At 37.5% G+C, this 65,280-nt stretch overlaps 9 protein-coding genes across 17 annotated transcripts in view; 6 read left to right on the forward strand and 3 right to left on the reverse strand.

Annotated features, from left to right (window-relative positions):
- The first annotated feature begins 3,471 nt into the window (after positions 1-3,471).
- LOC135641717 (cycloartenol-C-24-methyltransferase 1-like) lies at positions 3,472-11,114 on the forward strand. Of its 5 annotated transcripts, none has more exons than XM_065157390.1 (13): positions 3,472-3,622; positions 4,233-4,350; positions 7,230-7,296; positions 8,315-8,388; positions 8,545-8,629; positions 8,728-8,783; positions 9,645-9,699; positions 9,857-9,904; positions 10,069-10,152; positions 10,243-10,443; positions 10,534-10,659; positions 10,740-10,837; positions 10,921-11,114. In XM_065157390.1, the coding sequence occupies exons 2-13, from the start codon at positions 4,268-4,270 to the stop codon at positions 10,979-10,981; spliced, it is 1,038 nt and encodes a 345-aa protein (XP_065013462.1). In that variant the 5' UTR covers positions 3,472-3,622; positions 4,233-4,267; the 3' UTR covers positions 10,982-11,114. The 5 variants fall into 5 exon arrangements, with proteins under 5 accessions (XP_065013462.1, XP_065013448.1, XP_065013469.1 ...); XM_065157376.1 differs by having other exon boundaries at positions 3,548-3,622; positions 4,256-4,350; XM_065157397.1 differs by having other exon boundaries at positions 3,618-3,710; positions 4,231-4,350.
- A 1,519-nt stretch (positions 11,115-12,633) lies between these two features.
- LOC135641743 (sugar transport protein MST4-like) lies at positions 12,634-16,504 on the forward strand. The gene is made up of 5 exons (XM_065157423.1): positions 12,634-12,912; positions 13,484-13,803; positions 15,059-15,183; positions 15,255-15,543; positions 15,640-16,504. The coding sequence occupies exons 1-5, from the start codon at positions 12,777-12,779 to the stop codon at positions 16,318-16,320; spliced, it is 1,551 nt and encodes a 516-aa protein (XP_065013495.1). The 5' UTR covers positions 12,634-12,776; the 3' UTR covers positions 16,321-16,504.
- A 2,158-nt stretch (positions 16,505-18,662) lies between these two features.
- Positions 18,663-23,069, forward strand: LOC103980158 (F-box/kelch-repeat protein At1g55270). Its single transcript, XM_009396447.3, has 2 exons — positions 18,663-18,954; positions 21,371-23,069. Exons 1-2 carry the CDS (start codon positions 18,889-18,891, stop codon positions 22,622-22,624), a joined length of 1,320 nt encoding a protein of 439 aa, XP_009394722.2. The 5' UTR covers positions 18,663-18,888; the 3' UTR covers positions 22,625-23,069.
- Positions 23,070-23,367: 298 nt separating this feature from the next.
- On the forward strand, positions 23,368-26,134 carry LOC103980157 (vacuolar cation/proton exchanger 1a). Of its 3 annotated transcripts, XM_009396446.3 has the most exons (12): positions 23,369-23,823; positions 23,897-23,964; positions 24,053-24,081; positions 24,159-24,355; positions 24,438-24,659; positions 24,734-24,865; positions 24,950-25,066; positions 25,146-25,199; positions 25,280-25,396; positions 25,493-25,580; positions 25,684-25,749; positions 25,814-26,134. In XM_009396446.3, exons 1-11 carry the CDS (start codon positions 23,527-23,529, stop codon positions 25,719-25,721), a joined length of 1,359 nt encoding a protein of 452 aa, XP_009394721.2. In that variant the 5' UTR covers positions 23,369-23,526; the 3' UTR covers positions 25,722-25,749; positions 25,814-26,134. The 3 variants fall into 3 exon arrangements, with proteins under 3 accessions (XP_065013518.1, XP_009394721.2, XP_009394720.2); XM_065157446.1 differs by having other exon boundaries at positions 23,368-23,823; positions 25,185-25,199; positions 25,684-26,134; XM_009396445.3 differs by having other exon boundaries at positions 23,370-23,823; positions 25,684-26,134.
- A 141-nt stretch (positions 26,135-26,275) lies between these two features.
- Positions 26,276-28,924, reverse strand: LOC103980156 (non-specific lipid transfer protein GPI-anchored 13). Its single transcript, XM_009396444.3, has 3 exons — positions 28,366-28,924; positions 28,205-28,273; positions 26,276-26,713 (listed from the first exon to the last, which is right to left on the reverse strand). Exons 1-3 carry the CDS (start codon positions 28,907-28,909, stop codon positions 26,559-26,561), a joined length of 768 nt encoding a protein of 255 aa, XP_009394719.2. The 5' UTR covers positions 28,910-28,924; the 3' UTR covers positions 26,276-26,558.
- A 6,855-nt stretch (positions 28,925-35,779) lies between these two features.
- LOC103980155 (protein NAR1) lies at positions 35,780-43,229 on the forward strand. Of its 2 annotated transcripts, none has more exons than XM_009396442.3 (11): positions 35,780-36,151; positions 37,069-37,151; positions 38,168-38,321; positions 39,050-39,215; positions 40,550-40,676; positions 41,351-41,531; positions 41,627-41,676; positions 42,011-42,182; positions 42,271-42,397; positions 42,487-42,578; positions 42,694-43,229. In XM_009396442.3, exons 1-11 carry the CDS (start codon positions 36,035-36,037, stop codon positions 42,844-42,846), a joined length of 1,422 nt encoding a protein of 473 aa, XP_009394717.2. In that variant the 5' UTR covers positions 35,780-36,034; the 3' UTR covers positions 42,847-43,229. The 2 variants fall into 2 exon arrangements, with proteins under 2 accessions (XP_009394717.2, XP_009394718.2); XM_009396443.3 differs by having other exon boundaries at positions 41,354-41,531.
- Positions 43,230-48,978: 5,749 nt separating this feature from the next.
- On the reverse strand, positions 48,979-51,491 carry LOC103980153 (protein WRKY1). The gene is made up of 3 exons (XM_009396440.3): positions 50,220-51,491; positions 50,004-50,129; positions 48,979-49,581 (listed from the first exon to the last, which is right to left on the reverse strand). The coding sequence occupies exons 1-3, from the start codon at positions 50,966-50,968 to the stop codon at positions 49,437-49,439; spliced, it is 1,020 nt and encodes a 339-aa protein (XP_009394715.1). The 5' UTR covers positions 50,969-51,491; the 3' UTR covers positions 48,979-49,436.
- A 5,580-nt stretch (positions 51,492-57,071) lies between these two features.
- Positions 57,072-58,256, forward strand: LOC135672310 (AP2/ERF and B3 domain-containing transcription factor RAV1-like). Its single transcript, XM_065180771.1, has one exon. It carries the CDS (start codon positions 57,102-57,104, stop codon positions 58,146-58,148), a length of 1,047 nt encoding a protein of 348 aa, XP_065036843.1. The 5' UTR covers positions 57,072-57,101; the 3' UTR covers positions 58,149-58,256.
- Positions 58,257-60,808: 2,552 nt separating this feature from the next.
- Positions 60,809-65,280, reverse strand: part of LOC103980151 (transcription factor NIGT1) — a 5,205-nt gene continuing 733 nt past the window's right edge. For both annotated transcript variants that reach the window (XM_065157497.1, XM_065157490.1), the window contains exons 3-5: positions 65,093-65,280; positions 64,933-65,009; positions 60,809-61,313 (exon numbers count right to left, since the gene is read on the reverse strand). The exon at positions 65,093-65,280 is cut by the window's right edge. In XM_065157497.1, the coding sequence (XP_065013569.1) occupies positions 61,047-61,313; positions 64,933-65,009; positions 65,093-65,280 (532 nt within the window). In that variant the 3' untranslated portion in view covers positions 60,809-61,046. The remainder of the gene's footprint in view (positions 61,314-64,932; positions 65,010-65,092) is intronic.

Consider the following 65,280-nt stretch of genomic DNA (forward strand, 5'->3'; position numbering starts at 1 on the left):
TTAAGTGGACCATGGATGCTTTCCAATTGACATGATAAATGCATGTGAACAACAAATATAAAACTAAAATGAGTAGCCAAGTATATTGGAAGGAGATTCATCCTCAATGAGAGCTTCTACAAGAGAACCAATTTTAAATAAATCTATAACTTTAATATCCCCTACAACTTTCAAAAGAATAAAAAGATTACTAGACTGATGGTGATCCAATCACTTTTTTGAAGATGCATCAAGTGATGAAAAATTGGAGAAAAGTGGTGTGAGAAAGAAATTAAGTCTATTAAGAAGAATAAACTTGGGAATTAACTGACTTACCCCAACAGCATAAACCCATTGGTATGAAATTAGATTTATAGGACAAAACTAAAGCAAGATGATACTATTGAGAAATATAAGATTAGACTAGTCACAAAAGGCTTCAAGAAAAAAAAAATCATGATGAGGTATTTCTACCTGTTGTTAGACAAAAAATAGTAAAGTTAGTTCTTTCTCTTATAGCTCAAAATAATTTATCGGTTTATTAATTATATATTATATCAATCTTTCTATATAATGAATTAAAAGAAGAAGTTTATCTTGAATAACCACTTTGATTTATAACAAAATGATCTGAAAAGAAAGCTTATAAATCTAAAAATATTTTATATTGTTTAAAGCAAGCATCCTTATAAGCATATTTTATTTGGAAAACATGGAGATGCAAGGAGGATAATAATTATTTGCTTATGTATAGATAATATAATCTATACCGATAGTGATCCTAATATGATTCGTAAAGTTCAATATGCTATGAATAAAGAATTTGGTGGACTTGTTGAATTATTATCTTGGCATTGAAGTTAAACAAAAAGATAATTCAATTTTGTTAGAATCGACTTAGTAAAGACGACGGTTAATTAGACATAAATGAGTTGGTGTTTCATTGGATAAGGATGGTTAGGTGTTAACTAGATAAGTTTGTACAGCTGCAATTGGAGTCGACAGTATTAAAAGAAGTCGGCTTTGGTTTAGATAAGAGTTATTATACTCGGTTGCAAATTGTACTTGTGATTAGGTCGGTTTAAGCAAGCCATGGCATGGCATACATGTGAGAGAGTCAGGTTGTGTTTGGAGTACTTGTGACAAGCCATGGCATACATGTGAGAGAGTTGTATGATGCCTCTCTCCTATTGATCCATTCCATTACTAATATTTGAGAGTTCTTTTCCTAACAAGCCGTCGTGATGAGTGATGCCATCTCTTCCTCTCTGGCGTACAGGGAAGAGATGAGCACACCCTGTCTCAAGGCATGATCCTCGAATGGTGGGGTGTTTACATGTTAGATTGTGTCCAGCTACGAGAGGATAATACGCCAACGAGAGGCCCCTATCGTGTTCCCTTTTGATGGACCAGCAAAACCATATGATGCAAAGGGGTATGAGGTTGACTCTTCTTGATGATCCGTCGTGTTTATATTTCTGATATACTTAATGTTGTTATTTTGATATTACTGATTATTAGTCGACAAGACTTGGTTCGATCCCGAAAGTATAAACTCGACTGACAACGATCTTAATGCGTTACTTGTTCTTCAAAGACGAATATGATCTCGTGTTTATAGTCATAATATACTTAGCTACACATAGTAGCAGAACAGATTGTCATGTTTATTCTGACATAACAAGGAAAAAAAGATTTGATACATTTATATATTCAGTTTGATAAATTTTAATAAGTTAATGAGTCAATTATTCTATCAAATTAATTTATAATAAAATTATAAAATTAACATACTATCGAGATATTTATTACTTGAATGCTCACAAAAAAAAAAAAAAAAACTCAATCAGACCTACAACTTTGGCCCTGAATAATAATTTTTTCTTTGTTCATAAAATATTTATTTATTTATATGACAAATAACACAAAGAATAAATTGACCATAGAGAAGGCTGAATAAACAAAGCCTAATTATTCTCTTTCCTCTTATTTTATGGGTTTGAATGCAGCTTCTGAATTCTAATCTAATCATAATCAAATTTAAATTACCTTCCGATAACATGAATAACTCAAATGCCAATTGACCACTTGTCAAAATGTTGTCACCATGTACTCAACTCCCAAAACACTAGAAAGCTAGTGGGAAAGCTTCTCCTCACACACCCTCTCTCATCTTTACAAATGAGGTGGAAAGAAACAAGGGACCCTATCTGTTCTCTCTCATGTGCCAATGGAACAAAGCCATGTTATGATGGTCCAAAGATGGACCACACATGTCAGATCGAAGGACAATTGGAACATACATATATATATATATATATATATATATATATATATATAGCAGGTTAATTAAAGATGGATCAAGAAATAGGTCTTTGGCAGGTCTGCTATGTATGCAATGACAAGAGATATTATTGCCTCATGTTGACACTGCAGAGCCTACAAATTCATGATAATGCTCTCGTTTAATCTTAGAAACCGATGCAATCCCTCTCATCTGGGACTCCTTGGCAGTACCAAACCATGAGGTGATCATCTTCACGAAAGCAACATAGGGTTAAATGATGATCGCTGCTTGGCTCCTACCGACATGCAGTGTTTCTACAACTGAATTGAGTGCAGTTCTTGACAGTGCAAGTTGAGCCTTGTTTCCGCTGCTCAGCCATGTTACCCTTGACTCTGAAGAATCAATATTCTTCAGCAGTTTGTCCTCCCTGACTCATCAATATCATTCGAGGTCTATGCATGGATAAGAACAGTGCAATCACTGCATCCCCAACAATTATCACTGCGTTCCGCAGGCATGCACCTTCTGCCTTGAGACCCGAGGGGGGTTGCTGTCGTGGATGTTAATGCCGACGAGTAGTTCCTGCGTATGTCCATTCTCCATGAACAGCGAGGACAGAGGTAGCGCACCATCGTCGTCCCAGCACAGTGCCGAACGTGGCCTGTCGCCGCCTTGGCCACCACCACCACCACCACCACCCTCACCCTCCTCTTCGTTTTTACGTCTCCTCCCTCTCACTCCACTTCCTCCTCGACCCCTACCTGTCTCTCACACCAAAGGACACAAAGTCTTGTATTAGATATATAATCGTAGTATATGCAACGATGACGATGACAAAACGGTACTATGCAAACTATTTGGGATTGATTATAATCCATATTTAAATTTAAAAAAATGTTCAAATTATTTATAACATTTTATTTTAGGGGGTTGAAATTGGAGGCATTGAACAATCGTGCAATTACGTTGGGAAATCTCTGCTCTACGTCGGTGATCGAGTGCGGTGGGAGCCACAAATCCCGGCCAGGTAGGACGCACGAGGAACCGGGGGGAGTGTGGGACCCGACGCTCGAGGACCGTTGGCCCGTGACTCCTGACCTTTTTGCGAGGATCGGCTCTTCGACCCGCGGCAGCAACCGCGTCTTCTGTCTAGCTCGTTGGTAAATCTGAGTGGGTCCTACGGCACCCGCCAATCATTCACCAAAGCTTTTGGGCACTACGAAAGCTGTCGGCTCTCTCTCTCTCTCTCTCTCTCTCTCTGCGGCTCTCTGTGACTCTGGCAAATACATCTGCTCAATGCGTCGCTCGCTCTGCGATCAGCGCTCCGTGCACTGGAGGAGTCAAAATACCATCAGCGTAGAAATCTCTTTCTCACTTCTCCTTCTTTTCCTCCTTTCCTTGCAATGCCAGTGTCGTGGATCTCTTCCGTCGGTGTCGGAATCGAAGTTATTTGCTCTTTTCTTTTTTGTTTTTTTCGGGAAAAGTTTCTTTTATGCTGTTACAGACGAGAAATCAGTTTGGCGTCTTCCCGAATCATGCAGTTAACCTCCCTTTCTGATAGCAAGGATGAGTTTTAGATCGGTGCATTCATGTATCGGTAGTCTTGGATCCGATTTGAGTCTGCTGGCGGATGGCGTTTTTTGGTTTGAATAACATTCTGCGGGCATCGTTTTCTTTCTCCCTATTTCGACATTCTCGCCTGCTGCTGCCAAAAAACCCGCCTTTGCATTTTTTATTCTCGGGAGAAGGTCGCAAGTATTTCAAGTGTTTGTTTGAATCTATAAAAAACTGGAATTTCTCTCCCTTTTGGTCCATGTAACTCTGTGATCCTTTTTTTTCTATGATGATCCGTGGTTTCCTGAATGCCACCTCTTTGTTCTTCTTTAAAAGAGAATTTTTTTTCGATATTCTTCCAAAAGATCTTTGCTTCTTTGATGTAACAAAATTCCCACTTTTTTTTCTCCAGTTGACAGAGATCGTGCTTGTTAGGTTGATCGCGAGATGTCGAAGTCAGGGGCGTTGGATCTTGCTACAGGAGTAGGAGGGAAGATCAAGAAGGAAGATGTGCAGTCTGCTGTCGAGCAGTATAATTTCTTCACTCCTCTTATGCGTATGGCTTGGGATGTCTTTGTTGGAAGTCACGCTTCCGATTCATTTCTGCTTCCCGACCCAAGACATGTGAAAGAGCATTTGGTTGAACTACATTAGATCATGATTTTGGCTCATAGAGCATCTCATCAATGCTGCCTTTAAGATGCTAGATTTGTTAGATGGTCCCCTTTACTCTGTAGGAATCTGTCATCTTCATATCGCTTGCTTCTGCATGACGTTACCCGATTAAACAGATGTATAAGCAAAAAACTAGAAGCAAAAAAAGGGACTGGGTAAAAGAATTGATTTGCATCGTCTCAGCATGAGATGTTCTTGGAGGCAGTAGATGATATTCTTTTCCTGAATGTCATCCTCAAAAGTTGTGGGTTTTCCCTATCTATTAGCTGATTGTGTTTTTTTCTTTTAATTCTATTGGTAATCTCTTTTTGCTATTTATAATCTCAAAATATTATTTACAACCCTCTCTAGATTAATTACGCTCATTTTAAAAAAAATTAATATTTCAAAGCTATTCTTTATAAATAGACATAAATACCCTTTCTTCTTCCTCGTGTTCTCTTTCTCCTCTTCTTCCTTCTCCCCCTCAACTTCTTCCTCCTTCTCGGAGGACAGTGTTGAGGGGGCAACAAGTGGGTTCATATTGGTAAGCTTTTTTTCGGGGTGGGGTGTGAGGGGTTAACAAGTGGGATCATGGGCTATGGGGTGGTAGCAAGCTGATGATCGACGGGGAGTGCAGGCTAAGGGGTGACAGGAAGTATGTGCTGGGGGGTGGTGATCCATGGCAGGGAGCACAGACGGGGGGCTGTAGGGAGCACAGGCTGGGGGCGGTGATCGATGGCAGGGAGCATGGGTTGAGGCAGTGTCGGCAGCGGCAGGGTGCACGGGTGACAATTGTAGAGTAATGGGGAAGGAAAATAAAACAAAGTGGTAAAATCAGAATTAGTGGGATTGTAAATAGTAAAATATTATTTTATTATTTTTTTAAAGGATTGTGAATAATAACAAAGTTGTAAAAGGGATTCTAAATAGTAAGCTCCTCCCATTTTAAGAACTCTTAATATTGTGAAAATATCTTTTTGCAAGGACATAAATGGCCTCAACATATCACTTTATCCCAAACCCCTTCCAACTCCTCCTATACAGCCCATTTTTCTATCCCTTCTTCTTCTTCTTCTTCTTCTTCTTCTTCTTCTTCTAATTGTCGGTGATGGTTGAATGGGGCGTAACCAGGGTTCCAAAGCAGTGCTTGTGAGGATGATTGATCAGCAAATGAAATGTGTTGTATGAAGTAATGATAATTGAGGGGTTGTGAGAAATCAGATACCGTTGGTAATTGAGGGGTTGTATTTAGTAAAATTTTTTTTTTTTTTATTTTAAGGTGGTTGTATGAAGTAAGTGGTTGCCAATGGCAATCTCCTTTTTTTTACACTATTTGAAAAGAAATTGTTTTTTGATGTTACATTATTTAATTTTTTGCCCAAACTGTCCTGACCATGACCATGGTATTAAGTACAGAATAGAACTTTGGTGGTCAGACAAAAAAAATACCATCTGGAACCATCATCCTGAAACAGTCAACAAGGATCAGAGAGCTGGTAGCCAAGTCCTCTGTTGACCAAACACAATTGTGACACTGCCTTCTAGAAATACTTTCACCCTATCCCATTTGGTGTTCATCATGCACTTAGATATGTTCACTTTGTTATGGTATTACAACTCTAAGAACTTCCATCTATGGTGACCAACCTAGATTGCAATGATCATAGATGAGACCCAAGTTCTCTTACCATGCATCATATGTTACACGTTGACAGGACAGATTCATTTATGCATTTTAGATTTGAAAACTTCGAATCTATTACCCCAGTAGAGTTGAACCATATGTGTTATAGAAAACATGCACTCATGAGGTGTTCAATTGGCTGTTCTAGGTGACTGCCAAATGATTTGATGTCATCTAGCTGCAACTAATACCAGTTGTAGTGGAGGTCTAAATTATCCCTTCATTACCAATATCTGAACCCTATGAGACTGTTATGCTTATGTTGGTATTGTGGAAACGTCAGTATTTAGATTCACACTACTTAAAGATATCATCATATTAAAGTATGTATTGGATTAATGCCATTATCCATATGCAGGCATATTTTGGATTAAATTCTATTAACACAAATCATGGTGTTCCAATTTATTTACAGGCCTAGTAAATAAAAGGGCTTTGCTTCCATCCATCTGGAGTGCATTTATTTAGTAACTAAATGACCTATATGTAGTTTGACATTTGTTGCTCATTTTAACCATCTATGACCTTTTTTGGTTTTCTTATTTAGCAAGTGTCCACATTTAACAAATATATGTCTAGTTGTACTATATTTGCTTTTCTGAAAGACAACTTTCTTTATTCCTGTCCAAGATTTAGCATGTTTTAGTCATGATTCCTTTAGAAACCTTCACTATCTTGGCTGTGGACTAAGGATAGCCCCATGCATTTGGTGGCATCTTCAAATTTCTTTTTGAATTTGAACTAGATGTTGACTGTTAGTTTTAATTCCATAAGACAATATATCCTCTGCATACTTAATTTTAATTACCAGTTATAATTCTTTACTTACCTCACCTAATATGATGCTTAATACTAATATATGCATAGTTGATCCATCTGTTGTGCATGAGAAAAATATAGCAACAACACTTGAAGCAAAATGTAGTGTTCGTTTCTTTCTCAATTAGCTTATATTTGCTTCATATTGAGCAGTTTTTTCACAATAATTTTGGTCATGTCCGGTCTTCTGATTGTTTTTGGATTAAGTTGCTGACTCATTGATATATCTTCAATGTCTTGCTGTGCTAGGTATGAAAAATATCATGTTTGTTTTGGAGGGGGTGAGGAAACAAGAAAAGCAAACTACAGTGATATGGTAAGTTATTGGTAGAATTAACTGTGCAGCATAAAAGTAACTACTGCAATATAAGGCATGCAACATTTCTGTCTGCAACTTTTACAAAGTTTTCAGCTTATTCATGCTTTTGCCAGTATTATTGGCCAGAATTAGGATAAATTTATACACAGTACCGATCTCATATTTTAGCATATCTGCTCATCCTTTGTAATATTAAATCTATTTGGAATTTTGAACCTGTAATTGGGTATAATTTTTCAAGAATTATTGCAGCATCTGTGTGACATTTCTAGGGGAAATGGAAGAAACATGTGATTGGTTGCGGCATCATATTGGTTAGATTTACAAGATAATATTATATAGTGTCCTAATTTATGGTTTGGAAAAATCGAAGGTGAGGCTCAAGTTTGTCTACATTTGGTCGAGTGCTCATAAGGTTGATGTATCCCAAAATTAGTTAGGTTAGTTTTAGTTTTAGGAATACGATCAAGTGGAGATTGTGGGTTCCTGATCAGTTGTTTCAGTTTTGATGATGTTTCTGGAGCACAATACAGCTCCACATGATCCCTGTTGCATCTACAATTGTGAAAGGAAATGCAGATTATGATAAAATCATTTCTAAGTGTCATGGATTTATCTTGCAAAGTTTAGACAACTACTATCCTTTTAGAGCTAACCTGTGAACATAGTTGTAGTCTGCATAGTTAACAGTCCAATATGCCTGCTTTTGGGTTTACAGTTATTTCTTCTGAGCATTCAATGGAAAGAGTTGTTCATTTCCTAGTTTTTAAGAGAAAATATTTAATTTTGTTATTAGAGATAAATGGATTTTCTGTAGGACATGCTGAATGATTTAGACAGTTCTTGCTTCCAGACAGGAAGCATACCTGATTCTGTAGTTTGTAATCCATTCTAGTTATTCAGTGCCAGTAGATGTATAGTTTATTTATCAAAAATCAAATCTGTCACTTTACCATACTTATTGTCTACACTCTGGAAATCTGTGATAATTCATTATTTTCATTTTGTAATTCAGGTAAATAAGTATTATGATCTTGCCACAAGCTTCTATGAATTTGGTTGGGGAGAATCATTTCACTTTGCTCCCAGGTAAGCTTCAGCCATTTTATTGTTGAATTAAATTCATGCGTATTTCTGATGATGCAGGAGGGAAAAGAAAAAAAAAATCAAAGTTGACTATACATCCTGGATAATTTCATGCTTTCGTCATATAACACATACTGATTTTAAGTTTCATTTCTGAAGATGGAAAGGGGAGTCATTGCGTGAAAGCATTAAGCGGCATGAACACTTTCTTGCCTTGCAACTAGGGTTGAAACCTGGAATGAAGGTATCAATTGGGTCTTTTGTTATATTTGGATCTATTTGAACAATTTGTCATGCAGCATACTGTCTCCATTCATGTATGGAATATTGCTTGAAATGTAGGTGTTGGATGTTGGTTGTGGAATTGGTGGACCCCTACGAGAAATTGCCAGATTTAGGTTTCTTCAAAATTCTTTTGTTCAAATTTTCTGAATATTGCAATTATATTTTTGAAGCAGCCTCAGATTCTAGCTGGTTTATCCACATTTGAAGCATGTCTATTTTTTGAAGCATTTATGATCAATCAATTACTTTCTAGGTGGGCATCCAAAAGTCATTGCAAATCTCTGAAAATCTAATTATACGAATTTGTCCATTTATTGTCTGAAACTGTTTGTTAATTCTTAGACTCTAGCATTTTGGATATAATATTTTGCACAGAAATTGACTATTAATCAACAAAAATGGAAGTTTACCTGAATTTCTTGTTTTTTTATGCTTCATGCGCATCGGGACTTGTACCTATGCTTGTTTTTGTGTGTTTGCTAATACTTTGTGATATTTAAGTTTATTTGATAACTTGTTTGTATGTTTGCAAATGCCTTCTGTGTTTTTCTTTAAGGTTATTTCACCCTGATAAGACCAAAGAAATAAGTAGATATAGCAGGAAAATTATATGAGTGCCACATCTTTTGCACTTCCTATGATGATTTATTTGGTTTAGAGGATGCCTGAGGTGATAGATACTGAGCCAACAACAACAAGCCATAAGGTGCTAATTGTTCAGGGCTGGTTATATGGACTTGCTGCTACTTTGTCCTTTATCCACAAGTAAAACCAGTTATTGCATCTAAGTAAAAGACCATATTGCAGATTGCAAGTGTGTCTGGCGGCAGCAACAGAAAAGCCTGCTTACTCAAGCTTTTGGTCTATTAGATTGAAACCTTTACACCTCACATACTCGGTTGATTGGATTTATGTACCTCACGGTTGATACGGTTGGCTTGATGTAATGACATGATATGCTTGGATCTTTGCAGCTCAACATCAATTACTGGATTAAACAACAATGAGTACCAGATTTCAAGGGGAAGAGTGAGCCTTCTTTCTATCTCTGCTTATGATGATGACCATTAAGTCCACAATTTTGCAATTTACTTTGCAGGGACTTATTACCTTCTGTTATGATATAATTATCTGAAAAAAGTGACTCCATCTCTTAATCATTTTTCCATCAATTATCATTCTACAGGAGCTCAACCGTGTAGCAGGATTGTCTGAGTCATGCAACTTTGTTAAGGTCTGTTTCAATCCATATTTTGGATTTATAGCTTATTCTGTTGTTTTTCTTTCCTTCTTATACTAGAATTTCTATGATTGTGTTTGCTGCGATTCTAAAACACGACTATAGATGTGGTGTTACACAATGCATGCATGCTAAGAAGTGTGTTGTTATACATGCAGGCCGACTTCATGAAAATGCCATTTCCGGATAACTCATTTGATGGTATCTACGCGATAGAAGCAACTTGCCATGCTCCAGATGCGGTATTGCTCTGTTTAGATGCTTCTCTCACCTATTATGGTGTTCTGATATCTATAAAGTCACGAGTGATGTTGGAACTGTGAGCTGAGCAGGTTGGCTGCTACAAGGAGATCTACAGGGTGCTGAAGCCTGGTCAGCGTTTTGCAGTATACGAATGGTGCATGACCGATCATTTCGATCCCGATAACGAAAGCCATCAAAAGACCAAAGCCGAAATCGAGCTTGGAAATGGCCTTCCTGATATAAGAACTACAAAACAATGCCTTGATGCCTTGAAGCTTGCAGGATTTGAGGTAACAAAAGAGAACAGCATGCCCTTTCATCAATTCTGTACAAACCCTGCGTGCCACAGGCTTATATGCTGATCAATGTCGTCGTTTAAGGTCATATCCGAGAAGGATCTTGCAGTGGATTCGCCTGTATCTTGGTACTTGCCATTGGACACAAGTCAGTTCTCGATAACTAGCTTCCGCTTGACATCGTTTGGGCGATTCATCACGCGAACCATGGTATGGAAGATTTGTTGGTTGCGATGCGAGATGCTTGCTCTGGTGGTTCTAATGTCGACTGTCGCTGCTTCATTGTGCAGGTCAAGACACTGGAATTTGTTGGCATTGCTCCTGCAGGAAGCAACAGAGTCTCATCGTTCCTGGAAAAGGCTGCTGAGGGGCTCGTTGAAGGTGGAAGGTGAGGAAATCCAAGCCCAAACAAAGCAGATTCAACAAGCTTTCACATGTACAGCATTTCATATTGAGTTGGCATTATTGCAGGAAGGAGATCTTTACACCCATGTACTTCTTCTTGGTTCGCAAGCCTCTCTCGGAATCTTGAGACGCATGAGATGTATTTGCTAGCTTGCTTGGGTGGCCGAAGATATTGTCATTGATTTGTGGATTGACTGTCGAACACAGAAACATCTCGATTGTTACATTCTTTGGATGTTTATCTTGAAGATCTTAGAATGTGTTGCCAGAATCAATGTTCTGCTTAAGTATTATTAGCCATCTCCACCTTCATCAGTAATCAAGACTCTTGCATTCTTCTTCCACCAGAACAAGCATCTTCCTAACTTTTTCCAGCATAGATCAACCAGATGATCAAATCATCCAAATATGACTCTCTCTCTCTCTCTCTCTCTCTTACATATTGTGAACAGAACAGGATTAGGTAATGGGTGGGAGTAAATAAATAACAACTTAGTCGTGATCTCATGGAAGAAAACTACATCTTTGTTTTCTCCTCTGTTTGATCTTTGCTCTACAAGTCTCCATGTCCAAAGTGGTTGTAATATATTAGCGTCGGCCGACTCCAAAAATCACTCTTTAATCAAACATTTGACGAGCCAGTTCCTCCTCGTCTCTCTCGTCGCGTTCAAGACGGGGACTTCTTCTCGTTCTTGACTCTGCTACTCCCCTCCCCAATCTTCTTCACTAATGCGGCTGTGATCTCACTGCTACCTGCTCTTCCTCCGCTCCGCCGCGGAGAGAACGACGGATGACCGACCACTTTTATCTGGAGCTAATAAGATAAGATCCCCACTAAGGCCCCGCGTACGTACCGAAGAAGCGAGGGATCACCGCCCTCCTCCTCGCCCTGCACGTGGAACAGCGACGCGCGACTTCCGCGGCATCCACGTCTTCCGTGGTCGGCATCCCCGTTGGAGGGCGAGCACGGTTCCAATCTGCTCGAACAAATGCCGCTTCGTGCGCTCCATGTTTGGGGTGAGGCGTTCGGGTTTGACTGTCTTTTTGCTGTTAATATCCTTTCTTTTAATGAGGGTCCTTTTTTTTTCTAATTTTTAATTTAATTTTAATTCATTTTTAAAGGAAATAATATTGGAGACAGTGGGCGCATGAATGCGTTGACTGGTCAATGATGTGCCTGCTACAGATACACGTCGACTTCAGGTCTACTATAGCTATGAATGATGACGTTCATGTGATTTGAAACCTAATTAATAATAATTGAAAGATACTTAATTATGACATCCGTTTATGAGACAAAGTTATCCTCTCTTTTTTGGTTGTTGATCTATTTTGTCAATGTGGATTAGGTGAATCCTCAATAGATTTTATTAAATTAAAGGACAGCAACCTTGGCAAACTAAAATTAACTACTCAGTGTTGACTTTTCTGATGACACTTGGAGTCCACAACTTCGACTTCACAATGACTCGAGGTTTAATCCGATTAAGAGAGAGAGAGAGAGAGAGAGAGAGGATGTGAAGGCATCGACGCCTGAGTTATTATGTCACGCAATCTCTCATCATTAGTCAACACCTCCATAGTCAAGATTCCATTGCACAGAGGGTGAGATATCTGTGGCGCCCACGCATCTCCATGTTTTGTGCTAGAAGAACAAGACAGCTCGCGCTTCACGAGCCAATGAAGAGTCGTCGATTGACCGTCGACTGATCCCGCCACGCGGCAACATCTCATCTGCCACGCCCGGGGGTGAATTCCTCGCCGGAAGAGCCGAAGCTTCGCACCAATTAATCAATCGACAACCGTCCCTCCTTCTATAAATCGGGGAGAGCAGCACATGCTTCCAGTCTCCAGCAAGTAGAGATCCGTAGGATAAGTAATCCCTTCCTGTTGTGATCGTGATCCTTCCACCCCGATCGACGATGCCGGCCGCAGGTTTCTCGGTGTCGGCGTCGGCCGGCAGCGAGTTCGATGCGAAGATCACGCCCATAGTCATCATCTCCTGCTTCATGGCTGCTACTGGTGGTTTGATGTTTGGATATGACGTTGGTATTTCAGGTAAGGACTTGCTTCTCTTCTTGTTGCTCCATGTCATATGATGAGTTTACATGCTGCGCACAGACTTATACTGCATGAATCTTTTCTTTCTTTCTTCTTTCTTCTTCTTCTTCTTAACGAAAACGAGCTCAGAAATGATTCCTTGTTATCCCAAAGTGAACTCCTCCCTTTTGCATGGCAACTAAAGTTGAGAATCAATGTATCTTGCCTCCCATAAAAGAGGAATCAGCACTTGTTAATTTGATATCGTTTTCCTGGTGAGATGCTGGACTTGTTTGTAGCAGTTGTCACTGCTGAGATCATCAAGTAGGACGAGTCAAGATCTTACCTTCAATCTACCCTCTGAAAAGTTGAATGTCACATGCATGATGACATATATAATGTCCAAACTAAAGTGTTTGCCAAAATTATCATAGAAAAAGGTTTCCCACATTTTGGCATACATGAAAGTTATTTTGGTCGGCCGTTCAAGAGAACATGATTTCTATGTGGATAAGTACATACTTGTCATGCTTCAGCACGGGAATCACGTTCTTTGGATCTAATTGCACCTCGGCTAATCAATTAACAGGGGGTGTAACGTCGATGGATGACTTCCTCATCAAGTTCTTCCCGGAGGTGTACCGCCGGAAGCATGAGACGAAGGAGAGCAACTACTGCAAGTACGACAACCAGGAGCTGCAGCTGTTTACCTCCTCGCTCTACCTGGCGGGCCTCACCGCCACCTTCTTCGCCTCCTACACCACCCGCAACCTCGGTCGCCGCCTCACCATGCTCATCGCCGGCGTCTTCTTCATCGTGGGTGTCATCCTCAACGGAGCTGCGCAGGACCTTCCCATGTTGATCGTCAGTAGGATACTCCTCGGTTGCGGTGTTGGGTTCGCCAACCAGGTCAGTCCTCCTCGTAACGCTGCTCTTCTCCTTCTCCATGACTCCATGGTTAAGGTGGCCTTCGTTAGCTTCCATGGCAAACATGTGCACTGCGTAATAACCCGATTAGGAAGGCCATATATTTCTGCATGCAAAGGTCGTGTTCCATGTAGAGGTTTCACAGACAAAGTGGGACAGTCCACAGATGGGAGTCGGAGAAATGGAGGAAAGGGGAAGGAAGCATGGGGAAGAAAACCCACAACTTCTGCTAAGTTGCCTATTGGTTAGTTTGGAAGCTTTTGGCACATATGACTTGAATTGAAGGTCATCTTAGCCAAAAGTCAGGTCATAAAGTGTTTGGATGCTTTGGATGTCTCTATCTGAGATTGCAGTTCATGAAAGACCACCACAAGAATAGATTGCCTCTCATCCTCACCACTGCAATTATTTTGCTAAGTTTATTGAAGGCCACATCTGAAGTCTGCATTCATGACAGGCTATATATCAGTCAGGATGAACAATTCATCAATAAAATGCAGAGCATATTTTTCTGGTTGTCCTTTGCATGATTGGGTAGGAGAGGAGCCAAAAGTCTCCTACCCAAACATCACAGGTCACATGATCAGTAAGTCCACCTTATTCTTCCTTCACAGGTCATCCACAGTGACTTGACCCCAACTGCAGCAAACTATTGAGCCATATCTACCTACTTCCCACTTCATAGAGTTGAGATTGGTGTCAAGATGTCAGATCCATCCAGGATCTAACTCAGAACCTAACAAAGAATCTAAGAATATCGATCCAATCTAGCAGATCAAACTTTTAGGTTACTGAAATCCATCTGTCTCTCTTGATTGAGTCTCTTGATGAGGTAGAGAAGATTGCAGACTATTAAATCAAACAATCATGGTTATGGTTTGGTTTCCAACCGTATTAATTGAGTATAATGCTCTAATGGTAAGGTTAAATACTAATTCAACTGAAAATATTAAGCTTGAGTTAAACTCAATATATATTATTCAATTTTTTTTAATATTTACTAATATAAAACTATTCTTTTAATTCGTAAGCTTTAACTTTGGTTGCGAAAGTTCATCTTAGCTCAAGTTAACATATATCAAGTTGAACATCAATTTAATATAAAATTTTAATTTCTTTGTTTGTAAGCCGAACTCAATATAATATTTGCTAATTTGATATTATTTTTTTAATTTTATTTTTCAATATACCCTCACATATCAATATAGCAGCCTTTTTGACTTTTGTATCGGTGCAGGCCGTTCCTTTGTTTCTGTCAGAGATTGCACCCACCCGAATCCGTGGCGGCCTCAACATCCTGTTTCAGCTCAATGTCACCATCGGCATCCTCTTTGCCAGCCTCGTCAACTATGGAACCAACAAGTACACCTCGCTCTCTCTCTCTCTCTCTCTGATTGGTCGTAGAGTGATAACAATGTACACACACCCTGCAGGATTCACCGGTGGGGATGGAGACTGTCCCTTTCGCTGGCGGGCATCCCGGCGCTGCTGTTGACGGTGGGAGCGCTGCTGGTGGTGGACACGCCCAACAGCTTGATCGAGCGCGGGCGGCTCGAAGAAGGCAAAGCGGTGCTCAAGAAGATTCGCGGGACGGAGAACGTGGAGCCCGAGTACAATGAGATCCTCGAGGCGAGCCGCATCGCCCACCAAGTGAAGCACCCCTTCCGCAACCTCCTCCAGCGCCGCAACCGCCCTCAGCTCATCATCGCCATCTTCCTCCAGGTATATTGATGCTGCTTTTAGCTACATCTGGTGTCGGTCTTCTTGTGGCGGAGGCGAACTATATGGTGACGGTCTTCCCGCTCTTTGTGTCGACAGATCTTTCAACAGTTCACCGGAATCAACGCCATCATGTTCTACGCTCCGGTGCTCTTCAACACGTTGGGATTCAAGAGCGACGCCGCGCTCTACTCCGCCGTCATCACGGGCGCCGTGAACGTGCTGTCGACGGTGGTGTCCATCTACTCGGTGGACAGGGTGGGGCGGCGGGTGCTGCTCCTGGAGGCGGGGGTGCAGATGTTCCTCTCCCAGGTGGTGATCGCGGTGGTGCTGGGGCTTAAGGTGTCGGACCACTCCGACAACCTGGGCCGCGGCTACGCCATCTTCGTGGTGTTGATGGTGTGCACCTTCGTGTCGTCGTTCGCCTGGTCGTGGGGGCCGCTGGGGTGGCTCATCCCCAGCGAGACGTTCCCGCTGGAAACACGGTCGGCCGGGCAAAGCGTGACGGTGTGCGTCAACCTTCTCTTCACCTTCGTCATCGCGCAGGCCTTTCTCTCCATGCTGTGCCACCTCAAGTACGGCATCTTCGCCTTCTTCTCCGCGTGGGTGGTGGTGATGTCGGTGTTCGTCCTCTTCTTCCTCCCCGAGACCAAGAACGTGCCCATCGAGGAGATGGCGGAGAAGGTGTGGAAGCAGCACTGGTTCTGGAAGCGGTTCATAGCTGATGATGGCTACAAGACTAATGGCGCTGATGGAGCAGTTAAGCAGGCGCAGCCATAGGATGAAGCGGTATTCTGTTCTGTAGTGCGCTTAGCTCGTCCCACACACACATGACGTATATTAATTACACTGTACTATACTCGAGGAATGCAGTGATTACTAATTGTCACGCACGCAACAATTATCGAGAAATAAGCCAATTCGATAAAATCATTATGCTTAATCGATATAATTATTATTTTTATTTTGTTTGCATCATATTATGACTGATGTCTGAACAAGCGATTCATGACAGAGATGTAGCAGCAGACATTTAGATGCAGTGGAACAAAGTTTGCTTCCCACAGACGAAATGCACACGTACGCAATTAATCTCCTCATCTCCAAATCAACACACGGCAGCTAACAAAATGGCGAAGCCACGTTGGCCCGAACGCACACATGCATGCAACAGAGGAGGAGTGCGATCAGTGGCCGCCGGGGTACAGCGTGGCCAGGTCGGTGCCGTCGGGAAGCGTCTTGGGAACGATGCATGCCTGGGAGCACATGGTGGAGCAGGCCACGTTGCCGATATCGCCGTTGGCGCAGCGGTTGTAGCAGTCGGGGAAGCAGCCGAAGGCGGTCGCGGCCGGCACGGCGGACGCCACGAGCACGGAGACGAGGAGGAAGGCGACCACTGCCATCTTGGCGCCCGCCATGGTGGTGGTATCTACGGTGAAGCCGAGCTCCGGGTTGGCGTGATGGAGTTGTAGCTTCAAGGGCCGCTGCTGCTGTGGCTGCGAGAAGGGAGGGCTTATAAGATGGCGAGGAAGACGAGGGTTGGAGAAGCTGCGGCGCGTTTGACGCGGTCGGGGTTATTTCGGGTGACGACAAATGCGTGGTCGAACGCGTCTCGCGTTCCACCGGCGAAACGTGTCCACAATTGGGTCGCACCAATATTACATCTTCCTCAAATAAAAATCTTATTGGTATGTCAATTTGATTCGTTCGAGTTAGATAAGATTACCCATGAGGCCATGTAGAAGGAAATGGCCGATTAGTATGGGCTACTTTATCGAAAAATCTTTAATATTAAATTTATTATCACGCAGGCTTAATGGGTAACTGATATCTAAACTTCATTTGATACAAATCATTTATCAAAATATTTAAGTTAAAATTAATAATAGTATATTCATATTCTTATAAATCAATCTTAATCTCACGTAGCACTAATTGATATATTTTTATTAAAAAATTAAAAAAAATATTTTAATCAGAATTTGATTATTCTATGATGATCTCTGTTAAACATTCAACTTATAATTGATAGATTCGTAGGTTCAATTCTAGTTAAATTTATGTCAATAGGAATATTCAGTAATTCTTATCATTCATGTATAATAAATTATTATATTATATTCATGCTATTACTAGCTTTTTTTCCCACTTCGAACAATAATATTCTCCAACATTTATTTAAATGATTTGATCATGTATGTTATTCGAAAAAATTATAATTTTGATAATTAATCATCATAAATTTTAAAAAATAATACTAATTGTCTTAAAATCATATCATAGTTTGGATTGAAATAGGTTATACTTGATCACATAATATATTAAAAAATATTTATTTTTTATAAATAATTATCATAAAACTTTTAAAAATAAAAAATAATACTAATCATATGGGAACTATGTCTTAATGGTTTTGTGGAAATTTGAATTTGTTTAATAGAAGTTGATAAAATTAAACTCAATCATATAATATATTTTTTTAAAAAATATTTTGATGATTAATTATCATAAAATTTAAAAATTATAAAAATGACAGTAATCACATGAGAACTATGTCTTAGTGGTTCTATCAAAATTTGAATTGGTTTAATAGAAGTTGATAAAATTAAACTCGATCACAGTATCGATTCAAAAAACTCTAAATTTGGATAATTAATTATCATTTTTTTACAAATAAAAATAATATTAATAATCTCAAAATCATATTATAGTTATTCTATGAAAGTCTAGATTGATTTAGTAAAAATTAATTAATTATATTAAAAATTAAACTAAATTATACTCAATCATAAAATATATCAAAAAATTCTCCGATTTCAATTGAATTTGATTCATGAGTTTTTTTTTATGGTTTATTAATAAAAGGGACCCTCTCTAACAATTAAGTTTATGCTTAGTAAAATACTCATTTTTATTAACCACTATCTTGCACCTAATTTTCCCCATAGAATGACTCAGAACATAAAACGATGACAAAAATGTCATCTTGTGATTTCAGTTGACATTTAATGGAGTTCGCCATTAAGGGACGAGCCAACTGCCCCCTCCGCCCGCCCGCCTTCGACAAATAGGTTTGAATCATTATAACATATCAAATCTTTATTAATGGGATAAATTAGACGATACACCAAACCAACGAGTCCGAGAGCGAAGCGAAGGAAACGACGAGCCGACACTCACCTGCTTCCTCTCCCTCCCATGAGTCGGTGATGCCAAACTCTTCGACGTCGTTTCTTGTTGTGACAGCGGGGCTTTCTCTTGACCTGTTCGTTCACCTGCCCTCCCCCTTCGTCTTTCGGTCCTCGCGACCGGTCGTTCGGCGTGGTGGGTGGGGGTTTCGGTCGGAGGATGGAGAGGGCCGCGCCGGAAAGCTTGGCCAACTCGCGCGGCGTCGTTCGCGTGCAGGCCCCCCCGGTATGTTTAGCCCCTCCTCCTTTTTCCCCCTCACGATTTGTTGTTGCTGTTTGAGGATTCTACATGATTGAGAATGTCATCGTGGTCGATGTTCTTAGCTGCTAGTTGTGGTTATTAGATGACTTAATTGCCAAAGTCTTTTCTTTTCCTTATGTTTTGCTGAGCTGAGCTATATCGTTCAGATTTCTGGTGGTAATAGTGACGGTGTTGAGTCTGAGCTCGAGATCGACTTATAACATTTCCATAGTAATTGGCTTAGCCTTTTCCCGTTGGTGATAATTCGTAGCTTCTAATCTTCAGCTTATGCTATTTGGAAATTTAATCTTGTCAACCCCCAAAACTTTCTACTATAAGAGGAACTTAGAATTCTTAAATAAGAATCATAAATTTTAACATTAAAGTAATTTTCGTAACCTACACTATACCATATTGAGAATTTAGAAGACCATTTAAAGACTCGTTAACTTTACCCTTGTTTTGTCTCGAGTAAAAGTTGATTCCAAGGACTGGAAATTTCTATCTTAGCTATCCAAATTAGACTTCGTGCTGTACTCATTAAAATTGGAGTTGATACCTCTTGTCCAAGGTCTGTGTAGTTTGTGACGGGCTCATCAAGGGGCCACTTCAGCTCTTGCTTAAGGTGGCTCGCTGGACCAGATGTTGCAGATGGCCGAAGCAGCCCCTTTTAATGGGTGAAAGGCCATCGTCCTGGGCCAGCCCCATGGTGGGGCCTTGTCATGGATGCATCTGCACATGCATGAACATACATAACATCATGGAGAAATTGGCAGCTCTATGTTGCCCAATTGTCTTAGGATGATTCTTAAAACACATAAGAATTAGTCATACCATTGACAGCTAGGCAAAGAGTTATTGAGATGCTTTAAAGGCTAGCAAGAATTCAGACCATTGCTTAAGTGACCGCCTATGAAAACATTAGTTGGCTGATTGCGGCTTAAAACAGTCAGTAAGAAAATCATGAAGAAGTAAAGAAACAGAAGAATACCGAAAAAGATAAGAAAACAAGATAGAAGGGTTATGTTTTGGTGGGGCCTAGATGTGTTTTGACGGTCCGATCAGGATTTGATGGCTTTTAATGCTTGAGTTATGTGTGTCTGCCTGATCTACCAGCAATTGTTGTCTTTGATGAAGGACTGGTGTGATCTGGCTGGTGGTAGGTGTTGCTGTTGGACTTGTTTAGCATGCATTAGCTGCCACTGAGAAACTAGAAAAAAAAAAAAAAGAAATGGATAATAATTGTTGGCTCAGTTAGTTCTGGATTTGAATTGAAATGGTCTGAACATGGGATAAAATATAAAACAAAAGTAAAGGAACCAGAGGTAATTGAGCTGCATTATCATGGTAGTCCTGTATGTCAATACCATTGTGCTGTCAGCATGGCTAGAACAATTAATCCTTGATCATAAGCATGATCCACATGATAGCATTGCCCAATTAATCCAATCCAATCACTACACCCCATATCTTTTGGGGGCTGGTTGGGTGTGTCAATATCTGGCTGCTTTGACTGATCCGACTGAGTACAAACAATTCTAGATTCACCCCAATTGTCTGGCCATTCAATCACAACAGATTTCTAATTGGTCCTGTCAACCTCTGCCGATTATTGATCATTAAGAAAAAGCTGATCCCATGATTCAATTTGGTCAAGTTGAATTGATCCAGGCTAATTCTGATCTTAAATTCTATTACTTATCCCTGATTTGATTCAAATTCTGCAAACCTTGATCATGTAGACCATCATTGAACTCTGTAGCAAGCTCTCACTGATTAAGACTTGAACTATTATATAGTGTTTTGTAATTTGTCTTATACTACTAAACCCTCTTTTCCTAATATGAGCAGTTATATTTGGACCAACTCATTCGGTGACTTTATAGGAGAGTAAGTAACAACTAACATGCATCACGGTTCAATGCAAATGCATTTGATACCTTTACTGATCCTGAAAATAAAATTGTAATTGTTTGTAAAAGTAATAAACCACCTTAAAAAAATTGGGTTCTACTTCTTAATTAATTTTGTCAAACATTATATTATCCTGAGAACAAGGAGGTGCTTCGAAATTAAGCATGTGCTTAACTTTCCTATTTACTTACTGAAACTAGATTAAGATTTTAGTTAATCAAGTTAGTCTCCTCATATGATGGATGTGGCCATTTATCATGCAACTACTAACTTAATCATTTAAATTCATCACCTATGGTTCTCTACCCATCTCAAAGATTGAATTTATTGACATTCAATGGTGGATGTCATTTACATGTTTTCATACTTTTATCCCAGTGCATCTGGTGGGAAGATCAAGAAGCGCTTAGAATCATTTTTGTGTTTTAGTATTTGTGCACTACCAAGATGTGATCCATTAATTGTGTCAATGTCATGCAAAGTGCAGGTTGATTCTGTGTCATGCTATTGTAAAGTAGATTCTGGCCTGAAAACAATTATCGGGGCCAGAAAATTTGTTCCTGGAGCGAAGTTATGTCTTCAACCTGAAATTATGCCAAATGGACCAAGATCAAGAAACTCACGCAGGGAGAGGAGCAGAAACCAGGAACCTCTAGTGCCTGGCCTTCCTGATGATCTTGCTATTGCTTGTCTGGCTCGGGTTCCCCGAGTTGATCACCAAAACCTTCGATTTGTATGCAAGAGATGGAACCGGCTTCTGTCTGGAAATTACTTCTATTCCCTCAGAAAAAAACTTGGAATGGCAGAGGAATGGGTGTATGTCATCAAAAGAGACCGTGGTAGAAGGATATCCTGGCATGCATTTGATCCAATCCATCAGCTCTGGAGGCCACTTCCACCTGTTCCCGCAGATTATTCTGAAGCAGTTGGCTTTGGTTGTGCTGTTCTTAGTGGTTGTTACCTCTACTTATTTGGAGGTAAAGATCCATCAAAGGGTTCAATGAGGCATGTCGTCTTCTACAATGCTCGGACAAACAAATGGCACAGAGCTCCAGATATGATTCGGAAGCGCCATTTCTTTGGCTCTTGTGTTATAAATAATTGCCTTTACGTTGCTGGTGGGAAATGTGAAGGTGGTCAAAGAACTCTTCATTCAGCTGAAGTTTATGATCCTAGCAGGAATAGATGGACATCCATCGCTGAAATGAACACCGGGATGGTGCCTTTCTTTGGGGTTGTTTACGATGGTAAATGGTTTCTGAAAGGGCTCAATTCTCACTGTCAGCTTGTGAGCCAAGTCTACATACCCACTGCCAACACATGGTCCACAGCGAATAGTCGAATAATTACAGGATGGCATATTCCCAGCATTTTATTGAATGGAAGGCTATATGCTTCAGATTGCAGGGATGGCTGTAAGCTTAGGGTATTTGAAAGAACTACAGATTCATGGAACAAGTTCATGGACAGCAAACATCATCTTGGAAATTCTCAGGTCTTTGAGGCTGCATCATTTGTTTCTCTTAATGGGAAGCTCGGCATCATCCGAAACAACATGAGCATTAGTCTTGTTGATGTCACAGATCCAGGAAATAGCGTAGAGACAAATAGTGCCCGTGCGTGGGAGACTGTTGTCGAGAAAGGCAAACTCAAGAACATCGTAACAAGCTTATGGTCATCTATTGCAGGTCGTAGCAACTTCAAGGGTCGAATTGTTCACTGTCAGGTGCTGCAAGCTTGAGAGCTCTCGATCAGTCCTTGTAGTTTTAGCTGATGACTAAAGGAACTTGACATCTTGACCAAGCAAATCTGCAGCAAAGCTCCTGCAAGTCGTCAGAAATTTTACAGACATGGAATTTAGCTATTGGAAGCAAACGAGAAAGGACAATGCAGGCTTCAATTGCTTGTTCTTGAGGTCATCAAGATGTTCGAAAAAAGGAGCTAGTTTTAGCCTTGTAAAATCGTGATGGAGAAACTGCGGTAAGAGCTAAAAGGGTGTTCTATCATATTATTGACAATGTGAAATACATGCTTTTTAGATTCGAGAGATACCATATATTTCTTTTTTATCTGATGAAAATATCATCAGACACCAACTAAATATCTATGCAAGTCATGCAAGCAATTTATAAGTTACCTACCAATTTATATGAATAATAACTAGTGATGGTGATATCTTTTTTTTCTCTCTATTATCTATATTTTTTGTACCTTCATTTTCAAATTCTTGTCATGAACTCCAATGATAAATCTATGGCTGTTGCTCCTCAATCAAACGCCATACATATGTAAAACACAACTTTTATTTCTGATGGAAGAAGAGGTATCATATACAAAAAAACTTCGACAAGAAATAGATACCAAATGAGTAACCGACGCTCTCTCTCTCTCTCTCTCTCTCTCTCTCTCTCTCCATATGCATAAACCGCTAGTAGTAGTCGGCTGGTGGATACCTAAAACGACACCCTGCGAAGCTTCCTGGAACCTGACATTTTTGGTCCATTACAGAATTATTACTACGCCTTTCAATGATTTATGTGTGCTCTGTAGTCACTGTGTGCGCGTATAAAGAGCATCCAAGTTTCGGCAGCAATTTCTGGGCTGCATTGGATCGAGATACGGAGTACTGTTGGGTGTAGAGCCATGGCGTCGACGGGCTACGAGGCGGCGAGGAGGCTCGAGGGAGGCGAGCTCAAAGGCGGTAGGATGAGCAAAGAGGCGCAGCAGGGCCACGGCCACACCCACGGCCGCACCGCCCACAACATGTCCTCGTCGTCGCTGCGCAAGAAGTCGGACCTGTCGCTGGTGTCGAAGGTCCGCTGCCGCTTCCTCAGGGCGCTCCTCGCCAACCTGCAGGAGATCTTCCTCGGCACCAAGCTCTTCGTCCTCTTCCCCGCCGTCCCCCTCGCCGTCGCCGCCAGCTACTTCAACTTCGGACGCGTAATTCTCCTCTTCCTTCTCATAGATTACCGATCGCTTCTGCTCACACAGCTCATGTCATTCTCGAGAACAGGCGTGGCTGTTCGCGTTGAGTTTGCTTGGCCTCGCTCCTCTCGCTGAGCGTGTCAGCTTCCTGACAGAGTAAGCTTATCTATCATCTTCAACCTCTGTAACTTGTGATTTCCAAATGACATTTGCCTTTCTTGCTTCTTTGGCTTTGGCATGGCAGACAAATCGCATACTACACCGGGCCAACTGGTAAGAAGATGGCCGTTCTATTTCTATTTCCTCTGTTCTTGCCTAGCAGTGACTGCAAATTCTTGCTGTTGCTGCAGTTGGTGGCCTCCTGAATGCAACATGCGGAAACGCCACCGAGCTGATCATAGCTCTTTTTGCGCTGCGGGAGGGGAAGATTGAGGTGGTGAAGTGTTCCCTGGTCGGATCTGTCCTCTCCAACCTATTGCTTGTTCTTGGGACCTCCCTCTTCTTTGGCGGCCTGGCCAACCTCCACAAAGAGCAATTCTATGATCGAGTAAGCACCCATCCACTTTTCCCTGCACGGAAACAACTTAGATTAGATGAACACTGTCGTTCTACGATTTGGCACTTTGCAGAAACAAGCCGACGTGAACACCGGTCTGCTCCTTCTGGGCGCGCTGTGCCACATCCTGCTGCTAATGTTCGGGTACGCCATGAACTCCGGAGAGCACGCGGCGGTGGACACCGTTCGAAGATTGGCATTGTCGAGAGCGTGCAGCGTCGTGATGCTCCTTGCCTACGCTGCTTACCTCTTCTTCCAGCTAAAGACCCACCGCCAACTGTTCGAATCGAAGGAGGTGAGACATCAAGCACTCTGCATTATTGGCTCCTCTCTGTCCCACTCGATGACCTCTTCGGATGAAGAGAGCAGGGAGACGAGGACCACGACGATGGGGTATCCGAAGACGAGCCCGTCATTGGATTCCCTTGCGCGGTGGCTTGGCTGGTGGGGATGACGACCGTGATTGCAGCATTATCTGAGTACGTTGTCGGCACCATCGAGGTACTTTCTTATCCGCTGTTACTTTCTATCCAACATCCATCTCCAGCACTGTTACGTTCTATCATCCTGTGCGTCGTTCTTCAGGCTGCTTCAGATTCCTGGGGAATCTCCGTGAGCTTCATCAGCATCATCTTGCTCCCAATAGTTGGCAACGCAGCAGAGCATGCGGGTGCCATCATTTTTGCTTTCAAGAACAAGCTGGTAAATGCGCCTCAATTTACCTCTGCATCGTTTCACTGATTGCATGGAGCTGATGTGCATTACTGTCGAGATGTCACAGGATATAACTCTTGGTGTCTCCCTTGGTTCGGCAACACAGATCTCCATGTTTGTGGTAAGATCTTGGAAGTAGCCTCGAAGTGCAAGTAAACCTTCGCACCCACAGCATGAGCATAATTCTCTGACATGATCTAGGTTCCATTGAGTGTTCTTGTGGCCTGGATAATGGGAATCGAGATGGATCTTGATCTTAAACTGTTGGAAACTGGCTCATTGATCATGGCAATCCTAGTAATAGCCTTCACTTTACAGGTACAATCAAAGATTAGTAGTAGAAAAGAAATTAATCCATTGTTGTAAAGGAATGATTCGATCACCGAAACTGAAGGGTCCTGAGAGTTTCTGCAGGATGGCACTGCACATTACTTGAAGGGGCTCGTGCCCCTGCTCTGCTACATTGCAATCGCTGCATGCTTCTACGTCTACAGATCTCCAAGTAAGTATCGAGTCACGGAACATGTCCATGATTAAACTCTCTGCTTTCTTCTTTCTTTTGCTGCTCGATTAAGACATTGATTCAAATTTGAACGAAATGGCAGATCAAACAAACAAGGGTGTGGTGATCACAGCAGCGTAGTAGATACGCAAAACTTTCTATATCCTCTGTATGTTATATGCTTCCTTATTTTCCTGTATACAAATGCACACTGATTTCGTTCATGTATGCAGTATGAAATTCCACTTGCCCATCATGTTGCTAATTCGACCGAAAAACATGTAAATGAACGAGAATTACGGTGACTCTTCCCAGCAAAGTAGAGAGTTCTTTTTAAGCTAGACTGAAGCATTTGCGACCATGGCACCAAGTTTTGCATGAGGTTGGCGAAGAACAGGAAAGACCTAATAAGATTACATGTTGATGAACTTATATCTATACGCTCTAAATTTGATTCTGCTGCACTAATCTTTTGCCTTTTTTACTTTGTTTTCAATGTCGATTAATAACCAAAACCATCAGGCTTTTATGAGTTAAAAAGCCTGGTTTTTGTATGAGAAGAGTGAAACTAATGGATCATAATGTTCTCTTGGCATCCAACATGAAGGGCACAGACTGTTCATATCGGAATAGTGGAAGTCAAATGGGATTTCACACCTTTGATCATTCGACAAGAGCTTTATGACTCTGTAATCTTATGTTTAACTGTGGTGATGAGATGTACCATCTTGTTAACGTTTAACTCCACACAATAAATGATTCTTTTCAAAGGTACAGATATGCTCAAAGTCTGAAGTACATGTCATGGAAGACTAACTTATGACCACTGAGGCCTTCAGTTCTACCATCAACCACACCTCACGAGAACATATGGTTTTGAGGAAGCAAATGATGGAGACGGCAAGAAAGGGAGGCGCACGAACTAGAGGAAGCAGCAGCAAGTACTGGATGTTGGAGTGCTCTTGTTCTGTGTTTTGGTCAAGTGGAGACCAGAAGAAGGTGCATCACAGTATAAAGAACACAGCCCACCACAGTTTCCATTGCCACCCACCCTCTCCACCTTGAGTGATTGCTGCTGCCGCCACCGTCGCTCGCAGGCGTGGAGGGAGGAGACGTGGTGGCGGTGGCGTTGGCTTTTGTTGTCACCACAAAAGAAATCAGCAAATTAAGGAGAATAGAGTCGCAGAAACAACGGAGTCTATAAAAGAGTAGAATGCTTCAGGTGTACTAAAATTGTGTAAAGAAGATAAAAAGTCATAGATCATGTCTTACCCAAAAGCTTTTAAATGTAATAACATTGACAAAAAAAATTAAAGCAAATGATGCTATACTCTAAATCTTATTCAAACCATATAATAAAAATATATATCTTCTATCAATTCCAGATTTACATATTAGATTTGGATCAATCTGCAGTCCACAAAAGGGGAATTGTTAGGAATATAAAATCATTGAACATGTCTCAATTATCAACTTAAGCTTATAAAAAAAAATAATAATAATAATGAGAGTAAGCATTCCTTTTACTCCGTGGCCAAGTAAAGACCAGTGGGGTTGAATGATATCACCCTCACATAATTTTCAGAGTTGAATCATTCCATCTCATTAGCTAGCTGGTCATACTGACTCCCTAATGCAAACATATTTTCTCTGGTTAAGATTCTAGTATGATCAAGTAACCTTTTTACTTGATTGGTATCATCTTCTTCTCAGTAAATCCACATCGAGTGCACAAAGTAACACAATAAATGACCCTCTTTTGTGGTACATGTATTAAAATTCCATGGCACATGTCTAGGAAGCACAAAATATGACCAAACAAGAGCTTCCAATTCCATATATTAATTAATGACAACTTCCAAGAACTTGTTTCAGAGATAGAGAGAGAGAGAGATGAAGGCACAAGGAGCACTAACTTGGGGCACACAGTATCTTGGAGTGATCTTGTTCAGCTTTTGGTGAGTTTGGTCAAGTGGAGACTAGAAGGAGCATGACAGAGAAAAGAACAACACAACCTGCCACAGGTTCCCTTCCCACCCACCCTTTCCATCCCAAACAGCCTCTCTTCCCACTACTGTCACCTTAAAATAAATTAGTAATCTGAAGGGAAGAAAGCAAGAGATAAAGTTCACAGACAGAACAGAGCACTCTATTGATCTACCTATTAGTCTTTAGAAAAGAAGAGAGAGGAACACATAAACAAAAGTATACATATATATATGTGAAAAGATGGAACCCATCAAACTAACTATAATATGGGAAGGGGGAAATAATGATCTTTATGTGAAAGACATATTGTCCCAACTTTGGTTCAGACCATTTTTGGCTGTTATACACAATAAATTGAGAATAATAAAGAATCACAAGAACATTATTGGTTATGTAATCCTAAGGAAAATTCATGGTAGAAATCAACAGGAATAATGCTTCCCGGGCACAAGGCATGTCAGTGGCTGCGCAGCCAACAGGTCACAGAAGACCTGCTTCTGCAAAAAGGCCACAGTAATCCCCAGTATCCAAAATTGTTTGTCATTTCTCTGCCTATGGTTTCCATTTCTCCATGAGTGAGTGACTTGTCTCTACAGTAGAGGTGAAGGGAACTACAATCTACCACAGTCACTCACCTTGAGCTGCGCTCCCTGCCTGCTTGAAGATCTCGGCTTCCTTCGAGTTCGGTGGCAGGTTCAGCAGCTCTACATCAAAAGAAAGACAAGAAAAGGGGTAGAACATCAACCTAGATCGACGATGAACTAGGATCTCCTGGGCAAGCTAATTTGCTGCTTACTCGGGCAAGCGGAGATGTTGACGGGGGTGTTGCATGCGTTGGGCAGGGCGAGAGCGCGGGTTAGATTGATCTTGATGGGCAGCTGGGGGTCATCATGGTCCTTCACCAGGACGCAGAGGCACTTGGGGCTCTTCGCGACGACGTCCTTCAGGCCGGTGCAGCAGTCTGGCGTGGGCGCCTGCGCCGTCCCCTCCACGTAGGGGATGCACGTCTGCAACCCGATCAACTGGCTGCCGCACTCCTGGAGGTCGCTCGCGGTGTCGGAGCTGGCAGGGCGGATCACGAAGCTCAAGGCCAGGAGGACCAGCAGCAGAAGTGAACTGAAGGAGGAAGAGGAGGGGGAGTTGGCCGCCATGAGAGGACTACACTTGTGGACTACACTGAGAGGCGTGCAGTTGCTGTGGTCATGCCCCAGCCGTTCCCTAGGGGAAAGGAAGAGTGAGAAGGGAGCGGTGGCAACAACAATGGCTTTTATGGTGGGTTGGAGGAGCCATGTCGTTCCTTGTGGACTACACAAGGAGCCGATAGCAGCACAAGGAGCCATGTTTTTGCTTGTGGACTACACTTCCATGTGAGCGTGTGGGGGCAATAGCAGCAGCAGAAGGAGCCAAAGGGCTGCGCTGTTTAGGCTCTTGTGAGTTGATTCCATCAGATAATGTTAATTTAAATTATTTATATATATATATATATATATATGTTCTTCCTATTAAAAAAATCACCAAAATCCAATCTCTTATCCATGTCAATCTTTTCATTGCACGCCTTTTAAGAGGAGCTGTCCTTTTGGACTCGTAATTAGTCCACCCAGATTTCGGAATTGATGGATTGATTTTTTTTATTTATCGTTATTTAAAATTAAAATTAAATCAGACTGTTTCAATTTCGTTTTCGATGCTATTTTATTAATTTTTTTATTTTTTATTTTTAAATTACCACTCCAACAAACACTTTTTATTTGACTATTTGATTTTTATTTTAGCTAATTTAAAATCAAACTATTTCCGGTTCGATTTGAAACCATCCGATTATTGACTCCATTTGACTTTAATTCGTAATCTATCTTATACTAATTCGAATCATGATAGGGTCTGTAATCACAGTCGTGAACAGAGACACGTTGCAGACTTATTAGAAAGGGACAACCTTCGTGTTAGAAGAGTCTCCCAAATGTCATATGTATATGTGTGTATATATATATTTTTATTATTGTAGCTATTAATATTATCGTATACTAATCATTATTATTATCATCATCTATCATTTTAATACTTTATATTTATTAAAATGCTAACTATAAATTAAAGTTATCATAAGAATTACAAGACCAACGATGAGGACGAATGTCATCGTCACATTATTTTTTAAAAATAAAAAAAAAATTATTATATTAAATAACATATGTGATATTATTCGAATCTGAGATCTATCACATTATTATATTAAATAACATTATACTAATCAATCTAAATATTTTAATAAGGATTAATGAACATTACTTGTTAAGAGCCAATAGGATTTTGAAACTTTCTCATTGCACATAATTAAGATATAAACCTCTACTAAACATCTAAAGACATCCCTAATTACATTTCACATAAATTATAGATTCTACATGAATTATTTGCATTTCTTCTTACAACACATATTGAAAACATACTTCAAACATAAAAAAAACATATATATATATATATATATATATATATATATATTATCGATTCTGATTTTATTTTCAATTGTTGAACCGATTTCGAACTAGAACTATTTTTAATTTTAAATTTTCTAAAATATCCCTCCAATTAGCATGTTTATTGAGCTATCGGAAGGGACAATTTTATCATTTACAACATTTATTTTTTTTCTTGTCAGTTTAAAACATTAGAACCTTTGTGGTTTGGTTCAAATATATCGAATTTAATTTTGGTTCGTGATCGATCCAATATTAATTAGATTTAAATATGATGAAATCGGAGTCTTGACTCACGAAGACGAAGAGTCGTAATGACAGTAGTGAACAGGGACATGGTGCACATTTATGTGAAGGGGACAGCCTTCGTGCTTATCAAGGAAGAAGAGTCCCAAGAAATGGTATGCTGGTGCAACGACAAGAGCATATATTTCATCTCATTACCAATCCAAGATACCCTTTTTTTGTGAGCTTTTGTATTGTCATATAACCATCATCATTTTAATACTTTATATTTAATGCTAACTATAAATTAAAGTTATCATAAAAATTGTATGACCAATGATTACGGCAAATACCATCAACACTAATGTGTCTTCTTGCCATGTGAAGGAAACACTATAAGAATGGGACAAAGGAGTAGGGGAAGAGCGATTGATTTAATATTTTGGATCAATTGTAAAAGGTATAATTTAATCGGCTATTCACTGGATAGATAGATACAACTATCCGCAGCGACGAAAGCCATCACGAACCAAAGCAGGAGGGGGGAGGGATTCCTTTGGGCTTTCGATAGATAAATCTGTTAGATTAGGTGATACTTTATAAATAAATTTAATTATATTTTAATGATAGATATCGAAAAGAAAGTTCATATTATAAAGTACTCGGTGGTTACAGAGAGTGTCCAAAAATAATAAGTATCAATTGGGAACCTGAGCACCTCATTACTAATTCATTTACCAAAGTTTTACAATATAAAATATTCAAAGAATATGTGAGGTTTGTGAGTAAGTGATAAAAGATATGATGATGTATATTTAAGTGAATGTTATTATTGATATTTTTTACTTAATTAAAATTATTTATTTCTATTATTTTATTTATATTTATGTTTATATATATTATAATTGAATGTAATAACAGGATTGTCTTGATAAGATAAATTATAATAATCATTATGAGCTATATTTAGAAAAGATTAATAATATTATGATACATTGAAGGGAGTATGAATATATAATCACTATAACTTAATATAGTATTATTATGTTTATTAGATTTATTAGCTTATTTTTAAAATTCATAATCATGTATAAAATGCTTTTCTTTTTTTTTTCAAAATCTAATTAGGTAAAAAAAAATTTGAATAAAATTTTATTTTATTTATTTTGTTTTTGAATATATTTTATATCTTATCAATTATTAGGCCAAGTTGGAGAATGTTAAATTATATTACCCTTTATAATTTGATAAGATATATAATAAAATTAATTAGATTTTGATAACAGATACTAATCAATAGAAATAAAAAGTTCATATTATAGTAGGATTCATTATGGAAGGCCATTGGGAGGATATTTCATAATAATAACTTATCATAGATCTTTTGTTCTCGCTTATAAATAAACAAGACCTCTAGGGGCTATATAACGCATCTCATATATGACATAGTTGAGAGATTACAGTTTCTCTCTCAACCTCCTTGAATCATCAATCTAAATGATTACGTGAAAGGATAGAAAAAGATGAGAAAGAGAATCTAGTTCTCATTACAAATTAACGACAATAAAATTTTACAAATTAAAACGACGTCCTTATAGATTATACAAAGATCTTTTTTCAGATGACACTAAAAGGTTATTTGATTTTGATCTTAACATAAATTTTTTTTCGCATTACATATAGCATATAATAGTTTTATGCTTGCAAAATAATCTTTTGAAAGAGATAATAATCAAAGAATAATCAGAAGAGTGATTTTTTTATTTAGAGTTATTCTTAATCCACGTGAACCTAAATCTTTATCAGTTATGCATCCGTTAATTCATTCATTCATGTTTTGAAAAGAATAATCATTATCGATCCTTTGTTTTAAAAACACCAACATAATTATAATTATTATATAAAATATAAATCTAGCATATGAAAATTGGAAAAAAGAAAAAAAGAAAAAAAAGGAAATCCCAAACAAAGAAGATAGTGACTCGTCGTGCTTCAAAAAAAAAGTATGCAAAGAATGATTCTTCCTTAAAAAGCTTTTTTGACTAACGGGGATGCGTTCACAAATGACACCGGAAGGTTGTCGAGAAACAACGTGTGTTCACTTCACAGGCCGTACGATCTTGATCCAACGGCCATCATGTCCTCCACAGGGTCTACGGCCTTCCCCATCTCCCGCGCGTTCTTAGTCTTCCTGCGGGGTTTCTTGCGTCGCAAGTCAAATAAATCCTTCGTCTCGTAACATTTCAACGCATGTTATCATGCACAGGAAAAACCAAATGGACCTTTACGTTAGTTTGAGATCTACAAGCCCTACCACTAATCTCACGCGTAAGTACTGACCGTGTCTTCGAACCTCAGAAAGTTTTACACTGACAACAACGAAGCTGCGTGGTTGGTGCGATGTGGCGTCGTCCAAGTCAACTGATCGCACAATTGACATACTTTGATGCTACTTATGAGTCCTGACTTCACCACCGCAACCTCCATTGCATGCAAACAGCGTTCAACGCACAGAACCATTCCGATCTCCGGAGAGAGAAAGAAACCAACAAAGGCGTTCAGTTCCTTCTTCGTCTCCGCCGGCATGTAGCGTTCAACGCACAGAACCATTCCGATCTCCGGAGAGAGAAAGAAACCAACAAAGGCGTTCAGTTCCTTCTTCGTCTCCGCCGGCATGTCTCGGCGCTTCAGTGTGCTGCTGTTTCTTGTGCTGGTGTTCTCGAGCTTGCATCTTCTCATGGCAACGAGGGCTTTGGGTGGAGGCCGGCGGCCGGAGAACACCCAGCTCCCCTCGCGGTCGCTTCAGCAGGGAACGGTGCCGCCGTCGGGGCCCTCAGGCTGCACCCACAGCCCCGGAAGCCGTGGCGGCTTCTGCAAGCCGCCTCGGTGAAGAAGATATTGGTAGAAATTGTTGGATTTGGATGGAAGAGAAGTATAGAGAAGTCTGCAACATTTTTTCTTCATTCTTTTAGTTTTTGAATGTTAAAATGCAGCATGGTGTGAACTTTTACTGTTTTGATTGTTTTCTTTCGTGCAAAGATCACTGTGAATGAAGGCCGTAAAGATAAGAAATGTTTGTTTCACAACGATATCGAGCCAAATCACCATTCATGATGTATTAAAAGAAGTCAATTCAGATGTCAACGGATCAAAGTCAAGACTTCCAAATCCAAACTCTCAGAATGGTTGGTCGTAATCCACTTTAGAACACAGCTATGTAGTAGTCGATCTACCACGTACTATACACGTATGTTAAGGTGAGAAGGACAAAGGCACCACGTTAAATTATTATACTTTCGACCAAGTTGACCTCGTTAAATTATTATCTTAGCTCGAATCATAATTGTTTACCGTAAAGAAAACTTAAAAATCAACTCGTCAAATCCGAGACATAAAAAGAAGGAAGAGAATAAAGTAAATTATTCTTCAAACCCATGCATACGTGCATGAGTACAGAGATGCTATTCGATGAGCAGCTTCTCTCACAGTTCCTTTCATCAACCAAAAGAATAATGAATCTGGTGTGGAGGTACATGAGAGAGAGAGAGAGAGAGAGAGAGAGAGAGAGAGATCTCATGGAGATGATGGATTTTAATGGTAGATTATTCATTAGTAATTTTTCGTAATAAAAAAGATTTTTAAATACATCTTGTTTAAAGATATGGCACTCATGAAGATGAAAACTTGCATTCTCAGACAAGAAGGAAGGTTTAGATCTCTATTCTATGACGGAGGACGGGGAGAAAGAGAGAGCTTGACTAGCCTTTGATCAATTATTTTAATGATGCTTGATATGTTTCGAGTGCAAGATTGCATTCAATAATAATGATATTTGGAATATCATAAGTAATAGAATTTGTAAAGGGCATTAACGTTAACCGGAATATGAACCAATAGTTAAATACCATTCAACCGAAGATTAACACAAGACCATTGTGAATACACCTATGTCTGATAAGACTTTACCATGCCAAACTTAAATTTAGAGGATAAATATGTGTCACATATTGTATTTTACATTTCTATTCTTTGAAAGTTTGTAAATCGAGTATTTGACCCTCTTAAGTTTTATTTTACATATATGTATATATGTATATGTATATGTATATGTATATATATATATATATGTATATATATTCTGAATAATTGGATATTCTATAATGTATTATTTGAATGTTTAAATCCTCCATATTTGTCATTCTTGTTAGTGGTGCTAAACATGATTACTAATAAGTTTTCAAAAATTAAAAGATTAATGTTTAAGTGTGATGTCTCAAAATAAAAAAATAAAAAAATAAAATATATATATATATATATATATATATATATATAATTTTCTAAATGGCATTCGCATTTTCATTTTTCCAAGTGATGTTGTCTATTTCAAATGTTATCAAAACACTATAACTGGTAAATTTTTTATTCTTATTTGGGTGATATATTTCTAAATTATTATAAATATCTATTTGAATCCTAGTATGATGTATCAAATAGTTTATAGTATGTTTTGGTTTAATTTGACTCACTTATAGTATTTTTTAATAATAATAATAATTTTTTTATTGAGGTACTGAAAATATTATAAGTTATTAAAAAATCTTATAAATAAAATTATATTTTGCTTATTTGGTTGTCGTTTCTCATACACCATTATGATATTAATTTTTTTGGTTTGTAATTGGTTTAGATAGGTTAGGAGTTTATATGAGTCATTTATAATGTTTCAAAGTAGACTTTACAATATTTTTGTTGTGGTGATAAAATCACTGTAACATACTCATTTTTATTCCTTATTTTTGTGATGTTGTACCTAAACTATAATAAATACCTATTTAAATTATTAAATGATATTGATTTAATTTGGCAGCTCACTTATAGTGTTTATTTAATAATATTATAATATTTTTGTTGAGATATTGAAAATACTATAAAACTATTTAAGAACATTATAAGTGATATCATATTGTATCTCTTTATTATGACTGCTCATAAATCATTATAATATCAAAATTTTAAACTTGTAGTTAGTTTAGATGAGATTAACAATTAATTTGAATAATATATTATGACCAATGGTCTATATGGTGTTTTATGTCGGCTGAAAATAGTACAATTGGGTGTAATGCAACAGTGTTTTGGATATTATATGAAACAAATGTACCATTGAAAAAAAAAATATTAAAATAGGAATATTTTTGAGAATTTTTTTAAAGAAAATCATCCAATGTATAAAATATATATTAATTTTAGATTTAACTTTTAACTTAAATCTACCAAATCATTTTTAACTTAAATTTAGATAAATAAATATAAAAACAATTAATTTACTAGCTGTATATTTCAAATGTTTAATTTTGTTGCTAAACTAAAAATTTGAAGGGCAAATATGAAAAATACAACTTTATGTACACACACACATATAAATAAATAAATTATACATATATATATATATATATATATATATATATATATCTGTGTGTGTGTTTGTTTTGGGTCGAGCACATCACGGCCGCAAACCCAACCACGACTCCGCGACCGCTTCCATTTGGTGCTTTATAGTCTCCAACACCTCTCTTTTTGCCCCCTCAGACCGCTATTTATCTGAGGCGATTTCCTCGCGAGCGACGCCTACTTCGATTTCTTCCTCTCGTTGTTGCCTGCTTTTGGGGATTCCGGCGACGCTCTATTCGCGGTCGAATTGCTTGGCTTGTTTCGGTCTTCCTTGATTCCTTGATCGATCGGCGGATTGTTGCGCCGGCGATGTCGGATAAGTTCTCGCCGGCGCTGCGGCTCGCGGATCTCAACGATTTCATAGCGCCGTCACAGGACTGCATCGTCTCGCTCAAAGCCGTGAAGTCCAAGCACGGCAAAGCAGAGGTACGGGTTCCTTCTTGGGGTTTTGCAGATTATCGAACGCATTCGTTGCTTTTGTTGCGTACCTTATATCCTGGTTGTGTGCCCTATTCTTTTCTTTCCTAGCTTGTATTGATTCGCCATATCGAAGATGAGTAGTGATCGCAACTCTTACCTTCTTTTTTTTTCTCGTAGTTCCTTAAATTCTTCTTTATATACATTCTGTGAGCAGCTATTTAATTGTATTTGGGATATGGTGAACGAAATTTGTACCCCGAAATGCCTTATGTAAGCATGCTGATCCAATGCCCTTTGCTTGTAATGGCAAATGAGCACCTTTTGGAGAGGGTTTATTTCGAAGAGCATGCAAGCTAGGATTGGTAGAAAGGAAAAGATCTTTTAGTGGTTTTCTAACTGTGGCTTAACTGTGTCATTTACAAAATTAGGTACCTATTTCTAGAAGCTTTAAGAAATATATATTCTGTACTTGGTAGAAAAAAGGATTAGGAGTAGTGTCATAGGTCCAGTAGGAGATGTTAGGCTGTACATCTATCGGAAAGAAATGTCTCATGAGGCTAGGTTTAAGTTAGTGTATTTGGTGTAAAGACTATTTGAATGGAGGTGGATGTATGCTCCATAAAATGAAAAATCTAATACAAGACAAATTCCATTTAGGTTCTAGTAAAAGCTATCTACCTTAATAATTGTCAAGATTTATTGTCAGGTGAGCTACACCTAATTTTTTTATCATACAACAACCATGATTTGAATTGTCATAGTGGATAAATATAGCCTTTTGTGTTTGTGATGTAATACCTCAAATAAAACCATTTTCACAGAAATTTTTTGGAAAAAATTGCTTGAATGTGGATAACCAACTGCTTAGCTAATCAATCGTATTATTGGCTTCTGTAATTTTGTTTACATCTTATTATTTGCAGAGCCAGGAGAAAGCAAGATATATTAGTCAACCATCACAAACTGAAGCTGTTAAAATTTCACTTAAGGACTGTTTGGCATGCAGGTACTTGCTATTATTTTAAATACATAATCAGTATCTTTCACATTATGTATTGCAGAAAAAAGTGCAACCTATGAAGGAAAATACATCCTTTTGTTATATAACATTTGTTTATTTTTTAAAAATTCCTTTAGATCAGTCTGAAAATTTTCTGCAGTGTTTCTGCCTTTTCGAATAATTCGATCGAGAACAATAAAAAATAAAAAAAGTGAACGATACTGACCATGTCTCATGTTATATGATCTAGTTTCTCGAGGTAGACTAGTAGTTGATAACATTGGAAAAAGTTAAAACAACTAAGGATAACTAATGGAAAATCTATGTTACTGTGAGATTATGTTTGGGATTCTCAAAGTAAGTAACTAAAATGCTTGTTCTACGATAGAGAAGGATAAGAAACTAAAACAAAGAGTTCATTGTAGCTATAGATAGCCAAAAGAGAGTCATATAGGCTGAAGCATGTACAACATCTTGTATGAGCCTTTTTGTTGAGGTGAGGGTCTGATAGGATGTCACATGAGCAGCACAAACATATAGATATATTTGATGAATTGGTCAAGAAAGTAATGCAAGGATGTACTATGCTGAAGATACTAGTTATTTTAAACAATTCATATGATTTCTCATTTCTTGTAGAAGAACATTTTGGATCTGGTTTTGGTAATTATTATAACTGTTTTTGCTACATTCTTTATCTTTACTGTGTTTCTCTGTTATTGATTATTGTTGTTGCTATCAAAGTATCAATAAATATCATTTAAGCCGTGAAGTTTACTGCAAATTCAATTCATGGTGATTACTAATGGTATTAATAATTTTCATTCTCCTCATTGTGTTGCAATTTTTTTTTCTTTAGAGTCTGTTTTGAATATATGTGGAATATACCTACAATTAATAATACCAAGTACTAGTGAAAAGTTGTAAACTTGACTTGCTGATTGGCTGTAGTTTATTTAGTTGTAATTCCTTGTGCCAGAATTTTTTTTATGGCTGATTAGAAGTTTCATTTGATTTTCCAGTGGCTGCATTACTTCAGCAGAGACCATTATGCTTGAGAAGCAAAGTCTGGATGAGTTTTTGGCTCACATAAAGTCTGGGGATACTGTTATCATTTCCATCTCTCCCCAATCAAGAGCATCATTAGCTGCTTATTTTGATATCTCTCCGTCCCAGGTTTTTATACTACTTAATTCTCTTTTTTTCCTTCATTTATAGGGTAATCATACTGTGATTACCCTATTTCTTTCTTCTGAGCATCTTAACATATGCTCCAGAAATTCCAAAGAGTCAAACTAGGTAAAAGTGTTGGTGTTAACGAACTCCATATTTTAGGTTTTTAGTTGACCATTTAATTTAAGTTCCTCAGAACTGCTTTTTTAACCATTTAATTGTTGGGTTTTTGAAAAGGGAATGAATCTCTTATTTGAAGAAGATATTCTTGAATGTTCTGATTTCTTAGCAAGCTTTACTCTCCTGTTTTGTTTGGTCCTAAACATGATAGATGAGAGAACTCTGCTAATGGAGGAAACCCAACCTCGGCCGAAAAGCTTTATCATGTATTGTTATGTGACATACAGAAAGTACAGCGCAGACACCACCAAAGAGCTAAAAGATGAGTTTTAGCAGAAGGATCTTTAGATCTTTAAGATGAATATGTTAAGTAAATAAAGTTTGTATTGGAAAAACAAATAAAAATGGAAAAAAATGAAAAGAATAAAAAACAAACTTTATTTGGTCTTTGGAGTCAACTTCCATTTCTTAAATCCTTGCTCAACATGAAAAACAATTCTTTTCCAGCAGTCTCATTGTATATGATTTACTTCAAGTGTTAATTTATGCTATCTTGATCTTTTTCCATCTAACATTCCAATGAACACATGTACTACTTTATGTCGTCTCAGGTTCTCAGGAAACTAACCACATTCTTTAAATCTTTGGGAGTCAAAGCTGTTTATGATACTAGTTGTAGTCGAGATTTGTCACTCATTGAGTCATGTAATGAGTTTATATCACGGTACCAGCAACAATGTGGAGAAAATCTCCCCATTCTTTCTTCTGCATGTCCAGGTAAATTCTTCATTAACAAAAGTTGTTTTAAATAATCATAATCTTAATGCTTGTATGATGTATCATGGTGGAATATTTCTTTATTTCATTGTTTGTGCTATTCTTCAAGGCCATGTGTTTGGCTTGTTTTTCATTTAAAATTCATGCAGGACCTAAATCCAAAAATCACAGGAGTGTACTATGTTATAAATCTTTAAACTAAAATCTAAAAGACAAGTATAGATTTTGTGAACTGTCTTGAGTGTAATCTGAGTTATTTTTGCAGCTGAGAATAGGATCAGTAATCTGTGGACAGTAAGCTAACTTTGACTCTAATAGCTCAAAGCATGGTTCGCTTTATTGATATGTAATGGTGTATCGACCAGCCATCGATACGATACGTATCGATCCATACCATCGTATTGTTACACGGTATGGTGAGATGCACTAATAAATTGGTATGTACTGCCCATACTGAGCGGTATGCCCTGGTATGGCAAATCTTAGCTCAAAGTACAGATTGTTGGTGCCAGTTCCCACACCTGATTTTCTACTTCCTCAGTCAGCTACAACATAAACCCTAGGCAGGTGAAAGAACTTGAGGGTTTTTTATAAAGGATTTTTATAAACCCTACAACATAAACCCTATCATTTAAGTTATAAAGGATTTTTATAATATTTATTTCGGGTCTGAGTTTTATCCTTTGCAGGCCAATGCAATCAAATTCAAAAGCCCAACAGTGTCAAGGCCCTCAGTGTTGGGTCTTGGTAGCAAGCAATGCTCAAAATACTTGATTGGAAGAAAAAAAAATTACCTTAAAAAAGCAAGAGGTAAAATGAGTAAGAATTGTTAAGGTGTATTCCTGATGTCAAAAGCCTTCCAGGCACATTGGAACAATATAGATGCAGAAGTTAACTCCTTTTTCTCGGCATGTATTACTTTTTTCGATCACCAATCCTGCATTATTGCACACACCTTAATGATTATTATTATTATTATTATTAACTATTAGATTCCTAACCAATCCAATAGCTTTACTGCACTGCCTATATCGCATAGATGTATGACATATTTTTCTTTGGTACAGAGTCTACTAATTTTTTACGTGTTTTAGCTCGAGTTGTTGCTGCTTTCTGAGTTTGTCATTTATAAGCTTTGTTCAGTCAGCGATCTTTGAATTTGTTGTAGTAATGTCTGCTTTCTATATATATATTTTATTTGTAAATAGTTGCATTTGCAACCATAGTCATTGTAATTTAAAGCCAGTTGTGCTCACTGATATTGCATCATTATTGCTGAGGCCGCTATTTTGATGTTTATAACATGTATGTTAAATGATCATTTTTATGTCCAGGTTGGATTTGCTATGCTGAAAAAACACTTGGATCATACATCTTACCATATATTTCATCTGTGAAGAGTCCCCAACAAACTATTGGAGCTATTATCAAGCATCACATTGTGCAAAAACTGGGTCTTAAGTAAGCTTTTCTTTTATGCACGCATATCAAGCAACATTCTTATGTAGATAATTTCGTCTTGTTGCAAAGATAACTCTTTTCATGTGATATTTCTGGAGGCCTGTTAATTGGAGCGAAATAGATATATTTTGTTGACTATATAGTTTGAGTTCACCTATGGGATTGGTTCCTATATGAGAAAGAAAGTATGGCATCCATGTATCTATTGGTAGTCAGTACATAAAAGGAGCAAAATAGCATCTTTACTATCAAAAGACACATATAGTGGTGTTCTTCCTTCTCCACCTGTGTTTTTTGTTATCTTCATGACTGGCCAACAATGTGTCATCATATTATGATAAAGTTCAAATTTATGCAATTTCTGCTACATCTTTCTGATACATAAAACCATGTCGGTTCTTCATCTTTCTAAAGAACTTGTGTTGCTCTTTATCTGAGTAATTATCTCCATGAGTGGCTTTTGCGGAAGCTTGTTAGGACCTTCCAATTTCGATCCTGTGGTTTAATTGACAATGACAACATCATCAACAACAAGAAGCCATAATGTCCCGACAATTAATTTGCTGAACTTGTGAAGATTGACTAACCAACTTTATTTATGTTATTCATGCTACAGTAAGCAGGTTTTCATTGTGCTTTGCAAACATACTATCTAACCAATTATGCATGTCCAGTAGGCCAGACAATGTCTATCATGTCACTGTGATGCCTTGTTATGACAAAAAGCTTGAAGCTGCGAGGGATGAATTTTCCTTTTCAGTCGATGAGGGAGAAAATGGGCATGCCAACTCAGTTATGAAGATACCAGAGGTAGATTCAGTTTTGACATCTGGAGAAGTTTTAGACTTGATACAGGTTTGGGATACTTCATACATCATCCTGTCAGTATCTATTTTCTGAATCATATTAGTCATTGAAAATTCTCGTAACTTTTTGACTTTCTGATGCAGTCAAAATCTGTTGATTTCGAGGCTTTGAAAGAAGCTCCTCTAGATAGCATGTAAGGCTCTTATGCTTTTAATCTACTTGATGTCCTGCTTAAATATGATAATAGTATGCATGTGTATTTTTGCATGCTCACTCATGGATCTAACCTTTACTTTTTATGTGGCTCTTTGAGGAATGAGTGGCCCTGCTTTTACAGACATGTTATCACCAGTAAAAAGATTATTTTAGAATATCTAGTGTTTCTTTTAATGTAGTTAGCAGATAAATTTTACTTTTGGCATGTCCGTTAAATTGCTTCTTTCCTCTTTGGTAAATATATGAATGATTATCATTTAGTGTCAGCTATATTGATACTGAAATTGTTCTACAATCATCATCTTTATCAGGTTGACCAATGTTGACGATGGAGGGCATCTTTATGGGGTCTCAGGTGGTTCTGGAGGATTCACAGAAACAGTTTTTCGCCATGCTGCTAAAAAACTTTTTGGGGTAGAAATTCAAGGACCACTTGAATTTAGAAATATCCGCAATTCAGATTTTCGGGAAGTGGCACTAGAAGTATGTTTCAAATTCAAAACTTTTACTCCTTAATTGTTTTGATTCTCTAAAAGCTTACATTCTTAAAATCCTATTTGTCATTTTGCAGGTGGATGGTAAAACAGTTTTGAAATTTGCACAATGTTATGGATTCCGAAATCTGCAGAACATTGTAAGGAAGATTAAAATTGGGAGGTGTGATTATCATTTTGTAGAAGTTATGGCGTGTCCATCAGGTATGCTATATTTGCTATCATCTGCAATGCATTGCTCAAGTAGAAGTCTGACCGACACAGCTTAACCATGTTTGATTTCTCATCATCAGGCTGCTTAAATGGCGGTGGTCAAATAAAACCAAAGAACGGTCAATCTTCAAAAGATCTTATTCAACTATTAGAAACTTTGTATATGCAAGATGTAAGTTCCCCTGTGCAGGACACGGTCCCTCATCTGCAAAAGATATATTTACATTCTCGTAATTTGGTTGAGGTGTTTTCTTTCATCTATGACATGGTACCTCATCTACTTACAGGTAGAAGTTGCAGACCCATTTGATAATCCAATTGTGAAGAGATTGTATGATGAGTGGCTTGGACAACCTGGTTCAGAGAAGGCAAGAAAGTATTTGCACACTGAATACCATCTGTTGGTGAAAAGTACTGCTTCTCAGCTGCAGAATTGGTGACATCTTTCTTGATTCCTTTTTAGGTTTCGGATTTTTACTGTGCTAGTGGGCTGCCATATGGTGATGCAATAAATAGATATGTTCTTACTAACATAACCTCTCCTCTTCCAAATAAGTACACACCTTTTCTAGGGTGTCATTCCTCAAAAGAGTGTAAATTCTTTGGTAGTGTAGTTGGTTTCCTTGTGTAAGATACGCTTCAAAGGTTGTAAATTAGAAGCGTATTGTAATGATTTTTTGATCCTGTGTTGCTGCAATGTGTCTACATTTATTACCAGTTGCTTCCCATAGGATACTTGTTACTTCCTAATTCTGTAATCAGGTTAATGATGGACAACTTGATTCACTCTATCTAGCCTTTACATAGCTGGCTTTATGTCTCACCGTGGAATTGGCCATTCGTTATAGAACAGTGTTCATCCTCTGTCATTTGTATATTTAATCTGACGTATTGGTTCTTATTATTTACTTGCTGAATAGAAATATAGTGAGATGTCCATCTTCTTTTTCATTTGACTATAAAACAGAGTTACCATTTATGAATCTACGTTAGGGGAAACTGTGTTTTATTTGTAAACCTTCGAATGAACAAACTTCAAATATTTGTTCTCTGTCTGGCCGTGATCTGAACGATGGTCTTCCTGATGTCACATCAAAAGCATTTATTGGTTAAACATTAAATTACATATAACAATCGGGCATTTAAGTTTCCTAACTTTTATGTTATGCTTAAGCTTTAAATATATATAGTTAATCTCGATCCTAGGAGATCAAATATAGGTAACATTTTTTAATATATTCGAATGTTATTTGGATAAACAAATATTTATTTGACTCAGATTTATATTCGGTTAAAATCTATTTTAGCCCATGTAATCTTAGTCATAGAAGTCTTTATGATTTATTTATGTTTAAAATAATTTTTTATTTAAAAAAATATAGTTTCTTTCGTTAAATTTGAGTTAACAAATGTTTACATGGTATGCTGATTCATAATAAACTATTAATATAATGACACGTATAATTTATGATTAAAATTCATTTTAGCTATGTGATTTCGATCATGGACCTTTTTAGTCCTTATGGTTTACTCGTGTCTAAAATAATCTCTATATTTTCAAAAAAAATAGCATATAAGCCCCTCTTGTTAAGTCCGAGTTAATAGACGTTAGAGTCTGCTTACGTGACATATTAACTCATAATAAATAATTAATATAATGAGGGATCAAGAGATTATTACCTGTCTAGCGTCAAATAAGTTAATGTACATCCACATGAAGTAGGACCAAAAGCTTTTGAGCTTGTTAGTGCAAGAGAGGTTGCATGCATACGATGCCGTGCTAGGTAGCAATGACTCGGTGCTGATAGTCGCTTCCATAACGACGCCTTCTCCTATTGTTGATAGAGGTTTTAATTTTTTTTAAAACTTAAATAATATGTATTATTATATTAATGGTTTAATGTGAGTTAGCATGCAACGTAAGCAAACTTTAACGTCTATTAATTCAGACTTTACGGGAAAAACTTTTGTGTTATATTTTTTAAAATATCTAGATTATTTTAAATACGAGTAAACTATAAGAGCTTAAGAGGTCTATAACCGATAGAAACTAAAATGGATCTTAATATTAAATTACACGTATCATTATATTAATGATTTATTGTAAGTCAACATATCACGTAAGCAGACTATATGTTATATTTTTAAAAATATGAGAATTATTTTAGATACGAGTAAACCAACTTAAGAGATCCATAACTAAAATAATTTTTTAACATATTTATATATAAGTTAAGATACATATCAAATTTAGATAGATTTGAGATCCGTTGTCTCTTAGTAATCTTTATAACACATTAGTGTTTGGATGTTAACATGATCATATACCATAATAATTACTTTTTTTTTTCCTCTAGGGAATAAATCTAGTATGGGAAATTGAAAGATACCATCAGCAAACTATGAACAGTAGAAAGAAAATTTTCAAGTACTTATAGTGGCAAGAAAAAAAAAACAAAAAGAAAAGCCACGACCTTTGATAGTTCCCGAAAAGCCAGTAAAAAGAAATATTTTTGTCCATCACAGTCTCATTTATTAATTTTCGTCTGCTTTCAGCTTTATCTGAAATAGACTGAGATCGGAAATCCGTTTCTTGTTTCCAGAAACGTGCATAAAATGGAAGCAATTCCACACCGAGACTGCGCTGCCGCTTCCACCCTTCCATGTAACAAACGAAGCAAACCATCTATTCCTCCATTTCGCTTCCCTGCTTCTCTCAATCTTTCATGTCCGTCGGCCTCGTTCTCCAATCCACTCACCCAATTCAATCCAGTTGGTATCTCCAAAATCTCATCTTTCTTCTGCACCAATTCTTATCAGATCTTCCAATCCCAGATATTGTTCCAAATGAGAGTTCGAGCCTCAAAGGCTTCGAGTTCGCCTTTGAGCTCCATTCCCAATTCTAATCCCGCCCTGTCCCTGTCTCCTCCGTCGAGTTTTCCTCATCCTATTGATTCCTCGGGTCGTTGCGAAGGCCTTGATCTCTTGGTATTGGCCGCCATGGAAGTCTTTGGAGACGGAGCTTTGGACTCGGGGCGCATTCGGAGCAATGAAGTCGGGAAGGAGGATGGGAGAACGGAGAGAGTCGAGAAGAGGGAGGAGGAGTTGTGTGGTGGAGTCGAGGCTGGTCTCAAGCGGACGAGGAAGCGGAGGCCACTAACAATGCCTTCTAGGTTCCAGGATTCCGTGCTGCAGCCATGGAAGCGGCGCACCCGTGGGCGGCTAAGCGGGGCGGACCGATCGGATTGAGTATTAAGGTCTGATTTTGATTGCTGCTTCTGCTTCTCTGGTATCAAATTGATCTTTTCTACATACGAAAATTTGTAGAGATCGGCAAATATGGATGCCAATGATCTAAATCGTTGTATAAGCTTCATGTTGCTACAGTTATCTTTCAAGAACAAGATTGCTATTGGTTCATGGATTCATATCGTTTCCTTTTGACATTTATATATGTGAATTGGTTCTTTTTCTGTGGTGTTCAATGTTCAATTTCAGGTCGTTGATACGTGGAATGGGGTACTTGTTTTTACATTATTTTGTCTTAGCTCCTGGGTTCCTGTAATCTGCTTGTTTCAGTCAATGTATTGAGATTCCAGTGATCAGTTTCTTATCTTATTTATCTTGTCAGAATTTTGTTCGACTGTAGGACTACTTTGTAATTATTTGCACTTGATTATCACCGTCTTAGAGGTTGTTCTTTTTCTACTTCAGCAATAACGCGGCAAGTGAAATTTGCAAATGAATTTGCTCATTAGTCCTACATTTGATAACTCCATTTATAGCCATAAGTTTCTAACCTAGTTACTACTGCAGTCATTAGTACACATTATTCTAAATTTCATTAACAGTTAAATATATCTCTGCATGGATCTTAATTGATAATTTTAGGCTTTAAATTAAGCGCACAAAGTGTGCCAAAAAGTGAGAAAATTGATGTATAGATTGCATCTTTATTTAGAGCTTGATACTTTAGCTAGTTTTTCTTTATTTAGAGCTGGATACTGTAGCTCTCAATACCATAATAACTACGCATTACTTGGTATATTGACTTTGCATGTTATTGTTAGTCCTTAATGAATCCATCTTTACACTTCACAAATGTGTTATATTGAATCATCATAGAGTATCCACGAATATAGACAAATAACATATGTTAGGACCTGCTTATGCGTCCATCATACCTTATGTTAACAAGTGGCTCTAGATTTTTATGATCTGCATATTCTTTCCTCTGGTACTCAGTGTAATAGCCTGTGGGTTTCTTGATTAAGGAAGGTCTGGTAGCTTAATGCTTTGATTTACATTAATGATATAAATTGAACAGAATAAGCAAACTGACCTCATCAATTTACGGCTTGCAAGTCTTGCTCCTCAGCTAATGTTAGAACTTCTCAGATAATAACTCATTCTGGGAGACAATATGGTCCGCTTTTGCTTATTTACTTGTATTTATAAACTTTAATTTACAAACATTAGTAATTGTCACAATTACCATTCATGCATGTTATGTATAACTCATGTTATTATGCACTACAAAACTAGCTTATAAGTTAGAGCAACAGCTTGCCTTTGTCTCATTTTTCCAGTTGAAGTATTTAGAGTAGAACGGATATGATCTGTGAAGAAGTGAGAACTGTGCTGCTGCCCGTTGCAAATGTTCGGTGGAACTTGTACTTCCATCCAAATTGAGCTTTTCTCTACTATTGTAACTTTTTATAGGTTACCTCTAAATACAATACTAATTTTAGCTTCATTTTCTGAATATTAAGGTTGGCAATGAACCAATCATATTATTGCCTTAGCAAAAAAGTGCTTCTAGTCACTTAGTCATTACCCAAAATAAAGCTTCCTTTCACTTTCTTCATTGCTTGACTGAATTGGAACAAACACAATACACCATTTTGTTTCATAGGCTCAAAAATGAAATAGTGGAGTGATTTATTTGAAATTCACAGATAGAAAAGCAGAATCCAGTCTTTGGTTTTCAAGTTTGTGTTTGTTTGATCCAAGAATAACCTGGTCGTTATGCTTTTGTCTCATTGAACTTTTCAGTTTGTATTTTTCAAGTAATTGTTCAGGTCAGAGGGGTCACAGGAATAATTTTGTAGCATCATTTAGTTCATTATTTTAATGGTGCATTTTATGTGGACAATTCCTCATCATTGGAGGTCATGCATTGCAAACTGTATGTGATAAGATTGCATTATGATTTATGCTTCTGATTTTTTCAAGCTTATTACAAAGAAGGAAATTGTTTATGATCTGTATCAGACGCTGCTGCCTTGGAAACTCTGGAACAGAGTTTTCAACATACAGGCAAGTCAGATTCTGAAGAAATTGGCTGAATTGGATTCTACATATGTCTTGATTTGCATAAGGAGCACATAATCCATTTCTTTCCTGTTTCCAAGAAATGCTGCCAATATACATAATGGCGAGTGCTAACTTGGTTGAATCACAAATGATGCTCAAAATAGGCCTATATAAAGAAGAGCAAAGACTTCTTATATGTCATTGTTGAACTGAGCCTCATACTTTGCTTTAGGTCGATCTGTTTTCATGGAAAAAATTATTCTGCACATTGTTTTCACTATTGATTTATGGTAAGCTTATTAAACACTGCTGTAAGTTATAGAAGGATTAAAGTATAATCTCTTTTGAAAGCATGTCTGCAGAATGCCGATTAAAAATTTGTTGCAGAATATGGGATTTAGTTCAGCTTGAGAGTTGGCCTATTATGTTGACTAACAAGTCAGCGTAACCATGTGTGCCAAGATTGGCTCTTGTCTCAATCCTGTGAAGCTTGACTTGTTTAGCTCTCTTATTGAGACCATTATTCAATATCATATCATATTAACATTACAGAGAAGTAGGCTATTGTTACAAAGAAGCCTTAGTCGGGATGGAGGAAAAAAAAATGATTAATATAATTTTGGCCGGTTGATGTTTTAATTTCCTTTTAGATTATTTATTTTGTTTGAAAATTTATTATGCAAATAGAAACAAGAACAATTAGGCAATGTTGTGCTGAGATGGTCACATGAGATACACATCCTTGGAATCTCTATCAAGCAACTCTCAGGAGGAGGCAACCTTCCCTTGAATCGGGGGTAATGTTTCTTTGATCCAAATCTTCTTACCCTCATGATGTACAAGTTTCACATGCTGCTGACAATTTCTCCTTGCAGGCAGACTTTGCAACTGCATCAAATGTTTGCTTCTTTTTCTCTGCCTGAAGCATTTCCAGCTGCTACTTGGCATTTTCTATGAATCAATCCACAGACAGGATCAGATACAGTAGAAGCTGCTCAGTGCATGGAAATCACTTGCCAGTCCCTGCAGCAGCATAAGCAGCCCCACCATGGAGTTATTCTCTGTTGGATCAGCTCATGGAGCCTAAAACACATTCCAGATGGAGTCGTATCACTTTTTTGTCAGATACATGCAAAAATCTGGATGAGAACAACTCTGAATGAACAAAATGTATTGAGAAATACATTCTCTTTTCAAAATGCTGGAAAGCAGATGTTCAGCTAATCTTTGATTAAATTCCAAGTAGCAGATGCTGCTGAAACAGAAATATATATTGTACCAATGGAACAGCAAACCGGTTGATCAGAGGAAAACAAAATGAAGCCATGCTGAACATTCTATCTATTTAATACAGCATAGCTGAGATGCTCAACATGGAGATAAAAATTAAATTCACTGTTGTTTCAAGTACACAGAACCCACACTTGATGCAAATAACTCACAGGTTTGTGCAAAATGACTCTATCGTTCCAGTTAGTCTCTTCTGCAGAGGTCAGCACTACAGGAAGTCCCAAAATGAGCCTGATTCAAACAGCTAACAGAGTCTCAATGATAGTTCTCATGGATGCTTATTATAACCCAAGTATCTGTAGCTAATACTATGCCATGATCTGCTTTTCTTGAACACAGGACTATTCACAGGATAAGCTGCTTGCAGAGAGTACTGATGGAAAGAAACGTTTCCACTGGATGCTAATGAAACCTCGACCGACCTCTATGTGTGGGCAGACTGAGTCGCTAATTTGGCGTGGTTGTGCTCCCCTTCATAAGTCACCATCAACATTGTCGGGTCTTCAACACACCTCTCGACATGCTTTCTTGCCGGGCATCCTCGCATGCTGCTGCATTTGTAGTATCCTCTGCTTGATTTCATTCAGGTAAATGTATTTTAGTGACCAATTATAGCTCAGGTAACACTTCAATCTCATGCTAGAGAAGTAGAGTGCGATTATAGCATGATCTTTGTGTTTGCTTTTAGGACTCGAAGGTGAATTCGAGGCAACAGAAGCTCATTACCAATGCTTTTTGGCATCAGAAACAGTCAGGAGAAGTGAATCAAAATGTGCTAAATGCTTTGCTATGAAATGGAACAGCACAACTAATAGTTCCATGTACTTTCATTACTAAGCTGGCAATATCATTGGATACTACAATTTATGCATGATCACTACCCCGTAGATTGTACCTATGGCGGTGAGATTGAATGGAAATAATCTCGAATTAAGCTGATCAATCTGCAATGTGTCGAGAAAATCCAACAAAAATAGAGGTTTTTTTGTACCTAGGATGTGGAGAACCCTTGATCGGCTTCTGCCCATACTTTCTCCATGAGTAGTCATCAGCAGGGATGTCTGCAAGCTTGTTACTGATAGCAGGAACCTTAATGGTTCTCTTCACTCTCAGCTTCCTAATAAGGAACAATCCAAAGGTTACTTCATCTAAATGTATACTTCTTGCAAAGAAAATAGAAATCGAACCATGTCATCGGATATCGAACCTCTTCTTTGAGCAGTGGCACCTGCCTGTTCTCGCACACTTGCCATTGCCGTCTTCACCGCCTCCGGTGCACCTCCTCCTGTTATGTAGCTGCCAGTTCATCGGATTGGACGACTGCGAGCCGCCGATGAGGTTGAAGGCCTTCCCATCCATGCTTCCGTCCATGCTCAGGGATGACAAGAAGGACCTGGACGACGACACAGTCGCAGCGCAGCTCGAGTTGTCAAACTTGAGGTTCATGCCACTGTTGCTTCTCCCACACATTGCGCTCTGGAGCTTCAGCTGGAACATTTGGCTGCTGTGCTGCTGTTGGAGGAAATGAAGGTGGGTGAGGGTAGGATTGCTGAGGGCAGCTTGAGGAGTGATCCAAGAAGCAGCATCCGTTCTTGGGAGGGTTCGTGAAGGGACGTTGGCAGTGGAGCCAAACTCATTGACTGGCTTCTGTGGTAGGTTTCCTGGGAGGAGTTGGAGTAACAGGGGAGATTGGTCAGCTCTGGATACCGCTGGGCTATCCAAGAAGATGCCGTGATTGAAGTGGAGTTGTTGGGGATCGTGGAGCCTCCTCGGCCTTGCATGACCCACACCATTACTGAGCATGGAAATGACCTTGTTAAACCTGGAAACAGCCTTCCCTGTGTCTGCCATTAGATCTTTGTAAGCTAAAGCTCGGTCTTGGGTCTCAGACAATAAGCTCAAGACTCTGTAGCAGCTCTCCACGGCTGCCCTATTAGCTTCTTCCACTCCCTCCATCTCCACAAGCACTCAAAGAGTGACTCCCCCTAACAATGTCACTTCCGCTCTCTCACCAAAGGTGAAGGGTCAAAAGCAAATGGTTTGATTCACAGCGTGCAGCTTCAACAAAGGAAAAGGACAAGACGGTGAAGAGTCCTCATCTACACATCCCTAAGAATACAGATTAGAACTTTACAAGGCTCAAAAGACGCAAAGAGCGTCTGAGAAGACGAGTCTCTGAAAATCCAACACAACCAGTCGCCATGGAAGAGGTAAGCTCAGGGGATCCAAAAATTTCGATTTTTGACGATACCGATCAGCTAAAGCTGCTGCTTTTTTGCTTTTGCATCGAGCTTTAGATGATAGTTAAAGACCTCAGGACAGAAATCTACAAGAAACAACGATCTCAGAACACAAAAAGCAAGCGGAAGGCAAAAGAAGTCCTCGAAAGAAGAGTCGAGACGGAGACCCAAGAAATCGATTGCAGAGTTTGAAGCGAGTCTCAGAAAAGATCCGAGGAAGAAATCATGTACTTATATGTCTAATTAATCCTCCTCAAAACGTAGAAGAAACTAAAAATTACATTTCGAGGAGAGGGAAGCATGGCGGACTGGGGGGAGACAAAGAGAGGGAGGGAGGGAAGATCGCCACCGTCCGTTGGTCGATCAGACGGTGAATACGGGTTGGAATGGGCCCACGCGCCTGCTCCACTTGGCTTTCGAACGGTTAAAGTTTGGGGGTCGAGTCATCGGTTGTCGCGTTGCTCTTTAACCATCCTTTCTTTTTTTGCGGTCTGGGATCCTTTCCAAGAATTCTACGGATCAGGATTCGTTCAGACGGTTTGCGTTTTCGTTCACGCGCAATGGACGGATGAAACTAAGAGATTTAAGATTTTGATTAAAGATAAACTTGGAGTGGATCCGTCTCTTTTCCTTTGTTATTGTACCTCGGGCTCTCGTCCAGGTCATAGCCGTTGCTATCTCCCGACCAATGGTAGGGCGACACGCACACCTTTTCCAATGTGTAAGTTGACTAAGGGATAATGTTTTTTAATGTAGCCACAGTGACATATCCGATTCGGTCAGACTGACAGACTCAATAAAACAAATAAATAGACAAAATCCAGATATAGAAAAATGGCGTAATTTATTATGGAATCATTATATTCAGAAATATTGTTTCTTAAATCCTAATTTTATCCCTCAATTCTAATTATTTTTTAGAAAAATATTCCGAACCAGTTTATATCAGTTTAACCTCATGTTGCTTCCCTGTATCTTCTAACTCTGTCTCTCCTCTCATCGCCGCTGCTACTACCTCCTCCTCCTCATGTGAAATTGCTACTTGCGATCCCCAAAGCATACTATAGAATAGAGGATGTTGCGAGCAGGCACATCACACAAACGAAGGAGGAATACACAGTGATGACGGTTGGTAGCCTCCGGTATATATAGCTTCAGAATGGTCCAAGCTCGACATTGAAGCTTTCATTAGTAAACAGATTCCTGGGCGAAACAAACAAGAACATCTCAATCGAAGAAAGACTAGACGCTTGATATCTATGCAGAGAGGAAGGTGAGAGACAAACAGCTCTCTTGAGAGAGAAAAAGATGCTTTTGCATGAACTGCTTCTCTTTCTTGTCTATTTATTGGCTTCTAAATAACTTTTTTTTTCTCCTCGTTTTTTTTTTCCTTCTCATAACACAATAAAAAAATTCAGAATACTGTTTTGGAAAATTAAATTACTAAAAATATATGATCGTGATAAGTAGATAATATAAAGCTAAATCTTCGCAAATACATCCAACATAATCTATTCCTTTTTATCTCATTAAGCTTTCTAAGTGCTTATTCTTACTCGTTTTGTCAGTCAAGATGAATAGAATTGTGAAGAAAGAAAAGATCTAATCCTTTCTCAAATAATAATAACAAGGTACTATTAATCCAAAATCAAATCAAATAAAAAAAAAGAAACTAAGGTGAATTTTTTTTTTATTGAACTTCTCAAAAAAAAAAATACAGATCTATACTTAAGGCTTATTATTCATCTACATGTATATGTCATCTATTTATAGATATAAAATATAAGAGTCCCTAATCTCTATAATTTTATTTAATCTTATTTAAAATCTTTTAAAATATATTTTAAACTAAAATTTTTTTTATCCCTAAAACTATATCTAATCTTATTTAAAATATAAAATATTAATTTATGATCTTTCAAAATATACTTTAACTTCTTAAAACTCTCCCTTAAAGTATACTTTTGAAAATAAAATATACTTTAATTTGTCACTCTCGTAACTATCACCAAGCGTGAGATCACATCTAGAAATATGATCCCGACCAAAGTGTTCTCTACGATATATGTGAATATTACCATCTAGATCTTTTTTTATACTATCCGGAAATCTACCTGAATTAAATTGCTTTATCTAGAAACTTCTATGACTATTTGGAATACATCTTGACCCAAAGTTTAATCCAACCTTACTAGCCGGAAGATAATTGAAATCTCTAACTAGACTTCATGCAAAAGGCACATCTATACAAATAATTCAAGAATAGACTTGTGTAAACCAGAAATATCACCAAATTCCTCATAGAAATCAGCATACTATGATAGAAAAACTTTTTATGAACATCATTCATTTCTTCGTTCATGGCATCCTTTCGTTTTTAACTTCAACAAAACAAGCAGGTTCAAGATGATCAGTTGATTCAGAAAATAAACAATGATATATATTAATATTATCTTCATCTTTATAACGTGCTTCTTTAATGATTGTTCTTTTTGATTTTTTTAATGTTTGAATTTTGTTCTTCATGAACATCATTATACCCTCTATTATTTTGCTCCATCATTAGTAATAAAATAATAATAGAAATAGATACATATGAGAAAAGAGATAAGTCAAAATCGATAAGAGTATTAGATGACAAAGGAATTGATTATGATGTGTTATTATTTATCTTTATTGGTGCGAGCATATAGACTCATAAAAAAATATAAGAAAATTCTTTTCAGATTTATGGAACACCGAAAAGGAATTGAATTGGCGACAAGGATAATACAAAGCTAAATCATCCTACATTCTAAATACAACTTTGGTTCACGAATATCCATTCCTTTTCGTCGAAGTGGGTCGGATCAAGCTTTCTAATTGCTTGTCCACTCGTTTTGTTGGTCCAGAGGAATGAAATATTGAGTTCATCAACATTAACGCGTATCACAGTACGAGATGATCGAAGTGTGAGGACTCGTCGTAGAGGCAGCTCACTCTTGAAATTAATGTCCATTTGTAGCCCCAGTTGCAGTCACCATCCATCGTATTATTCCACTGCCCAACATTAGAAGCCAAAGAAATAAATCAGGAGTTGCACCACATTGTTTGGTTGACTTGTTGTAAGCCCACAATCAATGCTCACAAGAGAGAGTGTCGACATGAAGTTATTTAAGCCCATGATCCAATCAATGTGTTGTCGCATTCATCTGCTCGTTACCTGACTGTCATGTCACCAGAAAACAATAGAAAGCCAATCGATGGATACACCACATCAATTATCAAGAAAAGATCAGCTATAAAAAGTGATTATTTTAAATATTTTTATTATAAAAATACTTTTAAGTGATTTAGTTAAGAAAAGTATCATCATAGAAAATGAACATAAGCATAATTATCGAGGATAAACTTTGTTTTTGTCTAAAAAAATCTAATTTAAATATCAAAAGGATAACCGTAAAAAAGGTACCATAAGTTTTTGATTATGTTGCGAGTTTCTTACGTGTCGACATCGAATCGACATCGAACCTCCTTAAAATAAATTCAAACTGATTAATCCACTCCAGGATGACTACCAACATGAGACAATATCGACATTGATGTTTACTTTAGGTATACAAATTTTCAATCTAGTAAATGAATTCAACATTATTTATTTAGTAATATTAACATATGTAGAATATGAAAGTAGCTAAGAAGCCAGTGAGTTGGCGAGCTCAACTAACACTAACCTAATCTATGTTTTACATAATTTTAGATACTATAATACTAACAGATAAAACAAGTATCAATATCATGTTTAACTTTGATATCTCTTGATATGATAATCAACAAAGGATATAAAATGGACCGATCTAACCACTCAGGTATTATTTCTTTGACTATTATTATATTATTATATTGTTGATCATAAGGTGCGTCGACCTCACGTCAACAAGCTTGACAAGAACATTAAACATGGGTGGGTTTTATGAGATAGAATTGAACCCTTCCTCCTCCTCACTGGAAAGAGATGATTCACCATCCAAAGCCAAAAAGCCTTTGTCTTTAGAATGTGAAAAGATTGTGATCACAAGACTTTTATCATTTGATAGGGATTCGAAACTGACACAATAAATCTAATCGATTTTAAACCTTTAAAATACAAATATATTATTAAGGATAATATTAATAGTCATCGTGTAAGAAAAGGGTGAATGAATCCCAATGCATATGCTTTTAAGTCTTTACAATGTGAACATAATAAGGCTGAAAAGGCAAATTACCAATGAAGGTCTATGCCATCATTTTGTTCATGGAAAAATGACTTTGACTAATACAGTAAGAATATCCTTGATATTATTCCAATTTTAATTCAGAAATCCTTATTCAACGGAAAAAAAAAGGAGATTTAATCTTTGGCTTTTCCTGATTTTTTTTTGTCTTTTCCAATGAGTGTCCCACCTTTCCTTTCCTTTCCTTTGATTGTATTCACAAAATGGATTATTTCATAGGGTAAAACAATATATTATTTATTTTTTACAGTATTTTTTGAATAAGGTTACAATATTTTTTACCTCTATAAAAATATTATAATCCTATTAACAAACAAAGGAAAGTGAGCTTTTCTATATGTTTTTGTTTCTAACCTAACAATAATTTTTTATTTGCAACTAACTGAGGTTATAACAGTTGATAAGTTTTTTTTTAATTGCATTAAAGATACTATAATCATATTCAAATAATGCAAAAGGTTAGGAACTTTTTGTTTCTTTGTGTCTATCTTGTCAAGTGTATTTTGGAAATATAAAAAAAGTTGAGATGAGAAGATTTTCTTGATAAATTATCCAACAACATATTTAAGGTAAATCAGAATAACATAGAAAACTTAATGTAGAAATAAAAAGAAACTGCTTAATACAGTTAAGAGGATAAAGAAGACAATTAAGGAGAGGCACTGAAGTGGTCAACAAAGTTGTGCATTGCAAATTGTGTGTTTCCAGTATCATGTGGTTTACCAAAGCTGTGAGATCTGCAACCTCTGCTGGTCCTCCTACAATGGGGCCTCCAGAGGAATGGAAGTGATGTAGAAAGAGCATGGAGGTGAAGCAGATGAGGCAGTGGCCTTTAAATGCCCCCAACAGCCTCTTGTCTGATGGCCGCCCTCCCTGCCAGGGACTGACCGTCAAGTCGCTGGTGGCCGCAGTTGTGAGAATATGGTGCATGGTTGACTTGCATGGAGCAATCCAAAGTTTCTTGGGCGGTCCTCAACTCGAGACTATGCACAAGGCAACAACATATTGTTCTTTGGCACTAATTGGTGCGCGTCATCACTTGTCGACTCCACTTTCTCAGCTCAAACATGGAAGTCAGGTGACTGATGTTGTCAGAGTGTTCAAAGATCAACAAAGAGAAGAAAATAATGTTGCCTGGAAGGATCACACAAAACTCAAGCTACTACTCTTCAAAATTCAGATGAAGTAAAGCTTGCAAGATCTCAGTTTCTAGTTTGTTGCATTGCCAAAATGTAGGTGAAATGTGAGATGCAAACAGCAGGGAAGAAGACCATGCCCAAAGTCAGCATCGCCAGTTGCAGCAAAGCAGCAGGGGGGATGCACCTGCAGAGCATGATCCACCCACATCTGAATGTACCATATCATCACCATCTTCCCTCCTTTATTAGGTGCCACAGCCATACCCAACTCACACCATTAATGCTCCATCCATCACCCATCGAGGAATCAGACAAAACAAGAAGCAGCACAGCCATAACACCCTGCCATGGGAAAGACTAATGAGCAACTTGATATATAGGACGCAAGCGACTCCTCCTTGCATGTATTCCTACAGCTCCTTCATTGTCTTCATCTCTCTACTCGTCGGGGCGTATGGCGACAAGCTCCATAGAAGAGGCCTGCGAGGAAACCAGGGAGTGGCCGCCGGTGGCTTCTAAGAGCTTGCAGCGAGTGGGGAGCGGGGGGAGCGAGGTCATCGACCCGGAGGGCTGCGTCGAGGCCGAGTTCCGAAAGCTGCCGTCGTCCAAGTATAAGGGCGTCGTCTCCCAGCCCAACGGCCGGTGGGGGGCGCAGATCTACGAGAAGCACCAGCGCATCTGGCTCGGCACCTTCAACGAGGAAGCCCAGGCCGCGCGCGCCTATGACGTCGCTGTGCAGCGGTTTCGCGGCCGCGACGCCGTCACCAACTTCAAACCGCTGAACGACGCCGACGACGAGGACGCGGCGGAGCTCTTCTTCCTCGATTCGCATACGAAACACGAGATCGTCGACATGCTTCGGAAGCGCACCTACCATAACGAGCTACAACAAAGCAAACGATCGATCGGTGTAGATAATAAGAAGGGGATTGCTGGTCGCAGCAACGCGGCCGTGGCAGGCGCCACGGACCCGCTTGCTGGGGCACAGAGGCAACATCTCTTCGACAAGGCCGTGACGCCGAGCGACGTCGGAAAGCTCAACCGGCTAGTGATCCCGAAGCAGAACGCCGAGAAGTACTTTCCGCCGCAGAAGACAGGCGGCGCCGCCAGCAAGGGCGTGCTGCTCAGCTTCGAGGACGGCTGCGGCAAGGAGTGGCGCTTCCGGTACTCGTACTGGAGCAGCAGTCATAGCTACGTGCTAACGAGAGGTTGGAGCCGGTTTGTCAAGGAGAAGCGTCTCGAGGCCGGCGACGTCGTCACCTTCCAGCGGTCGACCGGCACCGACAAGCAGCTGTTCATCGACGCCAAGGCACGATCCGGCGTTCAGGTTCTTAGGCTCTTCGGCGTCAACATCGTCAGAGGCCCGGCGGCGGCCATCGGCGAGGGCGGAGTGGATGATAATGCTGTCTTTTGCGCAACGGGGAAGAAGAACAGAGATCATATTACGGAGTTGGTATCATCACAAGGGATGTTTAAGAAGCAACGCACAGAAGCTTTGTAATATTTCCAGTACTAAGAATGAGACTGAAACTCTAGTCGAAGACATATATGTGGCTGAAACTTTGTGCCCATTACATGCTAAATATGATATTGACCGAAACTTTATTGACCTCGTGGTGGGTGTAAACTTTGTTGGCTCTCATATCATATTAGTTTTTCTATATCATTGGTGCAACATGCAACATGCAACATACAGTACTTTTGGATTGATGGAAGAGCACCTATTTATATTGATTAAAAAGATAAAAGATAATTTTTTTACTAATAAATCTTTCAACCTCATTTATTTATTTAAATATAAATTTTTATATTTTATTTTTAATCTAATTCTAACTATTTAAATTAATTTTAATTCAAATGATTGTAAATCGAAGTTGTCATTAAATAAAATAAAATCTTTCTTTTGTCATTAAATAAAATACAGTAATCTATTTGAATTTCACCTTTATCAATCAGTTACATATGTTTACAAGTCTTGATGATCTTCACAGGATTGGAAGCTTTAGTAAATTTTTGAAGGGTTTGAGTCAATCTTAGTGTCACCAAACTCTTCTTTGGCTGAATAAGTATCAAGTTTATCATTCACATTACTTGCAGATGAAAGATTCTTATCAAATGCAGTTTCAGAATCATTTTAAGTGCAAAGATGTATCTATCTATAGGTCTTTTAGGTTTAACTAGCTGATATCATACTTTCCTGTAGTTCACGATCGACATCAATGAATCATTGGAGCCGCTAAGAAGTTTGATGTTCACTTGGTCATAATTGTTAGATTTGACTTCCCAACTATTTCCTATTCCATCATTTTGTTTTAACATCGTAACTTCATCCGTGATCTCAGAAGACTTTGCTAAGGTAGAAGATGGACATGCTTTAGAAATAGTGAAATCTACATCGTTTTCCTTAATTGTTTCCCTTGCATGCTGTCTCATTAATAATAGTTTTTCAATTACCATAATTTTTATGATTTATAAAAATTATATAGATTTATAAAAATTCAAATGATCATAATTTTTATGTTATAATGTCGATTCATCAGTAGCAACGACAGTGAAAAAAATTAAAAATAATAATAGAAATATTTTATTTTTTATAAAAAAAATCAAAAATAATAAGAAAAATACTTTATTTTTTTTATTTGCTGTCAATTTATCAATTCTCCTACTATAAATAAGATATTTTTTTATTATTAAAAAAAGTATAATATCCTTTTCCCATAAATTATCTTATACCAATGAGATTTTATTTTAAATCAAGAATAAACAACACATCATCAATATTTTTTTACGATATTCATGTTCTTTTTCCTTCTACTTGAACCTTACGATCATTTTTCATCTGCACTATAGATTTGATTGAATCATCAAATTTTTGAAACAAACTTTTATCCCTTGTCAATTATTACAGCTACTATCTACAAGAAGATCTAAAATATTCTTTTTCAGATGCTATAAAGAAAATATTTTCTTTGTCATTTACTCCACCATTATTTCTCTCATGATAATTTGTTTGATTTTTATTCCAATAGTCTTTTTCAAGATGATTATATTTTTAACAGTAAAAACAGAAAGGAACATTTAGATTTTAATTTTTGTACTAACAATACTTTTTAATATATCTAATTTTTTTGCAACAAAAATATTGATGGGTTTCTTTGTTATTTTCATTTGACTGGCCTCATCCTCTGCCATTTTGATTTCTCCCTTGAGATATAGTTTCTGATTTTTTTTTGTCATTCTTTTAGTCTATCTTCATTTGTAGAGTATGTTATAAGATTTCATTCAAATATTTGTTCACTTTTTATTCATGAACTAAAAAGGAGTCTATTAATTCATTAATAGATAATATACTTGTATCTTTAACTTCTTATGTAGTAGTAGAATTCATATACTCTGTAAAACTTGTTCTACTACAGTTTGATCTTTTAAGTTTTCAGATCTCTTAGTATTCACAATAGAAAAGACTTTTAAGAATAAATCAATGGTAGATTCAGAATCTTTCATCATAAGAGTTTCAAATTTACATAAAAGAATTTGAAGCTTTAAAATTTTTACCTTTTCTTTGCCTAGAAACATACTTTTTAATATTTTTTAGGCTTGATGTCATCGTAAGGCAGGAAAATAGGAACTCATCTCTTCGATCTTTAGTAATGTTAGGATTTTGTATATCATACTTAACAAAATCAATCTCTATTAAATTTCATAATTCTTTTAAAATAAATAGAGTTTTCATCTTAATAGATCAAAATTGATAATTATCACCTTTGAAGATTAGAACAAGTAAATTAGAAACACTACTCCAATGCATATCATATGTTTTTTTTCTTTTCTAGATATATTCCTATTGATCTTCCTCAAATCAGGCTTTGATATCATATTATTAGCTTTGAGAAGAGAGGATTATTTTCAATCTACAATATTTTTTGTTTGATAAAAAAGCACCCGTTTATATGACTAAAAGATAGAGTATATTTTTTTTTTCAATAAAAAATATATATATCAAATCCTAATAAATCTTTCACTCTCATCGATTTATTTAAATCTAATTTTTTATCTTTTTATTTTATTTAATTCTAATTATTTGAATTAATCTTAACATCATTTGCAAGAATTAATATTTTCTCCATGCTAAAAAAGAAACAGATTTAGAATGAATTGAACTTAAAAGAAGGTAGCAATCAATTAATGAGAAGGTGTATGTGAGGTATATAGAACATGTGAAACGAATACATATGGGTATACATATGGGTATCTTAAGAACCACGCCGTTTCAGCAACATTTTCCTCTGAGCTGAAGAGAGAACACTCCAAGAGGAGGAAGAAAAGAAGTGGAGGAAACAATTCTTATCAGTGTGAGGAGGAGTGTGACTACTGCAGCCAATTATTCTCTTGGGTTCCTTCACTCGGAATGCTTGTCTGTTTGCTGATAACTTCGGTCCAGGATCATCAATGGCGAGGGCAGGGGTGAAACGTGAGCATATCTTCCGGTTTCCGACACACCGATGACCGGAGCGGCGTGTGCTGCCGCATCTGTAGAGGTCAAGATGGCGCAATCCGGCGTCGGAATCCATGTACCTCGAACCACCACAAACTGGGCAAACTGGATGTTGCTGCTTGCGCTGATCTCCGCCACCGGGCAACTTCTTCTTGCATGAAGCCGGTATTTCTGAAATAGATTATGTATTCCATGTTTTAATCATAAGAAAACCAAATGATAGACCACTTTTAACCAATACTTTGTAGAGATGAACATAGATTACAAGATAACATAATGCAAAAGAAATTGAACAACTATGAGATGAATCCATTAGGATTAATGATGAGATAGAAAGAGAGTATTCATTCCAGAATTATAGGGTTAATGTGAAAGAGAAAGTGGCCTCTCTCATGCCATATCTTCTCATTTTGGCCTCACTTCTTTCCTCCGACCACATCACTATCCACTTCCTCATCTCCTTCCCAATATCAATTTCTTTCTTCCTCGTCTCACATATTTTCTCTTCACCAAAATGAACATAAAGGGAATGAACCAAATATTACAACAGATAAAAATAAATAAAAATAAAATATGATATGCTCCTTGGGTGGAACTAATGAATGACATTTTCATTTTCATCTCTAGGAAGTTCATATGCATTATTATTTAAGTCATGACAACTATGTTGTTTAGAATATTTCTTTTATATCATTAAATATTTTATTTTATTTTAGATTAATATAATTAATTTTTAGATATTATCAGGTGTTATTTAATATGGATAAAAGTTCATATTTGCAATGTTAGTCGATATTATCATTTTTATCATACTCTAAACAATTGAAATTTTATTTTCATCCATCTAAGATTATTATTTTTAAATAATTTTAATAAATTTGATTTTATTAGATATAATTTTAAATTATTTTATTTTAAAAAAATTAATTAAACATACCAACCTGTTGACCGACTAGTCCAACCGATGACCTAATTGACTTAGACTTCCTCTAGTTTGTTTCTATATTAGATAAAGCAATTTAATTACTAAGTAGGCAACCTTTCCTAATAGTCCATTTGCAAATGATCACTTTAATTACTAAAGCCAAGCTGATAACAATTCCTCCATGCATCATCATGATCAATTATAGATTTTGATAGTTTTGAGTCTAGCAGTTGGATTATGTTCATGGTTCTAAATTGCATTGCTTTTGTACTTACAAATTCTTAAATGCCCTTCTCAGGTAAACTTATTTCTTATTTAAGGATATCAAATTTAAATGGAGTCCCCTTTTTCCATGTTTTTGTAAAGTAGCTTTTAGGTTTCTGTACTCAATCAAAGCTTCTCAGAAAATTTTCTGTTGCTTATTTCTTCTCCTCTACTGTCAACTTCTGTCATCTCCACAACAGTCATCATTTTATTTCACTTAATTGTTCCATTTTTGTTTTGACTTATATATTGCCATCTGAAACTATCCAAAAATACTTTGAAATAAGTTCTCATCCTTTGTCCTATCATAATATAATTATTGTCAGAATGTTGAGTTAAGCTTATATTTAGACATGGAATTGGTTTTAAAAGCTCTAGCAAATCAGGAGTCTTATAAATCGTATAAATATGGCTTTTGAGTTTGAAAAATATCGATGAAAGAAAATCTAGAGTTTGTGTCCTCTTTATTATTTTTTTATAATTTACTGAAGCATATTATGTCGAAATATTAAATCAAATTTTATAATTAGATAGGATCTTAGTTAAGATAAAAATATTTAGATAAAGCTAAAATATTTATAAGCCTAATGTAATGTTTTAGAGATATAATAGGTGGTTATGATTAATGGAAGTTTTTAGTTTTCAGGTGTCTCTCTTTTCTTCTCCTCTATTATCATTTCTTTATGAGGTCTCGATAAGTTATTCAGTGATAAAATGTTGCCTTCTGGTTTAGTTTGAGAATAATTTAGAGTTTATAAAACATTAAAAGCAAATTATGAAAAAGAGAGAGAATATGTACCATTATGGCACTAATAAGATGCATAATTCATGAATTAAGGGAATAACCTTTGATTGGACAAATTTATACCATTGATTAGCCAGGATAAGTTCTACCAAAAGCTTCTATTGCAAATCATCATCAGATAGATCATGTTCAATCACATATTTTGAGCCAAATGTTTCTGAATCTTAATCTCCCTAAACTTTCATTTATAGTTAACAAAATTCGATATTTGAACAATTGGAAATGATAATTCTTGTGTGACATAGTCATTATCCTTCGACAAATGCACCCATAGCAAAAAGTATTTAGATCACCTTGTAGTGATAAATCTCATATTTCATCAACATTATCTTTGAATGAATTCTATGAATTCAGCCTTGAATTGCATTTAATTTGATGACATAAAATAATGAGAATGCTACTTTTCCTTGTTATTTATCTCACTGAAACTTTTGTCTTATCATTAACTTGTAATATACTTCTTCTTAATTCTAATTTTGTTGCCCTAATAATCCTGCAACACAAGAAAGACATCTTCTTCTATGAACTCGAGATTTATCCTTTTCTCCTTTTTTTCACTAGAGATAAATAGGCAATTGAAAAAAAAAATCATATTGTTTATCCACCTTTAATTAGTGAGTATGACTTTGGACACAGATATTAAATTAATACTAATTTTTTGTAAACATATTGTTGTAAAAGGATATGGAAATGAGTGGGAAATATACATAATAAGCATCTAAATAAGATATAAAAATGATTTGGGTGTGAATATAATACAAAACGGATGTAGCATGAAATAATTAAGAAATCGACTCGAGTATATATAACTATATATATTTCTTTAATAGGAAAGTTCAAAGCAAATGTGAAATTACAAGGATAAGAAAAGAAAATTTTGTTAATTACTGAGCACCTTTTCTTGATGATTAGAGCAAGATAGAAGACTAAACCCACATATCTTGATGTTTGGTAACCAAACAAGAACAAGAAATTTTCATATCCATCTCCATATCTGAAAAATAGGTTAGATATCTAGCTAGCTACACTGTTCCTGATGTGTGGCTAACACTATTCATGTTATTTAGCAAACTTCAAACTAATACAATGATGTGTGATGAACCCTATTCATGTAATCATATCTTGAATACTTAATACAGAAAGGGATTTGGAAAGGTATCAATCATCCTGTGTATTTTCACTCATAGACACTGTCAGCTAGTAGTTTGAATACTTAATGCAGAAGGTGAATCATCATGGTTCCAAGAGTACCCCATCTTTGTTCCAAGAGGAAGGAAAACTTTTACCTATTTGGATGAACAAGATCTAGTGCTTCTAGCTCAACATTTATTTACCCTACTGACAATAAACTATTAGTTTAAATAATAGTTCCTGGTAATGAGATTATGTACCAAGCAAACTGAGTTTTGACATAAATAAATATATATATATATAGCCTAGACCAACAAGTACAAGCAACTACTGTACTAGTCACTTGTGCAAACTTAAAAGCCTTGTAGTACCTATTTGTTTTGGTTAAAGGTTATGTTAGTGTATGTACTATTCCAGAGATAATCTTTAATGAAAGGTTTATTTAGGGTAGATGAAGCTATAAGTTGATGTAGGTATCAAGAACAGTACTACAGGGAATTTGTTTGATGTAGGTATCAAGAACAGTACTACGGAGAAAGACTAAAAAGAGAAGAAAAGAAGGTAGATTTCTTACTGGGCTTAAATATCATTAGTGTTGTGTCTGTAGATATCAAACAAATACTGAATCTTCTATTTAAGAGATTGTTTTGATAGATAGGACTAACCTGTAGATGGCTCTTCACTTCATCGTTGGTGAGCCCATCCACCTTCATCAGCTTCCGGATAAGTTTGGGTGTTGCAGCTGCAACCAAGCAAACCCACTTTCACAAGCAATCATCACCAGTAATCGGAGAAAGGAAAAGTATGAGGCTGCTATGAACCCACCATGACAGCCACCCAGCTGCTCAAGTGCATGCAAGAATCTCTTGTGCAGCTCTTCTGACCAGTACCGTTTCACCTTCCTTTCAGGCTGAGATCTCTCCTTCTTCTTCTTTCCTCCATCACCATTGCCTTCCTCTCCACTAGCAATTTCGGTATCTTGGCAAGCCAGTGATTCTGATGGAGCTATCTCT

Source organism: Musa acuminata, chromosome BXJ1-4 (assembly GCF_036884655.1).
Source record: "Musa acuminata AAA Group cultivar baxijiao chromosome BXJ1-4, Cavendish_Baxijiao_AAA, whole genome shotgun sequence".
Taxonomy (NCBI): Eukaryota; Viridiplantae; Streptophyta; class Magnoliopsida; order Zingiberales; family Musaceae; genus Musa; species Musa acuminata.

What these genes read in the sequence shown, in the direction of transcription:
- LOC103980155 (XM_009396442.3), top strand. Translation starts at nt 36,035, where the DNA reads ATGTCGGATAAGTTCTCGCCGGCGCTGCGGCTCGCGGATCTCAACGAT. An exon ending in CCAAGCACGGCAAAGCAGAG is followed by an intron (nt 36,152 to 37,068) that starts GTACGGGTTCCT and finishes TATTATTTGCAG; the next exon opens with AGCCAGGAGAAAGCAAGATA. An exon ending in AGTTATGGCGTGTCCATCAG is followed by an intron (nt 42,398 to 42,486) that starts GTATGCTATATT and finishes TCTCATCATCAG; the next exon opens with GCTGCTTAAATGGCGGTGGT.
- LOC103980157 (XM_009396446.3), top strand. Translation starts at nt 23,527, where the DNA reads ATGGCGTCGACGGGCTACGAGGCGGCGAGGAGGCTCGAGGGAGGCGAG. An exon ending in GCTACTTCAACTTCGGACGC is followed by an intron (nt 23,824 to 23,896) that starts GTAATTCTCCTC and finishes TCTCGAGAACAG; the next exon opens with GCGTGGCTGTTCGCGTTGAG. An exon ending in ACGTTGTCGGCACCATCGAG is followed by an intron (nt 24,866 to 24,949) that starts GTACTTTCTTAT and finishes GTCGTTCTTCAG; the next exon opens with GCTGCTTCAGATTCCTGGGG.
- LOC103980158 (XM_009396447.3), top strand. Translation starts at nt 18,889, where the DNA reads ATGGAGAGGGCCGCGCCGGAAAGCTTGGCCAACTCGCGCGGCGTCGTT. An exon ending in TTCGCGTGCAGGCCCCCCCG is followed by an intron (nt 18,955 to 21,370) that starts GTATGTTTAGCC and finishes TGCAAAGTGCAG; the next exon opens with GTTGATTCTGTGTCATGCTA.
- LOC103980156 (XM_009396444.3), bottom strand. Translation starts at nt 28,909, where the DNA reads ATGGCTCCTTGTGCTGCTATCGGCTCCTTGTGTAGTCCACAAGGAACG. An exon ending in CAACATCTCCGCTTGCCCGA is followed by an intron (nt 28,274 to 28,365) that starts GTAAGCAGCAAA and finishes CTTTTGATGTAG; the next exon opens with AGCTGCTGAACCTGCCACCG. An exon ending in GGCAGGGAGCGCAGCTCAAG is followed by an intron (nt 26,714 to 28,204) that starts GTGAGTGACTGT and finishes TGACAACAAAAG; the next exon opens with CCAACGCCACCGCCACCACG.
- LOC135641743 (XM_065157423.1), top strand. Translation starts at nt 12,777, where the DNA reads ATGCCGGCCGCAGGTTTCTCGGTGTCGGCGTCGGCCGGCAGCGAGTTC. An exon ending in GTCAACTATGGAACCAACAA is followed by an intron (nt 15,184 to 15,254) that starts GTACACCTCGCT and finishes CACACCCTGCAG; the next exon opens with GATTCACCGGTGGGGATGGA. An exon ending in TCATCGCCATCTTCCTCCAG is followed by an intron (nt 15,544 to 15,639) that starts GTATATTGATGC and finishes TTGTGTCGACAG; the next exon opens with ATCTTTCAACAGTTCACCGG.
- LOC135672310 (XM_065180771.1), top strand. Translation starts at nt 57,102, where the DNA reads ATGGCGACAAGCTCCATAGAAGAGGCCTGCGAGGAAACCAGGGAGTGG.
- LOC103980153 (XM_009396440.3), bottom strand. Translation starts at nt 50,968, where the DNA reads ATGGAGGGAGTGGAAGAAGCTAATAGGGCAGCCGTGGAGAGCTGCTAC. An exon ending in TGCCACTGCTCAAAGAAGAG is followed by an intron (nt 50,130 to 50,219) that starts GTTCGATATCCG and finishes GTTCCTTATTAG; the next exon opens with GAAGCTGAGAGTGAAGAGAA. An exon ending in AAGGGTTCTCCACATCCTAG is followed by an intron (nt 49,582 to 50,003) that starts GTACAAAAAAAC and finishes GAAATCAAGCAG; the next exon opens with AGGATACTACAAATGCAGCA.
- LOC135641717 (XM_065157376.1), top strand. Translation starts at nt 3,563, where the DNA reads ATGCGTCGCTCGCTCTGCGATCAGCGCTCCGTGCACTGGAGGAGTCAA. An exon ending in TCATTTCACTTTGCTCCCAG is followed by an intron (nt 8,389 to 8,544) that starts GTAAGCTTCAGC and finishes TCATTTCTGAAG; the next exon opens with ATGGAAAGGGGAGTCATTGC. An exon ending in GGTTGAAACCTGGAATGAAG is followed by an intron (nt 8,630 to 8,727) that starts GTATCAATTGGG and finishes CTTGAAATGTAG; the next exon opens with GTGTTGGATGTTGGTTGTGG.